The sequence below is a fragment of the Ctenopharyngodon idella genome, chromosome 19 (genome assembly GCF_019924925.1).
Source record: "Ctenopharyngodon idella isolate HZGC_01 chromosome 19, HZGC01, whole genome shotgun sequence".
In the NCBI taxonomy this organism is placed as follows: Eukaryota; Metazoa; Chordata; class Actinopteri; order Cypriniformes; family Xenocyprididae; genus Ctenopharyngodon; species Ctenopharyngodon idella.
In genome coordinates, this window is record NC_067238.1 from 17093161 (window position 1) to 17160000 (window position 66840).

The 66840-nt window shown below is 36.5% G+C and overlaps 2 protein-coding genes and 1 long non-coding RNA gene across 4 annotated transcripts; 2 read left to right on the plus strand and 1 right to left on the minus strand.

Annotated features, from left to right (window-relative positions):
• Nucleotides 1–17954: 17954 nt before the first annotated feature.
• On the plus strand, nucleotides 17955–21832 carry sp8a (sp8 transcription factor a). The gene is made up of 2 exons (XM_051873369.1): nucleotides 17955–18669; nucleotides 19339–21832. Exons 1-2 carry the CDS (start codon nucleotides 18649–18651, stop codon nucleotides 20533–20535), a joined length of 1218 nt encoding a protein of 405 aa, XP_051729329.1. The 5' UTR covers nucleotides 17955–18648; the 3' UTR covers nucleotides 20536–21832.
• An 863-nt stretch (nucleotides 21833–22695) lies between these two features.
• On the minus strand, nucleotides 22696–55422 carry itgb8 (integrin, beta 8). Of its 2 annotated transcripts, none has more exons than XM_051873368.1 (15): nucleotides 54500–55422; nucleotides 53261–53343; nucleotides 51613–51784; nucleotides 48030–48276; nucleotides 46224–46389; nucleotides 42107–42265; nucleotides 41556–41651; nucleotides 38739–38828; nucleotides 37892–38035; nucleotides 35469–35835; nucleotides 34365–34587; nucleotides 31712–31815; nucleotides 31438–31548; nucleotides 28492–28652; nucleotides 22696–26827 (listed from the first exon to the last, which is right to left on the minus strand). In XM_051873368.1, the coding sequence occupies exons 1-15, from the start codon at nucleotides 54591–54593 to the stop codon at nucleotides 26702–26704; spliced, it is 2343 nt and encodes a 780-aa protein (XP_051729328.1). In that variant the 5' UTR covers nucleotides 54594–55422; the 3' UTR covers nucleotides 22696–26701. The 2 variants fall into 2 exon arrangements, with proteins under 2 accessions (XP_051729328.1, XP_051729327.1); XM_051873367.1 differs by having other exon boundaries at nucleotides 53261–53346; nucleotides 54500–55421.
• A 1203-nt stretch (nucleotides 55423–56625) lies between these two features.
• LOC127501302 (uncharacterized) lies at nucleotides 56626–58892 on the plus strand. Its single transcript, XR_007926581.1, has 2 exons — nucleotides 56626–57867; nucleotides 58768–58892. It is a non-coding gene; the product is annotated as an uncharacterized LOC127501302 (long non-coding RNA).
• The last annotated feature ends 7948 nt before the right edge of the window (nucleotides 58893–66840 follow it).

The following is a 66840-nucleotide window of genomic DNA, read 5'->3' on the forward strand; positions in this document are numbered from 1 at the left end:
AGATGTCAAAATAAATAGGTTGCGAACACGCTCATTTCACGTTTACACTTATTCATTTAGCAGGTTCTTTTATTCAAAGCGACTTCCTAATGAGAAACTTTTATTCAGCAAGGATGAATTAAATTGTTCGAAAGTGCAATAAAGACAAAATATCATAAAACTTACTATTCCAAATAAATGCTGTTCTATTAAACTTTCTAATAATCAAATCCTAAAACAATGTATCACAATTTCCACAAACATATGAAGCAACTGTTTTCAACATTGATAATAATAAAAAATGTTGCAGAAAATCAGCATATTGGATCATGTGACACTGAAGACTGGAGTGATAATGCAGAAAATTCAGCTTTGCATTAGAAATAAATTACAGAATTATAGAAAACAGTTTAGAATTCCGAAATTAGCGACACCGGTGGCCGTTAAGTGAACTGCAGCCAGCAACTTCCTGCTCGCGTTCGTACTCGTGCACACGTACAAGAGACTGAACGTGATATACTCACGCAAAGTTCTTTTTCGTTCTTCGCTTAGAAGTAAAAAGAAGTTGGAAATACCTTTGCAGCGATATATTGTTAACAAACATCCCGACGCCGTCCACGCTGCTGAGAGCGACGGTTAGATGAATATGTAAATATGTATATAAATATGTCTTGCACGCTTTTCCAGCGGTGAGAAAACAGCAGTTAAGAAAGCATCTGATCACAGCGATGTGGATATGTTTGCATCAGCTCTGCGATTCACTGACAGATGTTATATTATGAAAGTTTGAATAAAAAGTATATTTGAGACTATAGACTATATAGATCTGGCTATGTGAGACTATAGTTTGAATCCCTTGATTTAATCCCTTTTCTTTGCATGACACATTGACATTACATTACAGTACATTATCCTGAACATTGTATAGGCTAAGCATTCATTTCATGTGTCATTAAACGGAAGAGAGGCTCACATCCTTTTGATTTTCCCGGCAAAAATGTCCTGAGTCCTTCACATACAAATCAGTCTACTGGCTTTCATAGACAACCTAGGAAGTCAGGGAAGGTCTCGTTTTTAATGTTTCGTTACAAGCTCTTAACACATTGTGATACAAAAAGCGATTAATACATGAAGATTCTTAGCCCTTTAAATCTTAATAGTATTTCCTAATATTACAGTAATGTTTTAACTGTATTTTTGATCAAATAAATGCATGTTTCCATTTATCAGATGGTATTTTCAACAAGTGCCTCAAAGCGGCTTACTAATGAGGCACTTGATGAAAATAGCGAGAGAAAACTCAAAGTAATTGAAAAATAAAAGATAAAACTGACCATTTATTTTTATTCTTTAATATTTCAGAAGTGAAGGTAAAAATAATTCTCAATGGTGAGCTAAGAAGTTTCACATATACACTTTTTCTTCCCCCTTCAATTGTGTGACTGGCAATCTTCCTTTGAATCAGTTCCTCGAACACGCTCTCTCATGAATGCGCTCTCGCTCTCTTTCTCTCTGCGCTCCCAGGGGTTCTTGTGCAGTCCTTCTGCACATAATGAACACAATTTCACACCACAGAGGCCAATTAGAGACATGACAGCCACCTGCCGGCACGCCCTCCCAGTGAGACGGAGAGATCTGCGAGTGGATCACGAATTTCAGAACGAATGTCTCTCGTCTTTGATTTGATTCAGCAGTTCAAGTGGCATTTGAATTGTTCTGCCCTGGGCTCTATTTATCCCTTCAGAAACCAAACTACTGACCACAAACTGGGACTACGAGGCCTGAGGCTCAGAAATAAAGACAACAACCTGACAGAAACAAGTTCGGCTTTCATTTCCACTGCATTCTGCATCTAAGTGGGCAGATTTGGTCAATTGCAATATGAGTTTATGCTGATTCCCTGATTATTCATTTATAACTACAGTGGCACATGCTTACAAAGGTGAGAAATGATCGCATCACACTCCGATATCACTGATTTTGTGTTGTGACCTCTTGACCTGTATACGTAATGTCATCAGTCTGGGGTGGGCGAGTGTGAGACACGCTTCTCGAGGGACATGTGTGTCTCGCTAATGATGTAGAACAACTTCAGATTCTGGCAGAAAACTCAAGTATGGCAAAGATAAATGGATTAACTGGGATACACAGAGAACACACACACACACGCATAGATGCACACAGTCGTGTGTCTGAGCTGTGCTGTGATGAAATCACATGGTGACAGACAGATAAAAACGACCTGTTCTGAGGTTAAATTACTCTGAGCTGCTTTAAACCATCAATTCAGCTCCAACAACACACACATACTCACAGACAGAGCTGTGTGTGTTTAAACACAAAACACATCAGATGGGGGAAGAACGTGTATTCATCTCCCCAAGTAAAGCCAATGTTAGACTACACATTTGAAATCATCTCTATATGGTCTCTTTGTGCACAGGAGCAGAAAAAACCCTCCCCAAACTGTTGCCATATAATTGAATTACACGTCATTGACGTCTGTTGAGTGATCAGAAGCTGAACCGCAAAAATGCATAAATGCTGAACATGTGGAAAACAATATAACGGTGTAAAAGTAAAATGTGGCATAGTCTACAGGATTGAGTGCCATTCAGAATTAAATTGAGATATCGAGGTAAACTGAGGATTTGGGGTAAACTGAGCAAACAAGATGCAGAATTGCAATTTAAATGCAAGGAAGGAAAATTAAAAGTTAATTTCAAAGCTTTCGTTCAAAAGTTTAAGGTCAGTAATGTTTTTTTTTTTTGTGTGTGTATGGAAAGATTTCAGGGTGTATTACATTGATCAAAATTGACAGTAAATATTTTACATTGTTTCAAAAAAATTTCAAATAAATGCTGTTCTTTATAACTTTCTATTCATCAAAAAATCCTAAAAAAATAATAAAAGTATCACAATTTCCAAAAAAATATAAAACAGCACAATATTGATAATCATAAATGTTTCTTGAGCAGCAAATCAGCATATTAGAATGATTTCTGAAGGATCATGTGACACTGAAGACTGGAGTAATGATGCTGAAAATTCAGCTTTGATCACAGAAATAAATTAATTCAAATTAAAAACAATAATTTTAAATTGTAATAATATTTCACTGGATGGATGGATGGATGGATGGACAGACGGACGGATTGATGGATGGATGGACGGACAGATTGATGGATGGACGGACGGGCGGATGGATTGATGAACGGATGTATGGATTGATGGATGGACGGACAGATGGATGGATGGACGGAAGGATTGATGGATGGACAGACGAGTGGATGGATTGATGGACAGATTGATGGATGGATGGATGGATGGATGGATGGATGGACGGACAGATGGACGGATGGATTGTTGGATGGACGGACTGACAGATGAACGGATTGATTGATGGATGGATGGATGGACAGATTGATGGATGGATGGACAGACGGACAGATTGATGGATGGACGGACAGACGGACAGATTGATGGATGGACAGATTGACGGATGGACAGATGGATTGACGGATGGATGGACGGATGGATTGATGGATGGACGGACGAGTGGATGGATTGATGGACGGACGAGTGGATGGATTGATGGACGGACTGATAGATGGATGATGGATGGATGGACAGACGGATGGATGGATTGATGGATGGACAGACGGACGGATTGATTGATGGATGGATGGACGGATTGATGGATGATGGATAGATGATGGATGGATGGACAGATGGATGGATAAATTGGTTGGACGGATTGATGGATGAATGGATGGACGGATGGATTGATAGACGGATTGATAGACAGATGGATTGATTGATGGACGGACGGACGGATGGATGGATTAATGGATGGATGGATGGATTGATGGATGGATGGACGGACGGACAGATGGATGGACAGACTGATAGACGGATGATTGATTGATGGATGGATGGATTGATGGATGGATTGATGGATGGATGGATTGATGGACGGATTGATGGATGGATGGATGGATGGATTAATGGATGAATTGATGGCTGGACGGATGGATGGATTGATGGATGGATTGATGGATGATGGATTAATGGATGGATTGATGGACAGATGGATGGATTGATGGATGGATTAATGGATGAATTGATGGATGGACGGATGGATGGATTGATGGATGGATTAATGGATGAATTGATGGATGGACGGATTGATGGATGGAAGGATGGATGGATGGATAGACAGACAGACACACAGATCGATCTACAACAAAGAATATTTCTTTAAAAAGACCATCTATGTCTTTCAGATGTTTCAGATACCTTCATATAATCGTAATGACCTCTGGCTCACACCAATCAGACTTACAGTAAATGGTTCCACTGCATGAAAAGCAACTCTCACCCAATAAAGAAATAAAGAAATAACATCTAGATATGAAAAGATTAAATATACTGAACAAAGGCATAACAGTCCAGTCCAGTAAGTGCTCTCTTACTCTCATTACTGCCGCACAACGGAGATCCGGTGACCAATTAGACCACAACTTCCACCGCACCGGGAGCTGGTCAGCGCTCATAATAGATTTGCAAGCAATTTACCTTTTCAACATGTTGGCAATCTGATGCAATTTGTGCGCAATTTTTGATGCAATTTGTGTGCTTTTAGACCCACGTGGAGACCAAATGACACAGAGTTGAAAATATCAGACTGTGCGAGACACATATGGCCCTCAAATGTCACCAGGAAAAAGTCAACAGCCGACGGGAAGAAAGACAGACAGTGAGAGAGATGGAGAAAGGCAAGAGAAGGCCTCTGGATCTGTGCAAATGGATGTATGTATGGATATGGACACGGAACAACCGCTGAAATTACCCAGAATACCTTTGGCACTGAATGTGTGGCAATTGCTCTGACATTTTCCAGAGTTTGCAGTTTTGACGTCACTCAAAAAAGCAAAATGACCATGATCAGAAGTTTCTCTGTCCCTCTTCTGCACTCAACTTTTCTCTCTGAGTTCTGCTTTAACCCTTCAGTAGGCCAAAACATCTTCAAAAGTGCACTGAAATATTATATTAAACAAATAGTTTAAAGTTTTTTAATGACTTTCTTTCCCTTTGCTGTAGGCCTCAAAACTCATCTGCATATGCGCATATTCAAATTCAGCATGTCAGGTGCAGCACTTTAAATATGCATATGAGATTTGAGAGCTATGGCAGAAGTGAAGATCATATTCATAATAATAAGTAATGGGCTTTTCACACTTAATTTTTAAGTTAATTGTGGGCTATCTTGTTAATTTTCCCCCCATTTTACCCTAGCAAGTTATTTGCATGGTATACCTTTTGCACTATGGAGCCCTTTGGAGGTTAAAAACTGCACTAACCCCCTTTCAAAATTAAGAATGAAACATCATTTAATCTAAGATTAAAAAAGCCTACAAGTGTTAGCTAATCATAACAGAGGTCATTTACATATAAATAGGTACATAGCAAAAACAAAGGTCAGCAATATGGTGAAAATGATCATGAAAACGAAACACGACTGTGTCCAACAAACCTTTGGTAGGTCGTATCTGATCAGTCGCTTGGAAGTGAGCGAGTGTTAATCAAGCCGGACCAGATGTTCAGAGAGATTATACGGCCAATTTCACCATCTGAAAGCGCTGAAATACTTAACGCGTTATAAGGTTCCCACAGCTGTTTTTCCTGAAAACACACACACACACTGTCATTCAGCGTCTCTTTTACCCTCTTGACATTTTTCTGCATGTTCTTGAAATGACATGTTTTATGTGATTCTATCAGAGTGTTTCTAATGCAATAATCACTGTGTGGAATCTGTCATGAATCTGCCAAAGTGCTTTTCTCCCGGAGAGGAATTCTAAGTGTCTCTTTTGCCGTACATCACTACACTTCTGCATAAAATCATCACAGATTAAACTCCAAAATTCTTCAACCGTCTATAATTTATTCAACCTTCAATATAGCATGGAACTCACTGGATAAAGGGATTAAGTGTAGAAAATGTTTTTTGAAAGAAGTCTCTTCTGCTCATCAAGGCTGCATTTATTTGATCAAAAATACAGTAAAAACAGTGAAATATTAGTACAATTTAAAATAGCTGTTTTCTATGTGAATATATTGTAAACTGTAATTTATTCCTGTGATCAAAGCTGAATTTTCAGCATCATTGGAGTAATGATATTTCACTGTTTTTACTGTATTTTTGATCAAATAAATGCAGCCTTGATGAGCCTTCAGTGTCACATGATCCTTCAGAAATCATTCTAATATGATGATTTGATGCTCAAGAAACATTTCTATGGAAGCTTGTTTCCACCACTGAATAAAAAATAAAAATGTATAATTGTATAATTTTATCTCGCAATTCTGACTTTTTTTCTCAGAACTGATATAAACTCGCAATTGTGAGTTATAAAGTCAGAACTGTGAGTTATAAAATCAGAATTGCAAAAAAAAGTCAGAATTGCGAGTTATAATGTCAGAATTGCAAGAAAAAAACCAGAATTGAGAAAAGAATTCGATAATTATAACGAATTACGTTAATATATCTCGCAATTGTGAGAAAAAAGTCAGAATTGCGAGTTTATATAACAATTGTGAGAAAAAATGTCAGAATTGTGAGAAAAGAATTCAGAATTGAGAGAAAAGAAGTCAGAATTGTGAGTTATAATGTCAGAATTGCAAGAAAAGTCAGAATTGTGAGTTATAAAGTCAGAATTGCAAGAAAAAAGTCAGAATTGAGAGAAAATAAGTCAGAATTGTGAGAAAAGAAGTCAGAATTGTGAGAAAAGAAGTCAGAATTGTGAGTTATAATGTCAGAATTGCAAGAAAAGTCAGAATTGTGAGTTATAAAGTCAGAATTGCAAGAAAAAAGTCAGAATTGAGAGAAAATAAGTCAGAATTGTGAGAAAAGAAGTCAGAATTGTGAGAAAAGAAGTCAGAATTGTGAGTTATAATGTCAGAATCGCAAGAAAAGTCAGAATTGTGAGGAAAAACGTCAGAATTGCGAGTTATAGATAATTGCGAGTTATAAAGTTAGAATTGCATGAAAAAAGTCAGAATTGAGAGAAAAGAAGTCAGAATTGTGAGTTATAATTTTAAGAAGTGCAAGAAAAGTCAGAATTGTGAGTTATAATGTCAGAATTGCAAGAAAAGTCAGAATTGTGAGATATAATGCCAGAATTGTGAGTTATAATGTCAGAATAGCAAGAAAAGTCAGAATTGCGAGTTTATATCTCACAATTCTGACATTATAACTCACAATTCTGACTTTATTTCTCGCAATTATGAGTTTATATCTCGCAATTCTGAGAAAAGAATTCAGAATTGTGAGATAAAAAGTCGCAATTACCTTTTTTTTTTTTTTTTTAAGCGGCGGAAACAAGCTTCCATACATTTCAATTATTATCAATGTTGAAAACAATCATGTTGCTTCATGTTTTTGTGGAAACCATGCTATTTTTAGCTATTTTTTTCTTGTAAACTATAAAATTCAATTGACCATCCATTTGATCAGGGCTGTTTCAGAAAGAATACGACAATCAAAACAATAATCATAACTCATAAACATGTCTTCACACTGCCTAAATGTATCATTTTAATATCATTATTGTATATGGTGTAATGGTTTTAGCATGGCTGAAAGGCTTGAGGGTGATCCGTCACATCCTATCCGCTTTTTTTCCCCCTGTGTTTTTTTCTCTTCACGCTTTGATGCACACGTTCAACCACCAAATAGCACATAGTAACAGTTTAGACACCTTTCAATTTTAGCATTCCTGCTTGAAAAGTTGAGTGTTCCTCCAGGTGCCATGACAACCGCGCAACCCAGCATCAGCACCATGAGATTCTGCTGCCATGGCGATGGAGCAGCTGTCACTCAAGTGAGGACGGGCACTTGTGCTAGTAAACTTGACATGCACACAAGATTTTGAACGGTACTATAAATCACGGTTAAATATAGTGGTTTGATGCAATCTATTTTACTACACTACTAAAAATATGAGAACAGCGTGGTGAGTTTGATTGCTTTGCCAGATTGGACGGCATCGTTTCATCTTTCGTTCTGTGATGGGTGATGTCTAAATATCTCTCTTTTTCTCTTCCATCAGAGAAGCGAACGTGGTTTTCATCTGATTTCTTGCGCTGCGAGTAATCTTTCTGAGAGTTTCCCCCCAAACAGCACACCCACAATAAGATGGCGAGACAGATAGAGCAGACAGTTGATGAAATCGGAGCAGTTATCACGTTAACCATTACCTGTCAGCTTTCTCTGGCTGCAGTCTGATGGGGCAACAATTTTCTGAAGTGGAAGTCAAGGGCGCCAATGTGGCACATGTTAACAAAAGTGCTGCTGTCCACTTCTTTATTTATGAAAGGCATTGGTGAGCAGGAGAGAGTCTTTATCAAGCCAGATCTCCATCACAAACACACACACACACTGCTAGAACAATCACTGCTAGAACAACTTCTGACTGACAAGATTTACATTCACACACCATCTAATCCTCCTCAATCCAAGGTAACAATGGAGACACTCAGTCTTTTCGCCTTATCTCTCATCTCTGTATCTTATCTGTTTTTCTATCTCTCCATCTTCCTGGCAGACAGACAAACACAAAAAGCCTAGAAAAAGCAGTTCACTCACACACACATAAACTTGGATATTACTTCCAGCTAACTATAAAAATGTCTCAGTTATCTGAAGTAAACGTGTCAAATACAAGTCTAACACAAGCAATAAATTACCACTCAGTGCATGTATATGATAGATAGATAGATAGATAGATAGATAGGCAGATAGATAGATAGATAGATAGACAGACAGACAGACAGACAGACAGACAGACAGGCAGATAGATAGATAGATAGATAGATAGATAGATAGATAGATAGATAGATAGATAGACATACAGGCAGATAGATAGATAGATAGATAGATAGACAGACAGACAGGCAGATAGATAGATAGATAGATAGATAGATAGATAGATAGATAGATAGACAGGCAGGCAGGCAGACAGACAGGCAGGCAGGCAGGCAGATCTACAAATCGTTCTAAATATAAAAAAAGAATAGCAGAATCCACACCACAATAAAGATAACGGCACATAGAAACAATATCGTTGGAATCAACACTTTTTTCCAGCCTATGAACAATAAAAACAGACAGCCAATCAGAATCCATCCTAATCTAAAGAGCTCGAGCATGTAAAGCAGCAGACGACAAAACTGCAGCGAGCGCTTAGAATAAACAGAACTATATTGTGCATTGGTGTGGACACACTTGTGTGTGCTTATATAATAATCATTGTAGTTATCGTTATAGTTTTCATTCTTGGTGAGTTTTCATTCCGGGTCTCAGTAGAAAATAAAAGACTAGAAAAATAAAATTTCCACATTCATCAACTACAGAACGAAAAATGAAATGGGAGAAACAAAGCTGTCAACCTGTGCCAGAACATTCACCTGAGAAGCTGTGGTTTTCTCTCACACACACTTAGAGAGGATTAACCACAAAAGCAGCTAATATCAGGGTTTCAGATGGCGCATTCTCCTCTCCAGTGTGAGAATCGCTTCTATTCATAAGCATTTCCTTTCACCGTTGTGAGCTGAATGAAGCTAATACTGAGGCCTTCACAGGCCACGCCGACAAAGAACATATGTGAAAAAGCACAGGGTTTTCACGGATTAACCCACTTATGTCATTTAACCCCTTTTGATAAACACAGCCGGGTGGTATAAACAATCGCCAGTGGACAGACGTTAAAACCTGCATGCGACCACCAGGCAGCGGTAGGAGGGGGAACAGGATAGAGTCTTCTTCCTTTGGGTCTTTAATCAGAGACTTTAACCTCTCTGGGTTCGTCTCTAAACACGCCATTGGGACAAAAGCTGCTAATTGCCCCCCCTCCTTCATTCTGCTGACAGATAATATTGTTTTATTGCTACAGAGGTCACTGGGGCAAAGGAGGAGAGGAGAGGCTGTATTAATGGCTGAAAAGATCCCACAGGGACCGTCGTCCACTTACTGTCCACTACTGTCCTAAACACTGTCCTAACCAGACCGCACATCCCTGAGGACAAATAAAGACACATAAATGGCTTCAGCTAATTTAGATGTGTTTAAGTCTTCCTCTGCGACCTCGTCTGCTGACCTCAGGTGGAATTTATTTGTTAGGGATCGTGACAGCAGGACCCTAGACGTGTCTAGCTACAGTATGCATGAACAACCCACCATTGATGTTACTGTAAAACGAGGTGATGAATGTGACAGGAAAAACTGTTTCAATCAGCCTATTAATCCATCCTTCCATCAATCAGACCATCCATAAATTCATCCATCCAAAGGAGAATAAATAACATAAACTGCAACAATCTCTCAGCTCGACTCTGAAACCCTGAAGGATCCTTGTATCAAATCAATAAGATTCAATACAACTCATTGTCTCAATAGCCTTTAATTAAGAGTGTGAGAAAACAAAATGGCTACTGCTGTGAATCTGAAAGTGTTTTTGAGGTGTCAATGACATAACAGTTTATTGAGATGTAAATAACACTGTCAATGAAGCTGAGATCTGTTTGACATTGAGAATCTTATGGTATTTTGATAAACCAACTTTATTCTACATAAATAACTGTTCTAAGACCAGTAGATTAAATGTGTGATGGATTCTGACATGACTAACTAGTAAGTGTTCTCATTAACTTCTGAATTTTGTCACCTTACTACGGTATTGTGAAATGGCTGTTCATTATTATTAAACAATGAATGTTAAATTACTTAACTGCAGAAAACTGATTCCATATTTGTTTGATGACTTCATTTCCTGCATCCACACAGTACTGATACCCGCTCCATCAGGAAGTCTGTAAGACAAAACCAGATTCCTATCTTGTCAGCTCATCTGAGTTTCATCTTAGTTATGTATCTCAGGTGTTTGTTTATTAAGAGCAGTCTTACCTGATAGTGAGTCTGAATGTTAGGCTATAGCTGTTCACCTGAGCTAAATTTCACTGGGGAAAAGGTCCTTTATCTGTTGTCACAGATGTATAAATCACAGCTCACACAATTTACTTTTCAAGCAGCTTTCTGTTGGTCAACTCGGCAAATTCGCGTGACCAACTGAACCTCGAGAGAAATCTGAGGGGAAATCTTTCGTAGGCACGCGACGCGAAATAGGCTATCCTATATTGTGACTAGTGATTTGAAAATTCGCAGAACAACGGTAAATCAAATACATATTACATACAGAAGATTTCAACAGCATATTCAAACGTTTCACTTCACAAAAGTTTACTATTTTCAAAGCGCGCGCAATCTGTGAGGGGAAATCTTTCGTAGGCACGTGACGCGAAATAGGCTATCCTATATTGTGACTAGTGACTTGAAAATTCGCAGAACATCGGTAAATCATCTATATATTAAGATTTCAACCGCATATTCAAACGTTTCATTTCACAAATGTTTCAGAGCGTGTGCTGCCAAAAAAAAAAAAGGGTCGCGAGAAGAAATGGCGTTCACTTAGGGCTGTATCCATAGCAACAACAGACCTCTCATAGGTGTTTTCCGCTACGAGCGTTAGCGAACGGTACAGCGACAAAAATAAGTACTTTAATTATGTATTACTTTATTAAGATGTCTCAATTATATAAAACGTCTGTTTAGTTTTAAACGTCGTGAAGATGTTTGTGGAACTAAAGAAGGCGCCAAAACGCGTGTGTCGCGCGACGAAACTCAACAGATCATAGCATGAAAACTACCTCAAGAAATTAACCTGATTGTATAATTGTATAATAGTAATCACACAAACACAGCTTGATTCACACTTTTAAACCTAAGGTAAGTTCAATGTTTTGGATCAGCTCATGTTAAAATTATTCTTTCCTACACAGTGTGCAGAGTTAATAGACTGGATTAAACCTGCAAAATTGGGTGCTTAATATGCTTAATTTATAGTTATATCTTAATTTAGTATATCCTTATTCATTAAACCACTACAACTCATTCACTGAAGCTGCTTATTGCAGAATTATTGCAGACTGTTTGCCAAAGCAGCCAGCAATTTAATTATGATATGCATAATCCTGGTATAATACTACTATATGATACAATGTATCTGAAACTGTATTGATTGTTCCTTACTACACACACACACACACACACACACTCACACACAAACAGGCTACATGTGCACTCCATGTTTGCAGCTGCAGATGTGATGACCGTTTAAATTATGCCTTTGATGAACGACTTAATGGCGCTCTTGTGTTGATCAGGGTTCACATCTATCACTGGCTAGAGGAAGGTTCACTTTCTCTGTCTCTATCTATTGCCATTCCCCCTCTCTCTCTCTACCCATCTATCCATCTTTCACTTTTGCCCAGTTCACAAAGAAAATCTGACGTACTGCAATTTCATTTAACCTTGGACAGCAACTGCTTACAACATCCACAGAATGATTGTCAATAAGAGGCTGGTGAGAGAGCTTTGATTAAACCAGAGTGACACTCACACACATACAGTATGATACACTACAGCCTCGTGTACAAGATCAAACACACACCTATAATAATAAACTTACACACATACTTTAGGGTCGTGGAAGGACACAAGCGGTTGTTGACTTAAAGTGGGATCAGGGCTTCTGATTTAGATGATCATGTTATGATGGGGGATGTGATTGTCGCTGCTGACCCATAATTCAACCTGTCATCTCTCTGTGATTCCCTGGGGATCCGTCTTTTTCTCTCTTAGATTCTTTTTTTGGTGAATTTAGCATACTATTCAGAGACTTATGCTGTTTACCTTCTCAAAAACTTTGCTGTAAAAATGTAAAACAGCAGAACATTTTTTTAATATAAATTATACATTAAATATGCTGTCCATTTTCAACAATTTTTGGGACAAACCCAGCGATTGGGTTGTTTTAACCCAGCGGTTGGGTTAAATGTTTGCCTAACATGCAATTTTATTTAACCCATCTATTGTTTAAAAATTACTATATGACTGGCTTAAAATGAACCCAAAATATGTTGGAAATTAAAGATCAGACACATAATTACTAGAGGGAACAATAACAATCAAAAGGTGAACATTTATTAATAGGCAATTTAATAAATGTTTATTGTTTAATTATTATGCATTAAACTTGTTAATAAATGTTGGGCAAACATTTAGCCCAACCACTGGGTTAAAACTCCCATTCGTTGGGTTAAAACAACCCGATTGCTGGGTTAAAACAACCCAATGCTGGGTTTGTCCATTTTTAACCCAACCTGGGTTGTTTTTAACCCAGCAATTTTTAGAGTGTTTGCTCTGTTTGTTTACATGCACATGTACTTCATGGGAAAGAAAAATCACAAATTCAAATAATTTCTGCTAGTCAGCAGTGAGATATATATACACTGTCTGTATATAAGACAATATCATCCCCTGAACTATGAATGAGCAACATTTGAACAACCATTTTCCTCGTTATCTCTGTAATCATGTGATCTCATCATGTAAGTGTACATATGCTTAAATGTACATAAATGAACTTAGACGGTTAGAGTCTAGACCTCTCCGCAACACTAATTACATTACCAAGAATTCACTTAGGAAGACACACGATGATGATGCCTGACCTCTGCGACCTCAAAGACTCTGGAATGCTCACAAAATCTGTCTCCGTCTTTTCTGTCGATTGGGCATAAATTATCACGTCTGCTGATGGACAAGAGGTTGATTAAAAACAATGCAGAGTGTGTTTAGCGTACGACAAATCAACCTAATAGAGAGAGAGAGACGGATTCCTCTGGGAAATCTGCAGGTCTGAGCTCTAACGAAGCATCGTCTGTGGCCTTCTAGTGGATGATCAGAGTGAGACAGATCTGATCTAATGATAGCGGGACTTCACACTGTACAGTTATTATAGATAACTAAAACCATAAAAACAAATATTGGTTACTTAAAATAAAATAAAATAATAAAAAAAACATTTATTTTATTTCAGCTAGTTGCCAAAAAAGCTGAAAACACACAACAAAATGACTAAAAGTAAATAAAAAATTCAAAATATTAATAAAGCAATAATACTAAAATGACACTGGATTGTATTTAACATTTGTACTAGATTTGTACTCGACATCATGTTGTATCAAAACCACAGAAGAAAATTGTAGGCATCTGCTTTTTTCCATATACAAAGACATTGCAAGAGAACAGACACTAAAACACCATCAACAAAGACTTCTAAAGTAATAAAATGTTTTTGTGTGTGGAACAGACTAAATGTAAGACACTATTCACTATGAAATCGAATCTCATTTGTGTCTCATATACTCAAATATGTATCGGTAACACTTGACAATAAGGTTCATTAGTTAACATTAGTTAACATGAACTAATAATGAACTGCACTTCTACAGCATTTATTAATCTTTGTTAATGTTAATTTCAACATTTATTAATACATTATTAAAATCTTGTTAACATTAGTTAATGCACTGTGAACTAACATAAACAATGAACAACTGTATTTTCATTAACTAATGTTAACGAAGATTAGTAAATACAGCAACAAATGTATTTCTCATGGTTAGTTCATGTTAGTTAATACATTAACTAATGTTTAACTAATGAACCTTATTGTAAAGTGTTACCTATTTATCTTACACTCTTAAAAATATGGTTCCATATGAGCCTTTAAAGGGTTAGTTCACCCAAAAATGAAAATTTCTGTCATTAAGTACTCACCCTCATGTCGTTCCACACCTGTAAGACCTTCGTTCATCTTCAGAACACAAATTAAGGTATTTTTGATGAAGTCCGAGAGTTATATGATTCCTCGTCAGAACGCCGACTCATAGGCCGACTCCTGCGTCAGCATCACACGCATGCGTCATGCTGCTCATGTGAACAGTGTCGGCCAATAATGAGTCGACGTTCTAATGGAAGTGCTGAACGTGAACAGCATATGAGAATGACACAGAAGAGAGGATATTGTTGAATAAAGTCGTTATTTTTGTTTTGTTGCGCACAAAAAGTATTCTCGTCGCTTCATAACATTAAGGTTGAACCACTGTAGTCACGTCGACTGTTTTAACGATGTTTTTAGTACCTTTCTGGACCTTGAAAGTGGTTGTTAAATTGCTGTGGACGAGTCATATACCTCTCGGATTTTATCAAAAATATCTTAATTTGTGTTTCAGAAGATGAACGAAGGTCTTACGGGTGTGGAACGACATGAGGGTGAGTAAGTAATGACAGAATTTTCATTTTTGGGTGAACTAACCCTTTAATATCCATGGAACCTTTCTACTGCGCAAAAGGTTCTTTAAAGTGGAAAAAGGCTCTTCACACTAAGACAAAATGGTTCTTTTAAGAAATGTTCTCTGAAAGGTTCTTTGGGGAACCAAAATTAGTTCTTCCATGGCACTGATATGAAAACCCTCTTTTGGAACCTTTAATTTTAAAGCGCAGTGTAAATATTCTGCATAATGTCTTCTTTTGGACACTTAAAGTGATGTTATATTTACATTATAGTTACAATCAGAGAGTTTCTTGTTACTGTAACTCTTTTCTGTCATCTCACAAACTTCTCACACACTCTCATGATGACAGACAGCGAATAACTTCTGCCAGCATGTCCTCAGGACAAACACTCCCTCTCTAGAGGATAATAAGAGGAAACTGTCAATCCTGCTCAGATAATACAAACACACACAAACACATACACACAAATATACAAAGACATATTTACTTAGATTCTAATTGATGACATACTTGCGATTGTTTTCATATAAAGTGATTTATTGACACTACAGAGCAACTCAAAGAAGACCTAAAAGATTTTGATTTTGAATATAAATTAGGATAAAATCAAACAAACTTTTAAGAAAAAAAACTATTTATGTTTTTCCCCCCCCCATAAGAAGACTTCATCAAAAATACTTGAGAGAGATTTAAGTTTTAACATGCTTCATGGAGACAAATGTGTATCCAATGTGTGGCTACAGCTTGTAAACTCATGGTTGCATGAATGCGTACACAAACACAGTCTTCACACAGCTGCCTAACCTGTTTAACAGTCCACACACACACACACACACACACACACACACCCTGACTGACTGACAGACAGGCCGTGTTCAGACAGTGTCATAAATGTAGGTCCAAAATATCACAATAATGTCAACAATGTCCAGTAAAGTCAAGATGACGTTGATTTATGAGCTCTTGAAACAGAGAAATGTTATTATGAGAAGTGACTGTACAGATGCATTCTGGGATGGGGAGTTTAATTCTTTCAATTTACTATAATAAAATCAATTTCTTAGAGGAAAAACTGCCTGAATATACACTCAAAGCAACTTCCAGTGAACAGTGTTCAGGGTTATTTTTGATCATTATACAGCAAATGATGCTGTATTAAAAATTATTTAATTTGTATTATTAAATCTTTACTTGTTATCTGCTGATCACGAAATGCAAAATGGACATTGATTTCTCATGATTAGCCTTAATTGTCATGTTTATGTAATTGCAGGATATTAAAAGGGTTCTCTGAAGAGATATTTTATGTTCTCTCAACAACCAACAAGCAAACAATTAAAGTCCCCCCTCTTTTCTCCCTCTCTCTCTCGGTCGGTGCGTTTTGTCGGTGCTCGATGGTCCGTGTTAACGCGCTTATTATGAGAACAGGTTCCTCACGGGATTTCTGCACATATACGTGTGGGAAAGAATGCGGAGAGAGAGAGAGAGAGAGAGAGAGAGAGAGAGAGAGAGAGAGAGACATCTGTTCAACACACACATATGCGCAGATCTACTGTATCATGACCTCTGAACTCCGGTTAACTTTTCTTTTCTTTTCTTTTTTTTTTTTTTAAATTTTATTAATTACATTTTTTATTTGCTTTTATTTAGAAAGGGCTTGAAGTTTAAACGGCTAATATGTGTTTGACCGATTTTGCTGTGTTTTGTTCAAAAAGAAAAGGAGAAAAGTCAAAGTCGCAGTGCAAAACCTTTTTTCAGTCTTTCACTCAAGTAGGTCATTTATCCAGTGTTTCATGAATAGACTACATAAAATATAAGTATAATAAAGCAAATTTTCCACATGAAACTATTTCGTTCATTTATTTATATCATTTTATAAGTCGCATTTCAGAAATTAAAAAGACTGTAAGAGAAAATTAAACAATCAAATAAAGCTGAGCAAAATGAGAGAAATCTACCAGGTTGCGTGATTATTATATTATATTATAAAACCAATCGAGTCTGTAATGGTTTTGAACGAGACTCGGATTCTAATAATGATGACCTGAAAACTGAATCGATCCCGCGCGTGATTTTTATTAATTAACTTTCCCCTGCTCGCCTTTAATGATCGAACATTAATATCAAAAAATAAAATCGCGTGTGATTAAAGCTCACCTCTTTATTAAATTTGAAAGTCAAATTAAACGCGTGATGTGCACGTGCACTGCATGTGCATGTTTCCCTCTGAGCGCGCGTGTGAAACACTGTTACTGTTATTATATCACTATTGTGCATCTGATTTCCGAAGATCACACTGAAAATCTGGGACTCAAAATCTAATGTAGACCTGGAAATAAATGGAGAGGTTTTAGGGGGGAAATAAAGTAAGTATTTTGGGGGGAAAAAAAAAGTTATTTACAGTTTTAACGACGCAAAAAATATTTCTGATTCACTATAATTAAATTAGGTAAATTTGTGAGCGTGATCACGTGAACAGATGACAGGTTTTCTTGCTTCCACTGAAACCCAAAATGCTCTTTATGACCTCAAATCATTAAAGTCATTAAAGCAAACCAAAATAGCCAAATTAGTTTCTTCTTGCACTCAAATTGTTGTGCTGCAAATATAATTTGTAATGAATGCATCAGAAAATAATACAAAATAGAAGCATTGCTGGTAATCTCAGCATCCTGTGCACTAAATAGGCCATATGATTTATGTTCAATAGAAAATGTATACAACAATTACAGCACTGTGGATCATTTCAAACAGGAGTAACAGAGATCAGAACATCAGTGCAGGACTGCCTGTGGATTAAGCGCGCATGAATCTCTGTTGTGAATGAGATGAAAGAGGATTGAGCTCGTGGATGAAGTTCATCTCCTCTTGTTTGTGAAGCTGCTGCTCCGCACGTGCAACACCCACTTCCACCCCTTGAGTTTCCCCGCCACGCCCTCACGCACACAATCCCTGACGAATAAAAACACGGATCTTAAAGAATCCTGCACTGTTAAATATACATTCCATATTCAGATAATTAAAGCTCATATATTAGTGTTGAATTTTGCGCAGCGAAAAAAAAAAAACTATATTAAGAAAAACCCACACGCATCTCATTAGCATAAAATATTAGTTATCCTTACATGGGTATCCCCAACAATTAAAAAAAAAAAAAAGGTCCACGGAAGGCTCACCCGCCCGCCCTTCCCACTTGTAAACAATTACCAGCGCAACACGTCACCGAGAGCTCCGCCGGTGACATCATCACCGAACGCAGCATTCCCGAGAGCTTCAGCTGATCTGATTGGTCGCGCGGGGTCTGGTGGATCTTCAAAGCCCGAGCCGAACGCATTTGTGAAGCGGTGGGCGGTAAAAGTCTCCAAAACAGCCGAGGGACTTATAAATGTAAAGACCTTTCACAGGTGATGGCAACTTCACTTCTTGGGGTGAGTATGGCTACATCTCTGTGTCCGAGATTGAGAGTGTCTGGGGTTTTCAGCTGAAATGAGAGCATTTATTTGATGTATTGTAGTTGTATATGTTTGTGCGTAATCTTGCGTAATACTGGGTTTGAGTTACATTCGGATTGCACTATAGCATATCCTAAAGTTCTTTCGGAAACTAATATTCGCTTAATACTTCTCTGAAGACATTACTGTTGTTCACAAAATAACCAAAAATCATCTGTGGAGATTGAAAAGTTCTTGCTGTTTCAGTATATGTGTTCTTCATGTCGGTGTTTTGGTTTCTGGGTTCTTGGATGATTTAAATTAACTTAAGGTTCTCCTGTATTTCACGAACCTTCCTTTTATGAAAAGAATTGCAGATTCTGAAAAGTTTAATGCAAGAATATCAGCACAGTTTAAACTATTGCTTTGAGGAACAATGCGTAAATTGTCGCAAAAATGGTTATATTTTGATTGCATTATTATTACCGTATTCTCACGATCAAATCCAATTGTGTCTGAAAAGTTTATTGCAACATTATGTGTAAAATGGGCTGCATTGCAGCTCTGTTTTAAAAGTTATGCAGTAAATTCACCATATTTTGCAATGTGACAAAGGGAAAAGTCGTTGATTTGTCTTGTAAACCATGTGTTTTTTTATGGTCACAGGAGGAACCGAGGGTTGGATCCACTCCATTGGCCATGTTAGCAGCAACCTGTAACAAAATCGGGAGCTCGAGTCCCTCCTCGGACAGCGGCTCGTTTGGAAAAGGAGGTTTTCACCCGTGGAAACGCGCAGCGCCCAGCAGCTGTTCCCTCTCCCCGTTCGGCGCGCAACGGAACGAGACTTTCAGCGCCAACAGCTCGTTCTCCTTAACGGGCACTAACACCTCCACCAGTCCATTTGGAAACGACTATCCCGTGTTTCAGACGTCAGTCGCGAACAGTTCTCCGGACCCGAGCGCGCAGTCGGTGTTCATCTCCAAAGTGGACACTCTGCAGGGGATTTACCCCAGGATGAGCGTCACGCACCCGTATGAGACTTGGTTCAAGTCCGCGCATGCTGGCATCTCCGCCGGGGACGTGGGCACCGGTAGCGGGTCCTCCTGGTGGGATGTGGGCACCGGTTGGATTGATGTTCAAAGCGCGAACGGCGCCGCGCTGCATTCGCCCCTGAGCGGGTACAACTCAGACTATTCCACCATCACTCACTCCGCATTCAGCGCCAGTCCATCTCCGCATCTTCTTACAGGTGGGCAGCACCTGATGGACGGATTCAAACCGGTTTTATCCGCCACCTATACAGACACCAGTCCCGGTGCCACAAGCGCAGTTTTAGCCGGGACCCCGGTGGTACCGCTCGCCGGGTCTCCGCGCTCATCAACCAGGCGCTACTCGGGAAGAGCGACCTGCGACTGTCCGAACTGTCAGGAGGCGGAGAGGCTGGGGCCCGCGGGGGCCAGTCTGCGCAGAAAGGGCCTCCACAGCTGCCACATCCCGGGCTGCGGAAAAGTATACGGAAAGACTTCTCACCTCAAAGCGCATTTGCGCTGGCACACCGGCGAGAGGCCGTTCGTCTGTAACTGGCTGTTCTGTGGGAAGCGCTTCACCAGGTCCGACGAGCTCCAGCGGCATTTACGCACACACACCGGGGAAAAGAGATTCGCCTGTCCGGTGTGCAACAAGCGCTTCATGCGCAGCGACCATCTCAGTAAACACGTGAAAACGCACAGCGCCGGTGAGCCCGGGTCTAACGGGGTTAAAAAGGGCAGCGATACCGACAGCGAACAGAGTGTACCGGGCAGCCCAGCCTGTCAGTCCCCGGAAATGATCCACACCACAGAACCCGTGCAGAACGGCCTCTGAACAGAACTACAGAACACATGCATTCTTAAAGATAAAGGTTCCAATGAGAATCAAAACATGTTTTAAAAATAACTTTTTTAATCTTAAATTCATTCGAAATCGGTTTATTGGTGATTAAAGGACCCCCAAAACACCCAACCAACCATTTTAATATCCAAACAACCATACCATTGTTTAAAATTAAGGTTCCAAAATGTTCTTCTTAAAAAAATATATATATATATATATTTTTTTTTTTTTCTTAAAGAACATTTTAAAACTCTAAAGAACCTTTTTCCACTATAAAGGTTCTTTATGGAACCATCGATGCCACACTGTAAAAAAGAAATGTTGGTTTAACTTAAAAAAAAAAAAAAGTTACCTGGTTGCATTAAATTTGAGTTCATTGAAAATAAAAATTTGAGTTAATACAATGAAGGCGATCAACAGAAACGCAACATATTATGTTATCTGAACTACATTAATTATTGAAGTTGATTTGAAAAAGAAAAATGTTGTGATAAATAGGGAAAATAATTTTTTCCAGTGCAAGAACCTTTATTTTTAAGATTAAACTCAAGAAACCTATGGTTCTTAACAGGTTTTTGGGTCTTCAAAGAACCAGAAGGGCCTTTATTTTTAAGAGTGTTCACATGTGGACGCACTCATTTCGGTGCGCATGAAATCATGCAAAAGGCCAGAGAGTTTATCAGAATATACACCGATTTTTTTTTAACTATGTTTTATCATATTTGTCTGTAAATCAGCAGAAGGTCTCTCTCAGGTGTTCTTGGATATTTATAGATGAAAATAACCTCGTAAAATAAGTACAGATGAAACACACTGCTGAAATGCATACAGATTCTCCATGTCTATTGAGGCACTTTATTACCTAAATAAGAAAATCAAGGACTTTATTTCTCAGCAGCAGCAACAATTCTCTTAGCATTCTGTATTTGCCAACTGAACCGTTTAATTTTGTGCTCCTTGATTTCTATAACATGTACGCATCATTTGGGGATTTCTGTACATTATTCTTATTTTCATCGTGCAGTTGATATCTATGACAGTGAATCTGAACTCTTCTCAATGCAAAGTGAAATTGTACATAGGATTGTCTTGAAACTCTATTTATCATCGAGTTTGATTTGTGATTTGAAGTCTATCAGAGTCGCACTTTGAATCTATATTTATAATTTCAGGATCGAATCAGCTCGATCAGTTTCTTTATCTTTTGTTGTATTATTATTTAATTGCGCATGTGTTTGTATTTACTGACGTTTACTTTAAGGTAATAAAGTCACATCTGACTTGCTTATATGGACTGTTTATGTGGTCTGTGGGTTGATAATAATACTAGCACTAATATTACTATTACTTAAAACAAAACAAACCGTCGTTATATGTATTCAAAGCGTTTTGACATGCGCACATATTAATGCTACTCAACGTTATTAAAGCCTGTATGAGATGACTTCACATGGTGTATAAGATTCAAACTAGTGATATTGAATATTTTGAAATATATAATAATGTAAAATAAACAAAAGAGAACTTATAGTACTTAAAGTCTTATCAGTTGGTTTTAATTAGACACTCATAATGTTACTGAGGTGCGTTGTGTTTTTAAGATAATAAAAGTCAAACGAAATATTGATTTTTTTTTAATTAGCTTATTAATTTCTAATGACGCCCTATTTAATTATTTTAACTTTTCATGATCTCGGCAGATACCCTCTCAATCATACAGTCATAACATAATAAAATCACATATGTAATGCCAAACATCAAAGTTTTTGTTGTAATTCGCTCGTTTCTGACGCGGTGACATTTCATGCTCTCTTATGAGTATTTAGCGCATCTTAGTGGTCACCGAGGGAACTGCAGCTCAAACACCATGTCCTCCAGCTCACCTTTTGACCCCGTGTTACCAAAACACAAATAAAAAAATGTTAAGAATAATATTATGAGACATTATTCATCTTATCCCGCTGACTGATTTTATTCCAGTACAACAGAGGAAAAAAGCAACTGGATTAGGTTACAATAACATGCAAACTAAATTGAATACATTTAAAAAATCTGATTTTTAGCCTGTCTTTATAATCTTTATAATTTATACTTAAACTAAATTTTATAAATTCACAATAATAATACACTTTAATTATGACACAATTCAACTGAAGAACTAGGTTATGATTTTTATTGATATTCTTTTTCATGAAATCAGCTACAAAGCATAACAGAAGGGCTGGTGCGGTTTGATTTACCCAAATACAAACACGATCAGTCAGAAATGCTAACAATGTATTGCTCTGACCAGAATCTGTTCACAAAAAAAATTCAACAAAGCCTTAATTTCTATCAAAAAAGAAAAGAAAAACAACTACAAATAAATATTTACTTAATGTTCTCCCAATGTAAACACGAATTTATTAGAGCCACAGGAATGCTATGGTCACCGCAAGGGTACGTACCATTTCGCGCTGCATTATGGGTCCGTTGGTCGAGCGTTCAATCAGGACAAAACGGAGCCTCAGTAGTACACGACAACAGATATAAATAGGACCAGCAGGTAAATAATTAACACATAACTCAATACAGTAAACTAGTGTAGGAAGAAACTTCCTCAAACTCCAGTCATATCAGGGAATGATGCAGCATAATTTAAGCTGGGAATAGTGCAGAAAAAAATAATGTACTGTTCTGAAATCTCTGCTTAAATATTAACAAATTCAATAAACCTGAATGCCACGTTCACAATCTACAAAAATAACTATTTAATCCCACTGCTACTCACAAATTTGTTAGCGTGTGATCAACACTAGGTGGCAGACTAATCCCAGTCAGCAGGACAGGGCTTTCCTTACCACTGGCTGCATCCGAAATCACATACACTCTGAGTAGGTACTTATTTAAGAACTAATTACTTTGCGACTGCTAAAAAAACACGTTCTATATAGTAAGAATGTGTGTAGTATGAATGTAATCCGGACATACTACATTCGCCAGTTGCCGCTTCACTGCCATTCATAAATTTAACAGACTGTGATGACGCGTTTTAACGGTCATCAGCATCGTAAATCCTGCAAAAAAAATTTTTTTTAAATTATGTACATTTATAACACTGTATTTTGTATTATATTAACTTTGCATCAAATTACAAAAAAAAAAAAAAAAAAAAAACGCTGCTGTGAGGGTGTTTCTAATATAGCAGATGCGGGAGTGACGGTAAAATTTACATTCTCTCTTCTGACTGCCATTATTAATCGCTCTATATTTTCCCTCTCTTTTCGAAAATTGTGAAAACACTATTGTGGAGTTTTTCTTTTGCTATTTGAGCAAATGGGAACACAAAAAATATATTTAACGTAGTCTCTCATTTACCGCTAAATAAGTTTACCCAACTATGACGACTTCCGCTTCTGAGAAACCCGGAGATGTGGTCAATACTATCCCATGAGGCCACGGCAGATAAAAGTATTCATCGTATGCACAATCCATGAGAAATCGAGTCCACATACCTAATATAATATAAGCTAAGGTAGCAGGCTAATCAGGTAGATGTATGCTATGCTAGTACATAAGCTAACTAAAAAAAACAGTAAGAACAAGAAATGCTTGATTTCACAACCTATAGCTTCAGTCATAGTGTATGAACCATGTAATTTAAAAGACATTAATGCTCATAACAACGCATTTTAAATGATATAAATCATAACGTGATTTTGCAGGAATTATAATCAGGCACTAAAAAGACTATTGAACCAATGGGATCACTCTGGGTCCTAAAGGAGACCTGATTCCTGGGGGGACTCGATTTCTCACCACACTGGAAGCAATCAGGGTACTGTTTGCCTAATCTTTTTGTGGACATAGGGTATGTCCAAATACCCACACTTGCGGTTGACCTGTAATTACATGACAGAGTTTGGCCAAAGTGTTCAAGTGGGCATGAAGACCGCAAGTGTTTTAAGATTTGTTTACTCAATGGGAGACTAAGTGTTTGTGGTGCTTCATTTTCAAAGTTTTACAAACCACATATAATCTCTGGAGTCTCTGCACCAATAAAATGTGCAACACTTTACGTTTTACAGACAAATTATATGTAACATGCAATTAATTTAACTTACTGGAATGATTTCATAGACATGGTGCGAAATTATGGGATACACTCTGAAGCGCTATTAGACCCAGTTTACACCTGGTATCAATCGGATCACATGTAGACGAGGGAGACACATTCCCGTTTACACCTAGGGCCAGATTTACTAAACAGGGCAAATTAGCGTGAGAGCGCAATTCCAAAAAAGTGCGGATGGGAGTGGAAAGTTCTGTGCGTGATCTACTGATGACGCGCAAATTGAAGAACACAGACGCAACTGGATCATTTCCATAATGATCAACGAAATCTACCAAAAGCAGCGCAAATTAGTGTCTGGTTCAAGACATGCTTTTCTTGGGCAGTAAATAATGGCGCAAATACCAGTAAATTGACTAGCGCAAACCTTAGTAAATCACCTTGAGTGATTCATTTAAATACTCTCCTCCCATAAATTTTGCATCTGAAAGAGAAACTCCTACAAATGCATATTCAATAAGGTCAGCCGCAAAAATAAATGTGTCCATACCTTTTCAGCGCAAATTTTTCCACTGCTCGTCTTTAGTAAATCCTGACAGTAGTTTTTTAACGCCAAAAGAGGGTTTGCGCTGGAGCAAGCTGTTAGTCAATCTGACCCCTGGTGTTTTAATACGTCTCTTTTGTCCACTTGCGACCACTTCTTTCCTGATTGCTTTGAGGGAAGGGTCTATGGGCGGGTGAATGTATGGACCTTTTCAGATTTTTCGATCTAATGGACAAAATAAGCTCGCATAATTTACATATGAACACGACCGGAGACGACGGAAAAACATGGAGAGCAGCAGCTTTCATTTCTGCTCTGACAGCCGCAAGACTGGCCGAATGCTGTGAATGAGTGTTAGAAATCAGGAATGGAGAGAGAACATTGTGCTGGGTATGTTTTTTGTCTTCAAACCAAAACTTGGGTCTTCAGCCGTTCCCTTAGCGTCGTCCACTTGTGATCTGATCGACCAAAACGCATTTTAATACCAGGTGTAAACAGGGCCTTAGAGATAGAGTGGGTTTACTGTGCTTTGGCATTTTTCAGACCTGGGACAGTCTTGCACACTTTCTTCCTGTCGCATGCACGTGCTCTCAAGTGGCCAAGACCACAAGTGTGGGTATTTGGACAGGCCCATATTCTTGTCATGTTTTTCGTCCTACCATATATAGTATGAGATTTCAGATGCAGCCACTATGTTTAGAACTGATACTGGCATACTGCTTAAAGCATACTGTGAAAATTGCATTTTAAAAACAGCATGTTAAACATGCAGCATGCAAAAAACATTCAAACAGTATGCTACATTAGGGTCACATGACCTCACAACTTTGCAGGCAGTTTACTGCATGCTACACAGTATAATATGCATGTAATTTCAGAAAATAAATAATGTTGCATTTTTAAATTAGTGTAAAAAGACTTTTTGTAGTCCAATAATTATTAAGTCCAAATAGTGCTTCAAGAAAGTGACGTCAAACGCAGGTCCTTCATCATACTGGAAATGTCGATCCCATCGCATTGTGGGACAGTGTACTCTTTGTAATCTCAAATGCATCAAGTCTTCTGTGTATTTTCAGAATGCGTACTGCAGAAATAGTAGAAGCAGTATGACAGTATGCTAATTCTGAACACAGCCAGAGTCTGTAGTGTAATGACAACCAGAGTAAAACAAGTAAAAAGATCACAAACACACTCTCACATCCATTTACAGACACAATCAAACAAACAGTAACTGAAAAACCAGAGAGACGATCTTGAACAGACCAGAGAACTCCACAGGTAACTGGCCGAGTCTATTGAGGTGAACGCGTCTAAACCACATCAGTAAGGGTTTCACTGGCATTTTCACGTACCAATTCTTTTTCTTTACATCTTCATCCTGTGTGGCTTCAGGACAAGAGAAAGTTAATGCCATTCAAGATAATAAATTAGAAACGGAATGAAAAGGAAACACCCTCGGAAAACCCACACAGGATATTGCTTTTGTGAAGTAAGTGCTTAAAAAGAAAGATTGTGTTTTCCTTCAGGTAGTGCTTCATTTCTAGAGCGACCTTTGACCCTTGTCACTGCCAGACGTCACTCAGGGGCATCTTGGGCATGTGCGTGTGCATCTCCACTGGGTGGTTGGGCAGACGGTCCTTCCTGTATGTTATCGTCTTCTCATTGGTTGTGGGGACGAATGAAGTATCCTACGTTAAGAAATTAAACAACACTAAGATCACTTTGATACTGTCTTATTAACTGAAATAAAGCTGAAATAAAATAAAATATAAATATTAGATGAAAAAACAAAACTTACACTACAATACTAACACTAAAATTAGAAATGTATTAAAGTACTCAAATTAATAAAACAAATAAAAATAAATTAAAGGTAAAGGATTAGTTCTGAATTAAAATTTCTGATAGTTTACTCACCCCCATGTCATCCAAGATGTTCATGTCTTTCTTTCTTCAGCTGAAAAGAAATTAAGTTTTCTAAGGAAAACATTCCAGGATTTTTCTCCATATAGTGGACTTCAACAGTTAACAACAGGTCGAAGGTCCGAATTTCAGTTTCAGTGCAGCTTCAAAGGGCTCTACACGATCCCAGATGAGGAATAAGGGTCTTATCTAGAGGAACAATGTCATTTTCTAAAATAAAAAATTATATACTTTTTAACCACAAACGCTCATCTTGCACTGCTCTGCGATGCGCCATGCATTACGTAATCATGTTGGAAAGATCACGTGTGACGTAGTTGAAAGTACCGATCCAGAGTCTACAAAGCGAACGTGTAAAGACTAAGTCAAACGGCCTTTGTTGATGTCGGATGATTTTGAAGTTGGAGGAAAAAATGAGATGGAGTTTTTCGCCCTACAGCGGTACTTCTGCCTACGTCATGCGTGACCTTTCCAACGTGATTACGTCATGTGTGGTGCATCGCAGAGCAGTGCAAGATGAGCATTTGTGGTTAAAAAGTATATAAATTTTATTTTTTTTTAGAAAATGACCGATCGTTTCTCTAGATAAGACCCTTATTCCTCGTCTGGGATCGTGTAGAGCCCTTTGAAGATGCACTGAAACTGACATTTGGACCTTCAACCTTCAAGTCCACTATATGGAGAAAAATCCTGGAATGTTTTCCTCAAAAACCTTCATTTCTTTTCGACTGAAGAAAGAAAGACATAAACATCTTGGATGACATGGGGGTGAGTAAATTATCAGGAAATTATCGCAAAAATAATAAAACAGAAATGAGAAAAGCATAACAAAAGCAAACTAAAATAGAATGAAAGCAGAAATTATAACAATACAAGCTAATTCAAAATAATAATAAATACTATAATAATGTCTAAACAACACTGCTTTAGGATGACATGAGAGCGAATAAATAATAATAGATTCATATTAATATTATTTGGTTGATTTTTTTTTTGATTGATTTTTTTGATTGATTTGATTGATTTACTTTGGGTTAACCAATTCGAATTCACACACACACACACACACACACAGGTTTGTTTTTGTGAATTGTGGGGACATTCCATAGACGTAATGGTTTTTATACTGTACAAACCGTATTTTCTATCGCCCTACACCAACCCTAAACCTAAACCTACCCATCACATTTTTACTTTCTCAAAAAAAACTCATTCTGTATGATTTATAAGCCTTTTGAAAAATGGGGACATGGGGTAATGTCCTTATAAGTCACCCTCTCCTTGTAATACCTATGTCATACCCATGTCATTATACAAATTTGTGTCCTGATATGTCACAAAAACACACGCGCACACACACACGCACACACACACACACACACACACACACACACACACACACACACACACACACACACACACACTCTACCTTATGGCTGTCATCAAACGGTTGTTCAGGGTTTGACTGCCACCAGCGGTTTCTGGCTCTCAGAAGCTGTCGGACCGCGGCCAACATGGCGATTCCCAGCGTGACGGTCAGTAGGAAGGCGCTGAGGAAGGTCTTTAAGTACCGGCGACTCCAAACACACACTGTTAGACAAGAGAGACGGAACCATAAACAACAGAAATGCCCACCGTCTTCACATGACTGGGTTTTGCTGAGCACAGATCCCACAGGAAATTACATGTTGTGCTTCAAAGAGTTTTCCCGATAATTGGAAGCATCAAAACTGTTTTAGATACAGTAGGGGTATAAAGGTTTTCAAACTTTTAGATAACCCCCCCTTTAAAACCTTCAAAAATTCTGGCATTTTGGCAAATCTGAGAACTGTTTGAGAACTTTGTCTTGTGAATCTGACATCTGGAGTCTTTTTCTTAGAAGAAGCATCTGAGAAGCATGTGACTCAAGACCAATAACTATTTTATGTTTTATATTTCAGTTAATAAGACAATATCAAAGTGATCTTGGTACTTTACTTGAAAAAGTAATCTGATTACATAACTCACGTTACTTGTAATGCGTCACCCCCAACACTGGTCAAAACTGACCCGAATGCAACAGAAGGGTTAGTTTCATTATTGTCTAGGCAAAGCAACAGAGATATTAAGGAGATCTTAATTGTGTTCTTTCGCTCCAGCGGATTGTTTTGCTCTCCTGACAGTGCACATTCTCTCTTATAAAGTCACTCACTCCAATGGCGTTTGGGACACACCCCACGCCCCCTCACTGTTTCTTGGAAACAGCATGAGCCATTGTGTGTGTGTGTGTGTGTGTGTGTGTGTGTGGACCTGCATTCAGCACTGCTTCCAGATCTCCATGGAAACCTGCAAAATGTCAATATGCTACTTTATCTTCTTTGTGTTTGGTCCGGACTGGATCCGAGCCAAACTTACTGGATTTCCCAACTGGGATCACACGGAGAACCGGAAGACAGGATCTATATATTGGCTGTGTTCAGGCAGTGTAAAGCACTGCTGGTTTGGTGATCAGCGCGAGGCCTGAGGGAGCTTCTTTTCCAGCTGTTGTTGATGTTGTAACTGCACACAACAGAAACATCTGGCTGGTGTTTAGATTATGAATGAATTATTAGATTCTTTAGTCCCAAACAAACCCTTTTCCCGAATCTCTTTATCTGCTTGACACAATTTAATTATTGCATTTAAGATTTTTGAATTGGGGATTTCAAATGAAAAGAAATGCATCTGTTTAATATTTCAGTCATTTTTCCAAGACAGCAATGCTTAAGTCTCAAGTGTTTCTGCTGAAAGAAAAACCACAGTAATCTCACACTCGTCTCATCTAGAGTTTCAGAAGAGATCATTTTAAACAGTTCTCAGATCTGCCAAGATCCCAAAGTCTGTAACCAAAAGAGATCTTGATATGAACTCAAACATGTCAAATGATCTGAGCTGCTTTCCACTGACTCATATTCATGAACAGGCATTTTTTTTTTCTACAAAGAGATTTAAGGAGGAACATCGGAGACAAAGTTTCTGAGACTTCAAAGAAAAGTAACTCTCTTTAAGCCTCCTGAGTGATGAAAGAGAAACCTGTGAGCAATAAAATGTCCTTTTTGGGGGGGGGAACAGCGCCAGTGCAGAGGAGATTTAAAAATATAAAAATAAATTAAATAAATGAATAAAGTAAAATTAATAAGTGGAGAGGAGATTTAATCTCCTGGAATAAAATAAAATAAATACATAACTTACAATTCACTACAATTAAGCATATTTCCGCCGTAATAAAGAATAATAAAGAAATCATCAAATCAAATAAAATAAAATAAAAATATATATAAAAATAAATTAAATAAATGAATAAAGTAAAATTAATAAGCGCAGAGGAGATTTAATCTCCTGGAATAAAAAATATATATAAAAATAAATTAAATAAATGAATAAAGTAAAATTATTAAGCGCAGAAGAGATTTAATCTCCTGGAATAAAATAAAATAAAATAAATACATAACTTACAATTCACTACAATTAAGCATATTTCCACTGCAAAAATCACAATAATGTAATAAAATAAAAAAATAAAAATAAAAAAATCACATTCCCATTACTGTAATGTGGAAAATAATGACTGTAAAGTATTTATATATTAACATTAAACCGTAGTATTTATACATCATAGTACGGCAGTATTAAATAAACTGCATTTAATTTACGCACTGTAAAAAATTATTTTCATTATGATTTGTTATCGCAACATTTTTTCGTTTGTCAAATCAACTTCAATAATTAATGTGGTTCAGATAACATAATATTTTGAGTTTCTGTTGATTAAACCAATCACCTTCATTATATTAACTCAAATTTTTAATTTCAACCAGGTAACTTACTTTTTTAAGTTAAACCAACAATTCTTTTTTACAGTGTGCTAATTAAAAAAAAAAAACCCATTATATTACAGTAATAAGAATGCCAAAAAAACTCAAAACTAAAACATCTGGACAATATTTAATATATAAAACTTCAAAAATATGAATATTTAATTTGCAAATATAATATTAATATTTAAAATGTTATTATTTAAAAATGTAAAAATTATACTCACCTCCACAAAAAAAAAAAAAAAAAAAAAAAAGAATAGATGTGTGTGTTTGTGTGTGTATAAGAATCTAATGAGAATCAGCAATGAGAAGTACAAAAATCCCCTCAAAACTAAAACATCTGGACACATTGCAGTAATGAGAATTTGTGGGGGAAATGTGTTGAAAATGTGTCACAAATGGCCCTAAAATAGGCTTCATATTCTGTAAGCAAAATATAATTTCTCATTTTTCATGACTGTCGAACAGAGGTGGAAAAAGGGAAAGGCGGAGGAGGAGGAGGAGGAAGAGAAGATGAAGAGAAGAATTCATTTCCTCACCAGGATGTCGACTAATGTGCAGCTGAGGTCGATCTGACGCCAAGTCCATGAGAAAGCGGTACTGACACTTATCACTGCTGGGATACAAGCAGTATTTCCCTCGGACCAACTCTGAATAACAACACCGTTCATTCAGACACACAACAGGCCATTTATAACACGGGCATCTCTTAAAGTTCACGTCAAAACTCTTATAGAACGTCTTCAGTGTTTCTGTCTGGGGTTGAGCTTCAGCTACAGAGTGATTTGTAATGTTTCACTGGTTTGTATGTACCTGTGATGTCGTCCACATAGTCCACCGACGGAGCGCAGCTGTGATTACAAAGCTGGAAACCGTCTGATCCAAGTCCATTAGACAGGTGACAGTTCACACAGCTCCTGAGAGAGAGAGAGAGAGACAGAGAATCATGTTCATTAAGCCACAAGACTGCTTTTTAATATAGAAGTACAAGATAAGAGACAGGCTTTTTTTCAGAAAGTCAGAATTGCGAGATATAAACTTGCAATTGCGTGATATAAAGTCTCATTTCAGACTTTTTTTCTCACAATTGTGAGATATAAACTCACAATTGTGTGAAACTTTTTCTCTCAATTCTGACTTTTTTTCTCGCAATTGCGACTTTATATCACGCACTTGCGAGTTTATATCCCAGAATTGTGACTTTATATCACGCACTTGCGAGTTTATATCCCAGAATTGTGACTTTATATCACGCACTTGCGAGTTTATATCCCAGAATTGTGACTTTATTTCATGCAATTGCGAGTTTATATCTCAGAATTTTGACTTTATATCACGCAATTGTGAGAAAACAAGTCAGAATTGTGAGAAAAAAGTCAGAATTGTGAGATATAAACTTGCAATTGCGAGATAAAAAGTCGCAATTACTGTTTTTATTTTTTTATTTAGTGGCAGAAACGGCTTCCATAGTGACAAGACATTTAGCTTATGAGACGAGACAAGATTTTTACACAGTATTTTTAAGAAATCCTAAATGATGAAATACATGACTATAAAAATAGTCTGCAGGAGCATTTGAAATGTTTTAACTAATCATCTTGTAATGAATTGAGTATGAATCATCATATGCAGTAAAAGACAACAATACTCAAGCACTGTAAAAGGTTTTACCACAAACTCAAATGACTGGCTTCTCTCCTGTATGATTTCAGTCTCTTTAGACCTTAGAACTGTACATGATTTATGAGCTTCTACAACTTTTGACCTCCTAACTGAACTCCTTTCTGCAAATTGATCATAGAAACAAAAACAGTATAAATAAAAATGAACAACACCATTTTCTCTTAGTCTTCTTAAGTGCAACCATAATCAAAGTACTCTCTCAATATTCAAAGTCATCAAATAGAGACCATACAGATGGTTACAACTACACAGCCGAAGATAGCTTTCATATGGGGAGATATTGAAATTGTGTTTGAATTCGCGTTTTACTTTCACTTTCACAACCGTGCATACCTTCTGAATTGGGAGTGGCGGTGCTGAGTGCGAATTCTACAAGATAAGACATTTATCAGATGCTTATAGGCTCTTTTGTGCAATGAATCCTCCGCCATTGTCTTGTCAGTCATCTCATCAGTTACTCTCGTCATGTGATTAGTGTACTCTGATTCCTGCTGCACTATGTACGGCTCTGCTGCTCGTGTTGGATGAGCTGGATGGGACTGAAGCGACTGTTATCCAACTGAATTAAATAGTTTTGATTTCTATAAAAAGCAAAATATTCTATCCTAATTTCACCCTTACACTCTGTCATGACAATATTACGAGACAGCTGTTCACATCGAAGAGAAATCTTGACACATTTTGATCTCGTCACACCCCTACTATACAGTACATGCAGTATGTAGTGCACTCGTATTCCATTCGAACATAGCCAAATAGGTGATCATGCTAAACTTTAAGTATGCAAAATTATTTCACATGCAATGTGAGGAGCTTGTGTAGCATACTACTTTATTGTCGACTACTGCATACTGTTTCACATACGACTCTTAAAACTAGTATACAGTATATGCTGTGCAGTATGCAGCTACACTCATTTTCCATTCTGAATATAGCCAAATCATGCCAAACTAAGTATGCAAAATTATTTTACAACTGAAATTACACATGCAATGTGAAAAGGTTGTGTGGCATGCTACTTTATTTTTCAATGTTGCATTGTTGTTTTATATACAGCTTTTCAAAAATTTATACATTATATGCTGTGCAGTATGCAGTACACTCGTATTCTTTTACAACTGAAATTACACATGCAATGTGAAGAGCTTATGTAGCATACTACTTTATTGTTGAATACGGCATACTGTTTTACACACAACTCTTCAAAATAGTATACAGTACATGTAGTATGCAGTATGCTTGTATTCCATTCTGAATATAGCCAATTATTTTGCATACTTAAAGTTAAGCATGATCAACTATCTGTCTATGCTCGGAATGGAATACAAGTGTACTGCATACTACATATACTGCATACTATTTTGAAGAGTTGAATGTGAAACAACAGAATGCAGTATTCAGCAATAAAGTAGTGTGCTACATAACCTCTTCACATTGCATGTGCAATTTCAGTTCTGATATAATTTTGCATACTTAAAGTTTAGCACGATTTAAAGTTTGTATTGAGCTAAGAGTTTACATCCTCTAACATTTTTATTATTTAAATCTCACAGGTCTGAGTTCAACTTTTGTATGCAGCGGAAGACAAAACTTCTACACATTTGCTCACACTCCCACTTTTACATGCGCATGAATGAAAGTGAATAGAATACAAAGACCGGACCGCCCTTTAGAAAGGTATAAATACTACCTTAGATCTTTAGTGAGTGTTTAATTGTGTGATTGACAGGTGTTCTAACCATTCAGAGACAGCGTTATTCAACAAAAGAGAAGCAGCGGTTACCAGTGAGACTGACAGGAGCTGTAGCAGATGGGGCACTTCTCACAGAACGTTCCAGATCGCCGCGGGTCGTCACATACACATTTGCCACACACACACTTTCCCTGACCGCTGCAGATTAACCCATCGTTTGACACGCAGGTCTCTGTGGAGACGGGACAGCTGCAGGTTTCACCCGTCCAGCCAGGAAGACAGACACATTCACCAGAAACACACCGTCCGTGCCCTGAACACAGAAGAAGAAAAACATGCATTTGTATGACAATATATACCAGTAGAAATGTGTCCATTTGAGAGATTTTTCCTGTTATTTATTTATAATAAATAAAATTAGATGATGAGTATCTTTCATTTGTAAGAATTTTATTTACAGGATTATCCAAAAAAATAGGCATTACCAATTGATTACTTAATATATTCACCTTTTTTTAAATCTCAAAATCATATTTTACAATATTTTATATAAAACTGTAAAACATTTTTATTTTTTAATTAGATTTACAATGTAATATTTTACCCCAAAATATGAATGACCAAATTAATATTTAATTAAAAAAATAGGTTTATATTATATTTTTTTTTTACCTTTTTATAAATATTATACCTCACATTCAAAATATGTTATTGTCACGGACTCAGTCACATTCTGTTTGTTTGTTGTCATAGGTCACATGTTCTCCTTTGCTCTGTTTTCCTGCCATCATCTATCACCACGGACACTAACGATATCATCATAATGTTTGTCATTTTGGTTAATTGATCTGTGTATTTGAGTTCCTGTTTTCCCCGTGTTCCTTGTCCGGTCTTGTCATTCCTGAGTTGTGTTGCGTCTCTGCCTGTACCTGTTGGATTTCTCAAGTAAAGACTTATTGTGTATCTAATCTCCTTCATCGTGTGTTCCTGCGCAAGCAACCCTGACAGTTATTTTATATTTTATATATATATATATATATATGTGTGTGTGTGTGTGTGTGTGTGTAAATCAATGGAATTTAACATAATACAAAATTTCATATAAGATTCTGATTACCCCTAGTTAAGAGAGTAATTATTTAGTTTCAAATTTGATATATTTATCTATATATTAGACCTATATCTCTTGCTCACCTCCACACACCAGGCCTCTCTCGTATGGACATGAGAAGTCGTCCATCTCACAGAACTTTCCGTAGATGTTTCCCAATCTGCTAGAATCACAAACACACGTCCCACATTTACAAGTTCCTCTTCCACTGCAGACAGGTTTGTTTCTGTCCTGTCTACAGCTGTCCGTCGAGCCGGCGCCGGTCTCTGTGGAACAGGGATTCGGGTCATCATGACAACGGCCCCTCTCAGTGCAGCCACATCCACAGACCTGACGGATCCGTACGGTAACAGACTCGTTGAATCCTACAGGCCTCACGGACATCAGAACCTCCTGATCTTCACCCGCCGCCGGGCAGGAGGTCATCCCGACCGTGATCTTGAAGAAAACCTTAAGAAGAGACAAACACATTACTGACGGACGCAGCAGATAACGCTTGGCAACAAAAACAGATTTTAAAAAAAATAAAATCTCATTCTGAAATAGAAAACCTTTAGAACATTATAAATGTCTGTACTGTCACTTTTGATCAATTTAATGCATCATTGCTGAATAAAACTCTTAAATTCTTAAAAAGAAAAAAAGAATACCAACTACAAACTTCTGAATGGCAGTGTATATAAAACTACATTTATATATTTCTTGAAGAAAATGTGAGTGATGATTTCTTGTGCAAAACCCACCACCATGATGCAAGGGTGTTCTCAGGATTTCTTCAGAAAAATGTTAAAATCTAATCCTAACTGTGGAGCAACACCATTATATGTGGATTTGTGGTCTCTCTGCTGTGTTCCTACTAGGCTGGATATTTCAACACAAGTCACATGATCATTGTGGCATTGTAAACAGTGCAGCACAGAGTAATTACTTTCATTAGCTTGTACTATTTTCTCATGGGGTCACTGCCGTGGAACAAAAGAAACCTTCACTCACTGACTGAGGGGCCATTTACATGTCAACACTTTGAACTAAACATAGAAAATGTTTAATGCTGGGTACACACTAAAAGATTTTTGAAAACTTGATTTTCAAAATGTGAGAGACCACAAACATGAGGACAAAAAAAATCCTAGATTTAACCGTTTTGCTCCTATAGTGTGTGGTGTGCCGTGATGTGACAAATACAGCACACCACACAAGAACAGATTTTCAACCAGAGTCCCGACTGTGAACAGGAAATCTCGCGAGACTTCAGAATAAACATGACGTACGATAGGCTGGAAGAAATTGCGTTTATAGTGTTTGGAATGATTTTGGTATGTTTTACTGGACACGTTGTATAAACACTCGTGCTGTTGCCACAGATCAACAAGCTTATCCTCCATCTCTGCTGTCCAAATCCATTTAACTTTGTGTTGCACCATGACTGTGTTTGTTATGCTTCTGTCTTCTGTCAGCTCGCTTTCTGATTGGATATTGTTTCGTTTTACGTGATAATCTCCAAGCATGCGCGCGTTTGTCCTCGGGGTTCCCTACACACATCAGGATTTCTGATTCGCGATCGGGGCGCCTCCGACATTCTTCCGAGCAGATTCAATCACTCTTAACACACCTCACACCACAGGAAAATCTGATAAGATAATCTGTAGAGCCAGCAAGATCAGGACATTACCTAGGATTGTCGGAAGGAGAGAAATCGACCCAAAATCAGCCCGATTATCTTGGTGTGTACCCAGCATTATGCGTTTTGGCCATTCATTTACACGAGAACTGCGTTTTTGGAGACGTGAAAACAAACTTTTGAAAACGGAAAGTGCATTTGTGAAAAAGGTGACGTCACGCGTATTACGTGTTCAGTCTATAGGCGCGTGTGTTTCTTTACAAAGTGACATCGCCATCTACTGGCCTGACGGTATAATAACGTTTTTAGTCGTTTTCACTGATTCTTGTGAATGAGGATCGTTGTCGTCTGTACGCGAATGTCGTCATAGCATGTTACGACACAAGAACCAATGGCGCTTTGCATCACTGACATTAAACCTGGTGCATATTTAAATTTACTCTAACGCAAAAGATTTGAGAGTTATGGCAGAGGCTGAGATTTTCAGCAAATAATGACTTAAAATTCTGTATGTCGCTCACAAAATGGCTTTAAAAGATTAGTTTGGGGTCAGTAGGGTGTTTTTGAAAGTAGTCTCTTCTGCTCAGCAAAGCTGCATTTATTTGATGCCAAAATTCAGTAAAAACAGTAATATTGTGAAATAATACAGTTTAAAAAGAACTGTTTTCTATGTGAATATATTGTAAACTGTAATTTATTCCTGTGATCAAGGCTGAATTTTCAGCAAAAAAAAAAAAAAAATCATATGGTTTTGAGCAATAAAAAAACAGGGTAAGTAAATAATATTTTTGGCTATTCTTTCAATTCGAGCATTTTTGATATCAAACGCAGCATCTCTGTTCCCTGTACTGAAAACAGATGTATCTACATTGAAGACTTTCGTACTGTTTGTTTAGGCTGAACGCTGGAACATTTAGTGTTTCCAGAAACAGAGGATCCGTCAGGGCAAAAGGTTGTCACGTTCACCCAGAACCGATGAGCTTGGCCGTCCTCCACCTCGATCTGCACTTCCACATCTGACAGCAGCTTCTGCAAGAGAAACGGACGAGAAAAAGAGAGAGGAGAGTAGCTCAGAAAGACCCCATTGTCTCAACCAACACTCTTAAAAATAAAAGTTTCAAAGGGGGAGTTTCACAGTGAAGCCATTGTTGGTTCCCCAAAGAACCCTTCAATGAACATTTTCTAAAAAGAACCAGTTTACTTAGTGTGAAGAACATTTTAAACATCTAAAGAACCTTTTTCCACTATAAAGAACCTTTTGTGGAATGAAAAGATTCCATGAATGTTAAAGGTTCTTAATGGAACCATCGATGCCAATAAAGAATCTTTTTCAAGATCCGCCTTGTATAAGCAGGTTCACGGGGAAAAGGACAGGCTAAAAATAGCAGCTTTGTGCTGCTCGCTGATTGAAGCTCGCAGCATTTTTGGCTCAGTAATCAGAGGCCGTTTATAAAGCAGGCTTCTGTTCACTGGGATCAGTGGATTTTGAGGAGTACAATGCATTGTTGTGCCCACGGCGAGATTATTCCTCTCCTTAAACGCATACTGGAACAGATTCCGGAATCAAGGCCGGTGTTTTTTCTGCTGAACTCATAAACTGTAATGTAAACTGAAATCCCCACTGTGAGCATTTCAAAATCTTCGGGGACTTTTGCCTTCTCATCTAATTGTCCTTGAGCGGATGGAGAGAATAAAGTGTTATCAAGTAAAAGAGAAAGTGAATGTTGTTTACCTTGTAGGCATGAACTACTAAATCTTTAAGATTAGATGCTTTGGGAAACAGTCGGCCCACATAACTTCCAGGAATCAGGTCCAGTAGATCCTGGTCAGAGGAAACAATTAAGCATTTTAAAATACAACTTAAGCTCTACAGTAAAATAATTATGCAGACTCATTCCTCAGTAGGGTTGTCAAAGTATTTCAGGTATTTCTGCAGTACCAGGTTTTCTCGGTACCCGCTGATAGACGCTGCTTTCAAACGCTCTCATTTGCGTTTGAGTGCTCTGTGACCGTCAAAGGTTTCTATTTACAGCACGTTTCTACAAGCGTTAAACACTGTAGCCAATCACAATCATATCTGTTGATTTCTTGAGCGCAATGGGCAATCAGACGTGTTTCAGTAAGAATCTACTCACCGAGTTTTTGTCCAGTAAATATCTTACTCACAGATGACACTGCTTCTGATATCAACCTGGTTGACCGCAGAAACTCAGCCTCTACCTTAAGACTGTCTTAAGAACTAGTCTGACCAACTAACAGTTAGTCAAGGGATAATCAGTCTTATTTTTCTGATTGAAATTAAATCAATCTATATTTTTATGTAACTGACTTAGAATTGACCAATCTAGATGACTAACTTGTAAGACTACTAAGAATTTTATGCAACCACCAGCCACGTTTCCTCTTTTACCTTTTTTGTATGTGCACTATTATATAAACTTAGGGATGAATTAAAACTATTTTTTGTGGTAACTGACAGCTTGTCACCGATTCTGTAAACAGAGTTTAAGTTGCATTTAATCCTGAATATTTGAAGAGTTCACATGCAAAAACCTTTAAGTCCGTCTGACATCTTTTCTTTTAATTGAGCTTTTTTTTTTTTTTTTTACCAGGGTCCTATGTTTAGATTCAGTAATTTCACTTTAAAGAGTTAGTTCACCCAAAAATGAAAATGTCATTAATTACTCACCCTCCTGTCGTTCCACACCCGCAAGACCTTCATTCATCTTCGGAACACAAATTAAGATATTTTTGATGAAATCCAATGGCTCAGTGAGGCCTCCATTACCAGAAAGCTACTAAAGACATATTTTTAAAAAGTAATGATGTGACTACAGTGATTCAACCTTAATGTTCTGAAGTGACGAGAATACTTTTTGTGTGGCAAAAAAACCCAAAATAAATCACTTTATTCAATAAAATCTAGTGATGGGCGATTTCAAAACACTGCTTCATGAGGCTTTACGAATCTTTTGTTTCGAATCAGTGGTTCGGAGCGCGTATCAAACTGCCAAAGTCACGCCCCCCAGTGGTGAACAATTGAAATTTCAAAACACTTATCACGTAACGAAGCCTTGTTTACTGAAATCACGTGACTCTGGCAGTTTGATACACGCTCCGAACCACTGATTCGAAACAAAAGATTTGTAAAGCTTCGAAGCTTCATGAAGCAGTGTTTTGAAAGTCATTATTTTGTTTTATTTTTGGTGCACAAAAAGTATTCCCGTCGCTTCATAACATTAAGGTTGAACCACTGTAGTCACATGAACTGTTTTAAATATGTCTTTAGTAGCTTTCTGGACATTGAAAGTGTAAATTATCTTGTTGTCAATGCAGGCCTCACTAAGTCATCGGATTTTATCAAAAATATCTTAATTTGTGTTCTGAAGATGAACGAAGGTCTTACGGGTGTGGAACGACATGAGGCTGAGTAATTAATTTCTGGGTGAACTAACCCTTTAACGGCAATGAAAAGGTCATTAGTCAGTTATTGAAATGCCTTATTTTCAAAAATGTCACTTTAGTCAACTCATTGGTATTTAACAAATTTGACTGTCTTTTGCTGCAAGTCCATGTGTGCTTTTTTTTTGCAAAAACCTCTAAATCCACCTCTTTGGACAACAAGACATAGTAAAACGTCCAATTCTGTCAGTTTTACAGCAGCAAAAGGAACACTGTTGTGTTTACTTACTACTCGTGAAATCCCATCATTGCCACTGTAATGACGGACAAAAACAATTTAAAGCAACTGAAGGTCGGCTCATACGCACACTGTCATTCATCTTGAAATCATATGATTCGATTTGCATCTTCCGATTGTTTCTTCTGTGGACTTAGAGGCTTTTGCTGACAAAGGGAAATGGCGTTTAGTGGTTCCTGCCAACGAACCGGTATTTCTGAATGGGCTGACGCTGAGATTTATCGGATTTGAAGTAAAAGTATTTGATAAACGTATACTATGTGAGGAGAGCATTCGCTCAATATCATTGTCTCATTTTTGATAGAGGTGGCGTTTAGCGGCTTTTGCATCTGAACTTGCCCCGCCCACACAAGCCCCGCCCACCGGCGCTCAGTCGCTTAATGACTGACATTTGACTACACCGGATGTGAGCGTTGCGTCAAAAACAAATAGAATCCATTATAATTACTGATGCTGTCTACACTGATACACGTCAGAAACTGAACACAAATCTGTATACTGTATGTTTGTTCGGAGCAGATTGTTTTGTAAATGAGGCACAATGTAATGAAGAGTTTGCAAAGAAACTTCTGTTGACAGGTGAAGCAGCTGACTGTATTGGATCTGACAGCAGCTGCATCACAATGAAAACTCAAGGAACATATTAGAATAATAAAGCATGACCCCTTTAACTAATGTTAACAAACAAAACCGTACTGTACAGATTTGTTAAAGCAGCACTACAGTCACTGAAGTCACTGTGTGTGTGTTCCTATAAATCAGTGACTGTATTCTTGAAATCACTATTTCAAAATGGATTGATTTCTATAGAGGGCAACACCCAAACTCATGGTGTGGGAGAGGAATTACCTCATACCACTGATATTGCACCTGGTCCACCGCAAAGATGGAGTAAACGTTGTTCTCTAGAAGTTTCTCTGCCAGTTGACCAATTGTTGGGTGCTCCTAAAAACAACGACAGCAACAAAAATATGCTATTGCTTGTTGAGAAATCACAGATTCTGGTGCTGATTGAAGCAGTATGGAGCCAAATATGTGTGCAATTTCAGAAAATACATCTGTTGTGAAGTTTGGTGAAGGTAAATCATCATGACAAACACGCAACTGCTAATTTGCTGCTCAAGAAACATTTCTTATTATCTTATTATTATCAATAAATATACATACATATGTAAGTACCTTGGTATTACCATTTACTACCATCACTGTACTGTGGTATTGCCACAGGACTTTTGTATGTTTTGATTTATTTGTTTTTACAGTATTTAGTATCTTTTATAGATAGATACAGTAAAAAATATAGTAATTCTTTGAGGAAATAGAGAAATGAAACTGGTTTGGTTAAGCACCAACTTTGCATCTGGTGTTTTGTGCGTGTTAAGTGCTGTAATTTTTCCTACCATATTAGTAGTTTGAGAGTAGATATTATCCTCTAGGTGGCAGCGGCCGTCATGTGGAACCACGATACCGGCCAGTTTACTGTCCAAAGCCAAATGAGAAGGTTGGTCTGTCATAACCAACAGCAGATGCTTCGCTTCTGGTCGCCATCCGATGTCTTTCTGCAGAAATGAATCAGGGTTTACAAATCTGATGAGTGCGTGTTTGGTTTGAAGTATACTCAGCAGTCAGAGGATTACGACATATTCAGCATACATCTGCCTTGTGTTACGAATACAAGACAAACTGCACCAGTTGAGCGTTTAGCTGCCAGGATGATTAATGTTTGAATTAAATCGGGGTAGCCAACCCTGCTCCTAGAGGACTACCTTCCTGAAGACTTCAGTTCCAACCCTGCTCCAACACACTTACCTGTTACACCATGAACACCTTGATTATCAGATGTGTTTGATTAGGGTTGGAGCTAAACTCTGCAGGACGGTAGTCCTCCAGGAGCAGGGTTGGATACCCTTGCCTTAAATCATGTCTTGAGGAGAAGTTACTTTGCTGATTTATAATTTTGCTCGGCAGATGATAAAACATGCAAAAATAAATAAATAAATAAATAAATAAATAAATAAAACAAATTAAAACAAATAAATAAATAAAAAATGAATACTAAAAACAAATATATAAAAATAAAAACAAATCAAATAAATACAAATAAATGCTACAAATAAAATAAATGAAAATAAATAATGAAAATAAAAAATAAAATAAAAATAATAAATAAATAAATAAATAATAAAAATAAAACAAAAATAACAATAAATAAAAAAAAATACTAAAAACAAATATATACAAATAAAAATAAATCAAATAAATGAAAATAAATAAATAATAAAAATACTAAAAATAAATAATAGTACATGACAAAACATGCACAAAATAAATACTATAAGTTAAAAATAAATAAACAAAATTAATCAATAAAAATAAATCAAATAAATAAAAAATAAATCAATTAAAATAAATACTAAAAATAATCAAATAAAAATACTAAAAACAAAAAATAAAAATAAATAAATACTATAAATAAACAGTAAAATTTATAAAATAGAATACTAAAATAAATAGTACATGATAAAACATGCAAAAAATAAATACTATAAATTAAAAATAAATATAATTAATCAATAAATCAAATAAAAATAAATAAATAATAAATATAAAACATAAATAACAATAAAAAATAAAAATAAATCAAATAAAAATACATTAATACTAAAATAAATAAAATACTAAAAACACTAAAAATAAATACTAAAAATCAAATAAACAAATAAATAAATGCTAAAAATAAATAAACAGTAAAATTTATAAAATAGAATACTAACAATAAAGCAAACAAACAAATTAAAAAAATACAAAAAATAAGAATAAAAATATTAAAAATAAATAAATAAAATAATATTATAATATCACTCCTAATAGACTTGAGGTTGAACTCGTTTGACTTGAGCCTGTGTTACTAACAGACAAACTGCACCGGTTGAGCGTTAGCTGCCAGGATGAGTAATGTTTGGCTAAAAAAAAACCCGATGATATGCCAACAGGAACTACTTATTAAAGTTACAACAGCTAGTTACTGAACAGTGAGAAGTCTGTGTAACTCATGCAAAACAACAGGACGAAAGGAAAGTTAAAGTAGAAATGCATGTTCCACCTGAGACCCATCAGTTTTAAGGTCAGAGCGCCCCGTGCCAAAGCAAACATCTCTTTCATGCTTGTTCGTTTCAGTTTCTGACTTTAGGGAGGCATGGGCGCTTCAGAGGGATATCATGAAGACTGAAACCCCTTCGAGGTCATTTTCCAGAGGAAAACCTTTCAAGCCCACTGCTCGAGCGCTCGTTTATCAGATCACACTGTAATTCACGGGAAAGATCCCAACAGTCGGATCCCATAAAGAGGCTTTGTTGATGCAAAGCCGGTCGTCCTACTGGGCAGCTCTTACGCTTCACTACAAGAGGAACTCGCCTCCCATGACTTAGTGATGACATCACTCTCTGCAAACAGGCCGATGAGTTAGAGATGTGGCTGAATCAGCTCTTCGGGAGCTTTATGAATGCGCTGTTCTCTCTCGCTGTGGGTCCAGAGTAATTCTATAGACTCTTCAGGCATTGTTCCCATTCCCAGGCTAAGGCAGGCGATGTAATGACCTGAGACATGCAGTCTCCAGAGCAACCGCAAGAGAAAATATGTTCTGATGACACAGGGACAGTCATGCTAACACACAAGAGTTTTTAAGGTTTTAAAAAAATAATTCCTGAAACCATATATGCACAAGCACAGAAGGGAAGAGAACGGTCTGGTCAAATCATTACTGGTGTCTCTGCTAAGGCAAGCAATGACTTTAGGATATGAACAAACTGTCAAACATTAGCATTTAAAACGCCCTGCGCTGCATTAATCTTTTCTCAAATCATGTCTTGAGGAAAGAGTGCTGTTATTTGCTGATTTATAACTTCACTTGGAGGATAATAAAACATGCAAGTAATAGTAATAAAATCAAAAAAAAAAAAAATCAAATCAATAAAAAAATGAATTAAAATAAAAATACTAAAAACATCAAAAATAAAATAAATATTTTAAAAAACAAACACAAATACTAAAGATAAAACAAACAAATAAATAAATAAATACTAAAAGATAACACAAACAAATAAATGAGGAAAACAAACAAATACTAAAGATAAAACAAACAAATAAATACTAAAGATAAAACAGACAAATACTAAAGATAAAAACAAATAAATGAAGAAATACTAAAAATAAATAAACAGTAAAATTTATAAAATAGAATACTAACAATAAAACAAGCAAATAAAAAGAATTAATACAATAAATAAGAATAAAAATATTCAAAATAAATAAATATAAGTAATATTATAATATCACTCATAATAGACTTTTTTATTAATATATTATATTATAATAATAGACTTGAGGTTGGACTCCTTTGAGAGCCAGTAAGGAACCACCTAGCAACCATTAAAAAATAAATTACAAACGTATTATTAAAAAAAAAAAATAAATATCATAATATCACAGACTAAGGAAACACCTAGTAATCGCCATCAATGACAAAAAAAAAAAAAAAATGGAAATATATTATTATTAAAAAAATGAAATATTTTAATTACAAATAATTACTAAATATATAAATAATCATAACAATAAGGAATAATAAAAACCAAATATTAAACAAATAAATATTTCTTTCTTTCACCACTAACAAAAATACAAATATATTATTTAGAAAAATTAATTAAAAAATAAATAAATACTTAAAATAATTAACAAGTCATAATAATAATAATAATAATAATAATGAGTAATAATAATAATAAAAATGCTAAATATTTATAAATAAAAAACAACACTCAAAGAAGATTAAGATGTTGAACTTTTTTGACTTGAGCCAGTAAGGATCCACCTAGCAATCACCATTAATAAAAATAAATAAATAAATAATATCAGTCACAATAGTTTGAGGGTGGACTTTTGGCTTGAGCAAGTAAGGAAGCACTTAGCAACTATCCAGAACACCCTAGCAACCACAGAAAACACCCACTTTGGCAAAATGCTGCAAACCCTCATAAACCTATGCAACTGGCAATGGCTCGCAACCATCTAACACTAACACCCAAACGACTACCCAGCCACACATTAGTTACCACCTATTAGCAACCACATCACAATGCTTTCGTAAACACCCATAACACCCTAGCAACATGCTAAAAAACACAGTGAAAACCTTAGGAACGGCATAGCAATGCCCTGGCAACCAGCCTAAATATTCCAAAAAAAGCACTTTAAATACCCAGATGATGGTGAATGTTGGACACTTCCTGCACTCAGCTGTCGCAGCTTTCCTTACATAGCGGGACTATCAGACTCTGATGTTTAATGACGAAAAAACATATAAAATTAATACACAACACGGTTGAGTACATAGCGCATAGTGTAAGTGCATAGTGTACTATAGAGCGTCATTTGGGACACAACTTAGTATTGTGCTGGTGGATATTTTTTCATATGTGATGTTATGGAAATGCAGTCAAATACAGGTGGGTTTACCTGGCAAACGGTGGCCTGCAGCATCGCATCAAAGCCGCCCTCGGGTGTGTCCATGTTCCCAGAGATCCTCTGCTCCTGAATGACCCGTGTGAACTCTGTCATATTCTCCGTGACAGGAAGGACGTGGATGAATCCGTGAGCGGGCCTGCAGTGGACCTCATAATCACTACAACCAGAGAGGGAGGGAGAGATTACATGTCATCCACACCATATTCCCACACTAGTCAGAATGAGATCACTACGGAATGCAGTCCGGGATACCCAGGCTGGATTTAGACTCCTGGGATCAGACCTCTGGAGCTTCCCATAGGAAAGACAAATCACAGATCAGACCTCTTTAATATCTCAATTGTTGAGTTGAATGGAGAGAAAACTGAGACTTTCGTCTCCTGCTTTTACTTGGCTTTTAACTCCCATGTGTATCTCCTCTAGAGGTTCAGAAGAGATCGATTAATCAATTATTGTTAACTAAACTGTTAAAAATCATTTTCAGTAACTGACAAAGATGAAATGAAATGAAATAAAATATAAATATTAGATGGAAATATTTAAATTGAAAAATAAAGTGAAAAATGAAAATTAGAAATGTTGCATTGGGAACTAACTGATATAAAACTAAAATAAAAATAAATTAAAGCTATATAGAAAAATAAAGCACAAAATTACAAAAATAAATAAATAAAAATAAATAAACAAGTACTAAAACTAAAAACTGAAATAAATATAAATTAAAGCTAAATAGAAACATTTAAAAAAACTAATAAAAATGACAAACGCACACTAAAAACACTAAAAATAAATATAAAAAATAAAAAAGTTATTATTAATAATAATAATAATAATAATAATAATAATAATAATAAGTTCTAAACTTTCTAAAACTAAAATATATATAAATCCTACAAATAAATTCAAAATATATAGGAATATTTTTTAAAAACAAAAACTAATAAAAATGACAAAAGCACAAATTACTAAAACAAAAAACAAAATTATTAAAACTATTTTTATATTATAATACAAACTGAAAATATAAAAATAAAAGCATTCAAAATATTAATAAATACTATAATACAATATAAATAATACTAACATTTCTCATCAATTTCTCAACAGTTGACACATTTGTGTCTGTTTTTATTTATTTTCTAATTTAAATACTCAAAAATACTCCGAAGTAAATACTCAACTGAAACTCAATTGTCCTAAGTATGCATGTTTTGCTTAGTTTACTAAAAAAGGAAATCAAATACATTGTTTCAATATTTTGGATCTTTCTGTTCACAGTGCCCTTATCAAGGTCAAGAAAAGGTCCAGGGGAAAAAAAAAAAAGATGTCCTTCCTAAAAAGGCAACAAAAAAAGTTTCACAAGATATACAATCTGTACAAGATAATCTTTTTTTTAATCAAAAAAAGCTGTGCAATTCTGCACCAATCTTAATTCAGAAGCATTAAGTGCACAGCGAGTGATACACAGTAATAATAATATTTACAAAAGAACTCAAGGACTCAAGTATCAACTCATGTTTCCCCTAAAATCCCTGTCGAAAATCAAAATAGACACATGAGCTAAACACTGACCTACAGTAAGGGTGTAGAGCAGTTCAGAGTATATAGCAGCTCAGACCATTTGTTGAGAAATATTTGTTAAGAAATATTTGAGTTCATATTGAGTCCTCTGACGTGATCTCACTGCTGACTTATTATTTTTGAAAGAGTTCATTATTATGAGGCTAGAGATATTAATAAAGAGACTGTTCTTTCCTATGGGTAGTTTTGCTGCAGCCTGAGATCCAGTATGTTTACCTGCAAGGGTTCACAAGTTTAGAGGGGTGGACGTCGATGTATGGAGACACCGGTTTATCCACAAAAGACCCGAAGCCGACTCTGAAGTCGCTTGAGTGTTCCTTCATCTGGTGAGAAAGAGCCAGACCCACAGTCTTCAGCCGGTCCAGGTTGTCCTGCATGGACGCCGAGACGTCCACTAGATAGTACAGATCCACAGGGTACCGTTCCAACTGCTGCACCTCAATTATAAAGCTCGCCTCGCTGCCTAAGACAGGAAATGACATCATCACTACACTATATTTCGAATTTTACGTTATGTACGGTGGCCGAGAGAGCTTCATCATATAATAATCGATTAATCGATGTGACAGCACTAAAAAATATGTGCTGTCGGTTTCAGAGTAAAGTTTAATTAATTTTATTACTTATTTTTTTATTTTAGAGTATTTTAGTATCACAACATATTTATTATACTCATTTTTATTTTATTTTTTATTATTGTTTTATAGTCATAATAGGGCTGTCATGATATCAGATTCTTCCATACACGGTTATCGTGGCCAAAAGAATTCACGGTAACGATTAGAGCCCAACCGATATGGGTTTTTGGGGGCCGATACCGATATTAGGGAGTAAAAAAAGTCTGATATTGATATATCGGCCAATATTCTTTACATTATATATATATATATATATATATATATATATATATATATATATATATGGGGTGCAACGGTTCAAATTACTCACGGTTTGGTTTTTATCACGGTTTTAGGGTCACTGTTTCGGTACGGTTCATTATGTCCTATGTTCAGGAAAAATAGGACAACTGTCAAATAAAAATAAAGGAAATAAGAACAAATAATCAAACGACAAGCAACAGCAGGTATTTCAGGTATCTAACAGTAGTTTTCAGGTACAGAAAATGAATAAAATAATCACATATAAAATAACATTTTCACTGTATAAATTAAGTAAAGATAAATCATTATTGAAGTTACAAAAGCTATTCAGTCAAGAGCAGTGAGTGATTTCTTTGTCATTTGTTGTTTGATTAACATTAAAACAGACAGGAATATTAGGCTGCTGTCACTTTAAGACAAAATGCACTGATTCAATACACTGATACTGATACACATGCGTTGTATTTCTCGACTGTTATATGTTTACTTAAGACATAACCGACTATGTTTGCTAGGATCAAGTGCAAGACTTGAAAGAGAACTCAGTATTTGCGCGCTGTAAGCGTGTACACGCTTCAGATGAGCGTACACACAAATATTCTCACAGTGTGCGCAAGTTCTCTTTTGCATCTAGCTCTTGAATGTTTAAATTAGCAAGGCTTAAATGAGTTTAGTTTAAACATATTAACATGAGCTGTTCAGGTCTCACCTATCAACACCCAGGTGATGACGGCGTAAATTACTGTTCATATAGAGCATACGGCACCCGCATTGAACTAAGTTTACAAAGAGTGACTGTTTTGTCCACTCTTTTTGATCATCGCTGTTGTAATGTATTGGGAAGCCAGAATGTGTATTCATCGACTGAAACATACATTAGCTGAACTGTCTGTCTGTTATAGACTTTGCTATTTTCAACAAACCATATTATAGATTAGAGATGACCTGCGGTGCAAGTGCATGCCGAAAATGTTCATATCGTGGCATAACTGCGGCATATACGCCGATGCAGATATATCTGCGACAGGTTCATATCGGCCGACAAAATCGACAGACCGATAAATCGGTTGGGCTCTAGTAATGATATATTGTGATATCTATAGAGATCTTGAGAAAATAAAAAAAATAAATATTGCTATCAGTCAATTATAAATTAAAAGGAAATTATATTATTTTATATTATTATATACAGTGACAAAAGTTGTCAATTGGCATTGCATTATAAAAATTCATTATTCTCATGAAAATACCCGAGATGGTTCGAAAAACACAAATAAACCATAATACTGTAGCAATGGTGTGTTAATTCTCTTCATGTATAATCAGTCAAAATGACTCCATCTACATTTCATGGTTTTATTCAGCTACAGTCCATATTAGGGATTTCCAGGACTTATTACTCATGAGCCTCACTTGCGGACTTTCCTCTTGCGGACTTCCCTCTAGCGTCAAGTATGAATGAATTACATGTGCGAGTTTAGCACTCCATAATGCTCACATCATCCTATTTTGGGTAAAAATAGAAAAAAATACTGCTCTCTAAAGATATTTGAAGTAAACAAGTTTTTATCCAATTGAGCACACTTTTGGACTAAAAGCCCAGAGGGATGTAAATATGATAAAACACAGAAAGGTGTCCACAGTTAACAGGTTAATGTACAACGAAATGCTTTTACGTGCCAGTGGCAGCTGCGCACTGTGTCTGCTTGTGTTTATGACAGGTGGCGACCAGAGTTAAAGGGTTAGTTCACCCAAAAATGAAAATTCTGTCTTTAATGAATTACTCACCCTCATGTCGTTCTACACCCATAAGACCTTCGTTCATCTTCGGACAGCAAATTAAGATATTTTTGATAAAATCCGATGGCTCAGTGAGGCCTGCATTGACAGCGAGACAATTAATACTTTCAATGCCCAGAAAGCTACTAAAGACGTAATTAAAACAGTTCATGTGACTACAGTGGTTCAACCTTAATGTTATGAAGCGACGAGAATACTTTTTGTGCGCCAAAACCCCCCCCAAAATAACGACTTTATTCAACAATATCTAGTGAGGGGCGATTTCAAAACACTGCTTCATGAAGCTTCGAAGCTTTACGAATCTTTTGTTTCGAATCAGTGGTTCGGAGCGCGTATCAAACTGCCAAAGTCACGCCCCCAGTGGTGAACCATTGAAATTTCGAGACATTTATGATGTAACAAAGCCTCGTTTACTGAAATCACGTGAGTTTGGCAGTTTGATACACGCTCCGAACCACTGATTCGAAACAAAAGATTCGTAAAGCTTCGAAGCTTCATGAAGCAGTGTTTTGAAATCGCCCATCACTAGATATTGTTGGATAAAGTCGTTATTTAGTTGTTGTTTTTTTTGGTGCACAAGAAGTATTCTCGTCGCTTCATAACATTAAGGTTGAACCACTGTAGTCACATGAACGTCTTTAGTAGCTTTCTGGGCATCTGAAAGTGTTAATTATCATGCTGGCAATGAAGGATTTTATCAAAAATATCTTAATTTGTGTTCTGAAGATGAACGAAGATCTTACGGGTGTGGAACGACATGAGGGTGAGTAATTAATTAAAGACAGAATTTTCATTTTTGGGTGAACTAACCCTTTAAAGTCTGAAAAGCTCTTTTTTTATTTTAATTTTTTAATTATTTTCTATGCAGATGCTCTCCCCAACAAAATCACCATAATCATTCTAGAATGATTCATTCTTTCCAAATACAGCTATTCAAGTCATCTGGTGAAATTCCCTGTATTTTTTCATATCGCAATATATAATTTCAGAAAAGCATAATATCGCAATGTCAGTTTTTTCCAATATTGTGCAGCCACAGTTCTTGCTGGTTGCTAGGGTATTTGTGTATCAGTTTACTGATTTATTCTGGCACATTTGGTCTCTGGACAGCTTGTTACCTGGTCGTAGGTGGATGGAAATCTCCCTCGGTGCCACCTGTGAACTGCTGATGGTGGCATTCACTTCCACTTTCACATTTGGTTTCTCGATAAACTCCTCTTCACAACCTCTGACTCGCAGGTCGGACACAGTTCCACATCGCTGACTTACATGCGCCCCATCCAGAAACCTCTGTCAGGGTAAACAAACCATCAGAAAGGTCAAGGGTCACTGCAAATGTCTGCTGCTTCAAGAAACAGAGCGACTGTTGTGTAGGGTGGCATTATTTAAAGTACACAGAGCGTGCAAAAGCTCTTTGGCTCAAAGACTGTTGTTGAGATGTTGGTCAGGGATTAGTCTGACTGGTGCCGAGCACCGCAGCCAGTTAATGAACTTATTTTCTTAACCACAATATGCATGACTCTCTTTACAAAGAAAGCATTTAAATTAAGTGTTTGTCCCAAGAAAATAAACATGTCAGTGATGGAGAAAGTTAAAACTCTATAAACTGACCAAACCACAACCACGCTTTAATGGACAAAACTCTCACATTTTTTTTGATTGAAGTAGACTCACTTCTCAAATCTTTTTGTTTAACTAGTATTAAAAAATGTGAGATTCTCAAAACAATGTGAGATTTTTTTTTAATGGTTTTATTGATAAATTTTAGTTTGTTTTCCTCTGATTTTTTACATTTATTTTAGCGCTGTCAAATCGATTAATCTAACATAAAAGTTGGCATATGCATACATACATACATACATATATTATATATTTACAAACTTTTATGTCAGATACGATTTTATGATTAATCGATTTGACAGCACTAGTTTATTCATTTATTATTTTTTATTATTACTTTTTTTTAAATTGTATATATAATCTGATTTACTCATTTATTCATTTTATTCATCCATTTGTTTATTTTCATTATATATAAGATTTTGTCAGATCTATTTAGCTTTAATTTAATTTATTTCAGTTTTTAGCACTTTATTTTTATTTATTTATTTATATTTTATGTTTTTGTAATTTAATGTATAGCTTTAATTTATTTTTATTTTGGTTTTAGTCATTTTAGTACTTCATATTATACTTATTTATTTCTTTTATCTGCCAAGTCAACCTTTCTAATTTTTTTTTAAGTTAGTTTTTTGCCTAATATCTATATTGTATTTTATTTCAGCTTTATTTCATTACTGATGCTATTTTTAATAGCCTTAGTTTACATTAACAACACTGTGTTAAATTAACAACAGTCATAATTGCTGAAATTTAAATTTTTCATCAGAATTTTTTTTCAATTTGTTCATTCATAGCTTAAGAGACTTACTAAAGTTACTTAAAGTATCAACTCGATCTCAAAAGTTTGTGAAGTAAAAATAGGCACAAATGAGTTAATAACAGTTGAATCTCAACTGAGATCTTATGTGCAATTTGTCCTTCCTATGGGTTAGGTGAGCATTCCCATACCAAAACATTCATGCCCATATCAGCAGTTTCTACATTTCTATTTTATGGGTTCCCACGATCACCTCAGCTCCCGAAGCATTCTGGGTATTAGAGCTCTAGTGTTTTATCGCTAACAGACTAAACACGAGTGCTTCACACACTTAAAACTCGAGCAGTGTGCCGAGATACAACAATAGCAGCTCTCGCACACATTACCTCCTGAGAGCACCATGCGCATTCAGGGCCGCGTCTCAGACAGTCTTCACATGTGGAGGCGAGGGCAGACAGGCAACGGTTATCTGCTGAACACAGACACAGAGACATTTACACATGAATGAGCAAGCGTTCAGATCTTCAGCGGGCCTTTGTGTCGAACACAGACCCTGTCAGAACACAACAGTAGAGAAACTCTCTCAAAAACAGGACTTGTATTAACAAATCACAGCATGAATGGGAAGATATTAATATGCACAACAATGCTTTACAACCTTTCTTTTCAGGTGAGGCCTGATGTGCCACTATTTTATTTATAAGTTTTGAACATTCAGAGAACTGTATTTCTGAATGAACATTTAAAAAAATGTTTTTTCTTGGTTGTGTGAATGTTACAGGAACAATCCATTCTGCGAACATTATGGGAACGTTACTTCTAAATGTTCTCTGAACGTTCCGAAACAAGTGGTAACGTTTAAAAAGTGTTCGATGGACGTCCAATTGAAACATTTCAGAAAAATATTCCATGAACGATGTATAGATTTTTTAATTTTGAGGACATTATTAAAGACCAGATAACTCTGAACGAACATTCTGTTAATGTTACTGGAAGAACATTTGTTCATTACCTTGAGAGAACCTTGTCAGAACGTTAGAGATGTTCGCTGTCTGACACTGATTTGAGTAAAATACCCGTTTGAAATATGAAATACTATCTAAAGCAAAAAATAAAGCCATCATCCATAACATTCAAAGACTTAAGTGCTTTCCTGCAACAGTAAACAATTGTGAAACAGCATAAATGGGAAAACTAACAACAAATATCAGAGAAACTGATTAATAAACTTGACATTCCATGAAAAATGACTGTCTTTCTGTTAAAATCTACCTTCAGTACCCTATACTCATGCCTCAATGTACAGCCTACTAGTTTGTTTCACCTCCAAACAAACTGGCCAAAATGATATTAGCATATTTGGACAATTTAAGTAACAAATACATGTCTTAGTTTAAGACACTTTGAAACCAACATACACAGTTTTGACTCGAAACCTTTTAGTTACTAAGCTGCGAACCGCGTGACAACTTGCCCCATGTGTAAACACTGACATTCCCATTCATTTCCACGAGTTCATGAGTTCCAGATCTTAAGATGCAACTAGCTATAGAGCGTGACAGGGCAAAAACAATGAAACACGCTGAACGTCCAGTGAAAGGGTTATGATCGACAGCCAAACTCACCCGAATCGGACCTCACGAGCAGGAGCAGCAGCGAGATGAGCAGCAGCATGCGAAGAGCAATCAGATCACAGTATGGACGCATGCAGGAAGTCATAGCAGCATTGAGTGAATGTGTGTGTAAGTGTGTGTGTGACCGACTCGCCAGCGTCTCAGGGTTTGAACCGAGACTGAAAATCCCCCGGGAACACGTCAGACCCTCATCTGCGGGAACAAAGGAGGGCGATTCGCATCCCCCGACAAGATCCTAATCCAGAGCCCTTCACATGTCCAGATTCAGATTAAGCGCGGCGGAACCGCAGAGCGCGCAATTTGTTGTCATTGTGCGCTTTTACGCATCGGACTCGCATCAGCCGCGCAGGTGACGCTCCGTGTCTTCTTGTATCGTCGCGCAAAGGTCATCGTCTGCGCGTCATTCCTTACAGATGTTCGGCGACGTAAGAAACTGCATTCAGTGTTGTTCATTGCCGTGATTTTGAAAGTGGAGATGAACGCCCACCTATATGACCCGAACTGAGTCAGGCAGTGCTATGGTAACGACCCACACTGATCTGAGATCAGGCATACTGTACCAGAGGAGGAGCAGGAATTTTAATGTTCTCTCCACTCCACCTTGGACTTTTCTTCTGTACAAGAATGAGAGGCTGTTGAGAAAAACCTGGCAGGGGCAGTAAAACTGGGGGCTTGTATTTAATGTCTTTCCGTCAGTGCGGAATTTAAGCAATGTTGAGTAGCCTACATGGCACAAAAGAAAGGGGTCGTTCACCCAGAAATTAACGTTCTGTCATTAGTTCTTTCCCTCCTGCTATTCCAAACGACACGCTGTCCTTTTCCATACAGTGAAAGTGAATTGCGACGGAAGCTCACAAGCTTCAAAAATGACAAAAAGAGCATTAAAGGGATAGTTCACCCAAAAATGAAAATTCTGTCATAATTTTCTCACCCTAAAGTTGTTCCAAACCTGTATACATTTCTTTGTTCTGCTGTACACAAAAGAAGATATTTTGAAGAATGTTGCAGACAGTTGTGGGGCACCATTGACTTCCATAGTATTTTTTTTTTCCCCATACTATGGAAGTCAGTAGGGTCTATGGAAGCTTGTTTCTGCCACTAAACAAAAAATAAAAAAGGTAATTATGACTTTTTATCTCACAATCCTGACTTATCTTAGAATTGTGAGACAAACTAACAATTGTGTGTTATAAACTCACAATTGTAAGATATAAACTCGCAATTCTGACATTTTTCTCGCAATTCTGACTTTTTTTCTCGCAATTGCGAGACAAACTCGCAATTCTGACTTTTTTCTCGCAATTTTGACTTTTTTTCTCACAATTGCGATATAAACTCACAACTCTGACTTTTTTTTCTAGCAACTGCGAGATATAAACTCGCAATTCTGACTTTTTTCTTGCAATTGCGAGATATAAACTCGCAATTCTGACTTTTTTCTTGCAATTGCGAGATATAAACTCGCAATTCTGACTTTTTTCTCTCAAGTGTGAGATATAAACTCGCAATTCTGACTTTTTTTCTCGCAATTTTGACTTTTTTTCTCACAATTGCAATATAAACTCACAACTCTGACTTTTTTTCTAGCAACTGCGAGATATAAACTCGCAATTCTGACTTTTTTCTTGCAATTGCGAGATATAAAATCGCAATTCTGACTTTTTTCTTGCAATTGCGAGATATAAACTCGCAATTCTGACTTTTTTCTCTCAAGTGTGAGATATAAACTCGCAATTTGGTCTTTTTTTCTCGCAACTGCGAGATATAAACTCATAGTTCTGACTTTTTTTCACAATTGCAAGATATAAACCAACTTTTTTCTAAATTTTCTAAAGAATTCTCACTTTATAACTTGCAATTGTGAGTTTATATCACACAATTCTGACTTTATAACTCATAATTGCGAGTTTATATCACGCAATTCTGATAAAAAGATAAAAAGCAATTATGAATTCTTTTTTTTTTTTTTCAGTGATGGAAGCAAGCTTCCATAAGGTTCCATCAACTGTTTGGTTACAAACATTCTTCAAAATATCTTCTTTTGTGTTCAGCAGAAGAAAGAAATGTATACAGGTTTGGAACACCTTGAGGGTGAGTAAATGATGACAGAATTTTGATCTTTGGGTGAACTATCCCTTTAAAGTTTGACATCAATGATGGTTGACCACAAACCACAAGTGAAGCAATGATGTTTGACGTCAAATGCATTTTGATTTCCCGATATGTATTATCGTTCAGAAGTTTGAGGTCACTAAGATTTTCTAATATTTTTGAAAGAGTCTTTTTTGCTCACAAAGGCTGCATTTATTTGATCAAAAAATTTAAAGCAGTAATATTGTGAAATATTATTGTAATTCATAATAACTGTTTTCTCTTTGAATACACTGAATTTTCAGCATATGATGATTTGCTGCTCAAGAAACATTTCTGATTATTTTTTAATGTTGAAAACAGTTGTGCTGCTTCATATTTTTATGGAAAACATGATACATTTTATTTTTCAGGATTCTTTGATGAATAGAAATTTCAAAAGAACAGCATTTATTTGAAACATAAATCTTTTGTGACATTATAAATGTCTTTACTCTGTCCAGTTAATGCATCCTTGCTGAATAAAAGTATTAATTTTATTCCAAAAATTATGACTGACTAGTGTACTTAAAAACAAATATGTTTTTGAGATTTTCATCAAATATTGATTTAAATTTAGGTCTGTTCGTCATGCATATCTATCATATGTTTTTTAAAGGCTTAGTGCACAAACATGGACCACTTTTATGGTGCATTTTGTCTCTATTTGAGTTTGACATTATCTGTCCACATTCCCTTTCAGTTGTATTTACATGGAAGAAAGACAAATAACATGGTTTTGGAATGACATACAGGTGAATTATTGCTGAATTTCAATGAGTGTACTATTCCTTTAAGAAAAAGACTTTTTGCAGAAGCACATCACATTGTATTTGGAGCAATAAATAAATTTCAAATTAGATGTGAATTAATAGTTAAAATGTACATTGTTTGTGGTCAACCATCATTGATGTAGTTAAAAGATATTTATGTATTCGTTTGACAAACAGATCAGACTTCATTTTGAGACATTTATTGAGCACAGCCATGACTGTTTATTTCAGTTACACACAAAAGACTGTGAAGAATCGGGACAACAAATAACAGCCCATCTCTCCAAGCCAAAATGAGTGTTTCACCATGGGTGGAGGAGAAGGACAATGGTGTCTCCTATTCTCCAGATAACAACACAGTGGAAGCAGATTACGGGACTGGGTCCAACATGTAGGACGTGTCCCAGTGGAGGGACGCAGTGACTGTCACAGACACAGAGGGAAAGCGAAAGGATGGTAAATCACTGTGATCTGACTCCACTGTGATTATGCTGTAATGTAGGTCATGAGACTGATGCTAAGAAAAGAGTTGGAGTTGTTCTGTGACTTATACTAGGAAAAGGTGACACTTCATACACTTTAATTAGGTTTTGTGCTAAACTTTTCCCAAACTTTTCCCAAAGTCATGCATGTTGTTTCAAAATATGCTTTTTTTTGTTTGTTTGTTTTTTTTTGTAATTTTTTTGTGGAACACACAATCTTCACACATATTTTCAATATACTGTAACAGAAGTTCGGGAACCACCAGTGGTCAAGCTCAAAATAGGACAAAAAGCACTTTAACAGCACCATTAAATATATATTATATAAATATATTTTAATATGTTGAATAAAATATAATTATATAAAATCTAAAAATATATTTTATAAATATATACTACCATTTGGGGTCACCAAGGCTGCATTTATTTGATCAAAAATACAGTAAAACCAGTAATATTGTGAAATATTATTACAATTTAAAATAACTGTTTTCTATTTGAAAATACTTTAAAATTTAATTTACTCCTGTAATCAAAGCTGAATTTTCAGCATCATTAATGGAGTCTTCAGTGTCACATGATCCTTCAGAAATCATTCTGATATGATGATTTGAAACTTTTTTATGTGTTATTATTAATGTTGAAAACAGTTGTGCTGCTTCATATTTTAGTGGAAACCATGGTACATAATTTCAGGATTTTTGATATATAGAAAGTTTTACATTATGAATGTCTTTACAGTCACTTTTGATCAATTTAATGCATTTTTGCTTAATAAAAGTATTAATACATAAACAACTTTTGAACGGTAGTGTATATAAACATATTATAAGTCTTTAATGCCATTAATAATCTCATTTTTGTTTGTGTCCAGGTTAAAAAATGGTGCATTGTGACATTGGCATCAATGCCCGACTCCTCAATGGAAAAAAACAAAAAAAAAAACAGCATATGGGTTCAAAACAACATGAAGGCAAATAAATAATGACTGAATATTCATTTTTGGGTGAGTGACTCCTTTTAATGACTACTTTTTTGATATAAAAGCTATACTTAAATGCTTGACAGTTAGTTTTGTACTAGTTTTGATGACTTTCATTATTCTAAAACTAAAAATGAAGAACGTCAGTAAGTGCATTGGATGTGATTTTAAGATTTCGGCATGTTTCTCATCCTCCCCCATGGCCTGTTCTTCTCTGGCCTTTGTTTGTCTTGCTGGTCGGTCGGGCTTGAGGCCATGCTGGTATGGTTTAATCTTCCTGCCACAATATATCACATTCCCCTGCTTTGACCATGGGTCTCTCCACTCTGGCTGGCCGCTGACCCAATGGGGCTTTCTGTCAAACTCCCAAACAAACGGGCCTCTGGATTGCATCATGGTTATTTTCTCTGCCGTGACATGTTTTAGTTAAACCCTTAAAAGGCCAGTGACAACTTCAATATTTCACTTGCTTTGCATGCTGTGAAACGCTCTTTGGCATGATGATTTTAATAAATCAACTTGAACACGCTCTGTTCCAAAACCAAGTAAGCTGCCTACCTAGGCGACGTTCACGCAGAATGCGTTTTTCTATTCCACTGTGTTACTTTTCCATTGTTTTTCAATGTGAAAGTGCTAGACGGACATCTTCAACCATTGCACGTCACGGCATTCTTAAAACACGGCGCTCAAGTTAAAAGAAGTTAAACTTTTAAAAAACGCATCACTAGATCTTGTGCTTTTTTTTCTTTCCACTGACCAAGTTTTCATGTTTTTAACAATCATAACAACCACCAAGATGCTTTGTATGGACCAAATTCTAAAGCAATATTTAGAATGCAAAAGCATTTAGACTTTAGAATTAGAATTCTAAAGCATTTGCATGCCAAATTACACCGTGTCCTAACCAGACGCGACGCCGCAACGATTTTAGAAACGGTTTCTATTTTTCTGCGACGTCGCGACTGGAACAACAACACAAAGTATGGCAATGATAATCTCAGATACTGTTTATGTGCTTTATTTAATGTTAAAAGCGTCTAATGTGAGTTTGAATATCATTTTGTGCGTCTTTTATAGCCGTACTGAAAGCAACAATGGACAATTCACCTCAGATCTTTAAAATAAATTAAAGGAAACAAGAACGTTCAAACTGAACTCATTGTGAACAGACAAGTGTATTCTATGACAAAGATTGTTTCAGTAACTCAGTATGTATTTTTATAATGTTAAAATGGTGTACTATTCATGAAATTGATTATGTACTTAACTATCCATTTCGTGGCGAGTGCCAGGAGCTTGCGGAGAGAGATCTTATCACATCGCATCTGGTTTTACAAATGTATTTCTTTATTTAGTACAGAAAACTATTGCTAAAATGGTTCTGTCTAATTAAAAATAGACTATTTTACTCATTATTTGTGTGGGTTAAGTATTTTTGTGCTTATTAGAGTATTATCAACATGCTAAGGTCTGATTCTCACTAAGTTTTGGAATGAAGTAAAAACGTTCTACAGACAGGTCAAAGGTCACCTAACTCGGGCTGCCATACCTCACATGGTGGAACCATCAGAGGTCACGGCAGTGATGGCTCTAATCTGCTGGATCCTAACCGGCTCCTGCAGTCATCAATCAGGGTTCGTTCTGCACAGAGCAGGTCAACAGGAAACTGCTGCAGGTTAACGGCATAAACACTTGCTAAAAAGCACCAGCAGTCAATACAGGCTTCCTATCATTTTGCACAGCTTAAAAGCTTTTTCTGTCAAAAAAAGCCATAATGTTCGGCATCCCAATTCAGATACTGCGTCTTTCAAAGGCCGAATGCATCACAGCGGTGCGAGGAAGGCTGTCCCAATTGAAAGGCTCCTTCAAACGTGGCCTACAAATGCGTCCTTCATTTCCTGGGCCACGAAGGATAGAACGAGTGGATCTTTCACAGCCTAGCATATCCCAAGATTCATTGCGTGCTGGTGACGACAGGATTTTTAAATATAACTTTCAAACTGGACAGTTGAATATAACTTCCAGTACAAACAATACTACCATTGTCAATGGCCGCTATCACAGTATAGGCGACAAAAGCAATCCTCCTTAGGCTAGACCGTCCCATTTAGCAATGCTTATTTTGACTTTGAAGTCATGGCCTTTGAAGTCTGTGTCCTTTGAAGGTGTCACAGTTATGTTCTGTTTTGACTATGTTGCTTTGTGTTTTGGTTCTGTCTTCCTTGATTGCTCTGTGACCTAGTTTCTCTGTGTTGTTGATTAGTCATTATGTTCACCTGTCGTCTCATTAATTAGCTTATTAGCTCCCTTTGTTTGCTCCATGTATTTCCTTCATTCCCTGTCCGTTCTCGTTAATGTTACATTGGTTATATCTCTCTGATCTCCTGAGCTTTTGTTATTAAATACTACTATACTGATTCTCCTTCGTCTTCGTGCTGTTTATACAACCAACCCGTGACAGAAGCAGGCAGCCGCTGAATTGGGACAGCTTTTTTGTGTTTCTATGCTGTCCCCCATATTTATATTTTATTTAATAAGTTATTATTAATTTAGTTAATATTAATTCTCATATTTAAAGTGGCAAAACTGAGTGCTAAACGTCGGTTGTGATGTTTAAAATGAAAATAAACATAATTTGGTTGTATTAGATCTGATTTAACAAAGTTACGTTTATTTTCAAAACTGAGTCATAAGTGTGATAAATGTCTGTTGCGATGTTTAATATTACAATAAATGTAATTTGTTTATATTAGATGTGTATTTTATCTATATAACCAAATTACATTTATTTGCATATTAAACATCACAACAGACATATATTACTCAATTTAGCATGTTCATAATATGGCAATTTATATTAATTAAATTAATAATAACTTAATATTCATATAAATGCACTTGTATTACATACATGTGTATATTAAATGAAAGTATGTTAATTTAGGACTGGAACTGAAACTCACTGCACACGTCACAAAGAATTAACCATTCATCCAGTAGATCTGAAACACTTTACACAAACTAGAGGAGTCTTCGTGACATTTTGTGCTATATGTGCAGACTTAAATGTTATTTGCAGACCTTTCCACAAACCTTTTGAAAGGGGAACATGTACTAAATTCCCCTACTAGACTGTTCTGTGTTTATCACAATGTGAAACCAACTAAACCCCGACATATTTATAGATCTGAAAATGGAAACGCCCACACACGGATTCTTCATTACCAATTGATTATTGCATCATCACATGATCTTAACAACAATATAGAAACAGAGCAACAAATGAGTGAATCTCACATTTTAATGCAATTAAATTATATTTTGCATAGAAAAAAATAAAGCCTGTTTTGAGTACCATTGAGATCTTTTTGCATTGTAACATTATTTTCTTGACAATTAAGCATGTTTTTCTTCTATCTATCTATATATCTATCTATCTATCTATATATCTATCCAAACATTCCATTTCAACTTAACTGACTTAAAAAAAAATCGAGTTGAATCTCATATAAGTTCTAAAAAATGTTTAAATTATTTAAATTATTTTGAAGAGTTATTGTAAAAACAACGCCATGACTTACTGATCATATTTTTTGCAGTGTATAAAAAATACATCTTTTGTCATTGTCATGCTAATCTAATGTCACACGAAATCCCCACTGTATCCATTGCACAAGTGTTTTGTGGTGAGAGTTAGCATCTTTTACTAGCCCAGCTTACAGTCAGAGTTAACCACATGCTGGACTTCACCAACAGGCCAACAGACGTCTCTGAGAATGACACAAACAATCTCCTTCCGCTCCCACACAGTTAAATGTTTATGGTCTTCACAAGTGCATACCGTAATATCACCAGCGTGGGCTGTGAGTGGTCAACCACTCTACGCTATGTGGAATTGCTGTCATTTCATCATAATTGAGGAACACGGTTGCCACATTGTGACGTAAAATTAGTGGGTAAAGGCTTAGGGGTTGAAGGTTTTGTGCTGATGTGACCTTGTATGGTGTATAATCTTGTGAACCACAGAGAGATGTGACGCTATAGAACAGGTTGTGAGTCCTCAGAGCTTCAGACTGACCACACGATGGAAGAACAACAAGTGAAAGAGATTAACTGAGTCAGACGCGTAGGCTTTCATTGAAAGAAATTCCCCTGAACTAATTAACAAATGTCTAAGGGAAATAATGCTGATCCACAATGAAAAATCTGTGACATTTACGTTTATTTTTCTTGATGGCTTCTTACCAGAATGACGTATTGGCAAACAGCAGAGAATTTATAACACTTACTAAGACTTGCTGAAGCTTTAAGCCCAGTGCACATGATTTATTTCTGTCATTTGTACAATCAGGAGTAGGAGTGTGTGATTTTCAATGGTCTTTCACAGCTAACAAAAACATGTTCTAAGAACATTTTGCTAACTTTCCCATTGTTATGAAAATGTTAATTCTGATTGTTCTCTGAACGTTCAGGTTTTTTAAAAATGTTTTAGAAATGTTTTTTAATTGTTATACCAACGTTAATTCCATTTTATCCATTTTCTCCAAACATTGTGAGAATGTTGCTTTTGAACATTCTCTGAAACAGTATTAGTAACATTTAAAAAACATTAGATGGACTAAAACGCTTCTGAAAAAAATTCCATAAACAATGTATGAATAATGTTTTTGTGCAAGCGCTTTGAGAACATTATTAAAACCAGACAACTTTGAACAAACATTCCATTAACGTTACTGGAAGAACGTTTGTTGATAAATTTTAGAAAACCTTGCCAGAATGTTCTGAGAACGTTCCCTGTTAGTTGGGTTACATCAGACTGTTTGATGAATTGACAGTTTTGATCATGTATATCGCACAAAAGAAATTCTGTCATGACAAAAGTCTGAGTGTTTGGCATGGTAATGGATATGACAATGTTGATATGTTTGGTCTTGGCAGAATAGATACGCTCCTGCTGCTCTGTTATGGCTGCTGCTGTTATTGCTGCTGCTGCACTGTTATTGCTGCTGCTGCACTGTTATTGCTGCTGCTACTGCTGCTGCTTTTATTATTGCTGCTGCTCTGTTATTGCTGCTGGTTATTGCTGCTGTTGGTTATTTCTGCTGCTCTGCTATGGCTGCTGCTCTGTTATTGCTGCTGCAGCAGCTGTTATTGCTGCTACTGCTTTGGTATTGCTGATGCTGTTATTGCTGCTGCTGCTCTGTTATTGCTGTTGGCTACTGAAACAGCTGCTGTTATTGCTGCTGCTGCTATTGCTTCTGCTGCTCTGTTATTGCTGCTGCTACTGCTGCTGCTTTTATTATTGCTGCTACTCTGTTATTGCTGCTGCTACTGCTGCTGCTTTTATTATTGCTGCTACTCTGTTATTGCTGCTGTTGGTTATTTCTGCTGCTCTGCTATTGCTGCTGCTGTTAGTTATTGCTGCTACTGCTGTTATTGCTGCTGTTACTGCTGCTGCTCTGTTATTGCTGCTGCTGTTATTGCTGCTGCTCTGTTATTGCTGCTGTTACTGCTGCTGCTCTGTTATTGCTGCTGCTGCTGTTATTGCTGCTGCTCTGTTATTGCTGCTGCTGTTATTGCTGCTCTGCTATTGCTGCTGCTGCTCTGTTATTGCTGCTGCTGCTCTGTTATTGCTGTTGGCTACTGAAACAGCTGCTGTTATTGCTGCTGCTGCTGCTGCTGCTATTGCTGGTACTGCTGTTATTGCTTCTGCTGCTGCTGCTCTGTTATTGCTGCTGCTGCAGTAATTGCTGCTGGTACTGCTGTTATTGCTTCTGCTGCTCTGTTATTGCTGCTGCTGCAGTAATTGCTGCTGCTGTTGTTATTGCTGTTATTGCTGCTGTTATTGCTGCTGCAGGGCAAGTATGCGACTTGCTACTGCCAATACATACATGACACGCTGCTGTGAGCAAGTAAGACATGCTGCTGCTGTACAATATAGCATAAATGAATTACCAGTAGCAGATCTATACTGGGGAAGGTGGAGGGTTTCTGAAAGCATGCTGCAAACTGCTACACCAAATGCTGACCAAGTATTCGAAGGTTGAGCAGCAAGCTCATTGGCTACTGAAACAGCTGCACCCTATTATTGTAAGCTCTGTTATTGCTGCTGTTGTTATTGCTTCTGCTCTGTTATTGCTGCTGCTGCTGCTGTTATTGCTCAAGTATGGTCAAGTATGAGACTTGCTACCGCCAATACATACACGACATGCTGATGTGAGCAAGTAAGACAAGCTGCTGCTGTACAATATAGCATACATGAATTACCAGTAGCAGATCTATACAGGTGGAGCTGGGGAAGGTGGAGGGTTTCTGAAAGCATGCTGCAAAGTGCTACACCAAATGCTGAACAAGTATTTGAAGGTTGAGCAGTGAGCTCATTGGCTACTGAAACAGCTGCGCCTTATAGAGAATCATGTGACTGCAAGCAGATTGGGTTAAGGACCTATCAGCCCGTGCCATCTAGAGTTTTATGATATAACTTTTTTTGAGAATACAAATGTGAAGGGAATGCTGAATAATAAGATATTGAGGTTGCATATCATATAGGCCAGTTAGTTCTAAATTGAACATCTCTCACATACACTTGTCATCAGTTGCTGCGCTCTTATTGGTAACATTAAATTGGCTTGAGTCACCTTACATGCCTTTTTTTGAACTTTCTATTCATCAAAAAATCCTGGGAAAAAAAAATCTACAAAAATATGAAGCAGCACATCTGTTTTCAGCATTGATAATAATTAGTTTCTTGAGCAGCAAATCAGCATATAAGAATAATTTCTGAAGGATCATGTGACACTGAAGACTGGAGTAATGATGCTGAAAATTCAGCTTTGATCACAGGAATAAATTACAGTTTACAATATATTCAAAACAGTTATTTTAAAATGTAATAATATTTCACAATATTACTGTTTTTACTGTATTTTGACTAAATAAATAAATCTTACTGAATGGCATTTTCTTCAGAAATCAAGGTAAGTTTGCTATTCCAGTTATTGCCATGGTACAGAAAGTGCACACTGTGCCTTTAAATAGTTGCTGAGTTAAAGGGTTAGTTCAACCAAAAATGAAAATTATGTCATTAATTACTCACCCTCATGTCGTCCCACACCCGTAAGACCTTCGTTAATCTTCAGAACATAAATTAAGATATTTTTGATAAAATCTGATGACTCAGTGAGGCCTGCATCGCCAGCAATAACACTCCCTTTTTCAATGCTCAGAAAGCTACTAAAAACATATTTAAAACAGTTCATGTGACTACAGTGATTCAACTTTAATATTATAAAGTGACGAGAATACTTTTTGTGTGCCAAAAATAACAAAATAGCGACTTTATTCCACAATATCTAGTGATGGGTGATTTCAAAACACTGCTTCATGAAGCTTTGAAGCTTAACGAATCTTTTGTTTTGAATCAGTGAAAAGGGAGTGTTATTGCTGACGATGCAGGCCTTACTGAGTCATTGGATTTTATCAAAAATATCTTAATTTGCATTCTGAAGATGAACAAAGGTCTTACGGGTGTGGAACGACATGAAGGTGAGTAATTAATGACAAAATTTAAATTTTTGGGTGCACTAACCCTTTAATGCCATGAGTTAATTGTGTGCTTTTGTTTAAAAGTAAATGAAAAAGTGAAAGCTATTTAGAATCATATACAGTATACTGTCAGAAAAATGTGCAAAAATTGTACCTTTAGGCCAGCTTGACACTATCTTTATACCTTATCTACCCCTAAAAGGTGCATTTTAGTACCTTAGAGTACTAATATGTAGCCTTAAGGTACTACTATGAACTTTTTGTGGTAAATATGGTACAGTACAAAAATTGTCCCTTTAAGGGTACTGTCCCGGTGACAACCTGATGTACCCCTAAAGGTACAATGTTTGCACATTTGCACATCATATATTATGTACTGTATAATCAGATGTATATGTCAGTATTGAATTTTCAAAATGT

Coding starts and splice junctions, on each gene's coding strand:
- sp8a (XM_051873369.1), top strand. CDS start 18,649: ATGGCAACTTCACTTCTTGGG. Junction 18,670..19,338: donor TGGCAACTTCACTTCTTGGG/GTGAGTATGGCT, acceptor TTATGGTCACAG/GAGGAACCGAGGGTTGGATC.
- itgb8 (XM_051873367.1), bottom strand. CDS start 54,593: ATGACTTCCTGCATGCGTCCATACTGTGATCTGATTGCTCTTCGCATG. Junction 34,588..35,468: donor GAGAGGCCTGGTGTGTGGAG/GTGAGCAAGAGA, acceptor TTCTGTGTTCAG/GGCACGGACGGTGTGTTTCT. Junction 31,816..34,364: donor AGCTCCTGTCAGTCTCACTG/GTAACCGCTGCT, acceptor TCTCTCTCTCAG/GAGCTGTGTGAACTGTCACC.